Below are 72089 nucleotides of genomic sequence, written 5' to 3' on the forward strand. Positions count from 1 at the left end.
AGCCGTTTTTGCTCGAACATTAAATGCCTCCAAATGGTATTTAATTAACTTCCCGGGGTGAAGAAACCCTTTTTGAGAACTCAGAGTGAGTAAATTGGCCATTTTCATGCACTTTTAACCATTCCATAAATCTTGTGTTTAGGGCCCCTGGAAGCATGAAAATCACTTTAAACATGCTAATTTTAGCTCTAACACTGATGATCCACCTACAAATGTGAACTGACGTTCAAAAATGAAACATTTGAAAACAGACCATTTTCCACATTTCTGAAGCATGACGTAATGGGGGGTGTTATCTCTTTTGTCAAAAATCAGCTGTTTTTGCTTGAACATTAAATGCCTCCAAATGGTATTTAATTCACTTCCCGAGCCCCTGGAAGCATGAAAATCACTTTAAACATGGTAATTTTAGCTCTAACACTGATGATCCACCTACTAATGTGAACTGACGTTCGAAAATAAAACATTTGAAAACGGACCATTTTATACATTTCTGAAGCATGACGTAATGGGGGGGTGTTATCTCTTTTGTTAAAAATCAGCTGTTTTTGATTGAACATTAAATGCCTCCAAAAAATATTGAATTCACTTCCCGAGCCCCTGGAAGCATGAAAATCACTTTAAACATGCTAATTTTAGCTCTAACACTGATGATCCACCTACAAATGTGAACTGACGTTCAAAAATAAAACATTTGAAAACGGACCATTTTCCACATTTCTGAAGCATGACGTAATGGGGGGTCTTATCTCTTTTGTCGAAAATCAGCCGTTTTTGCTCGAACATTAAATGCATCCAAATGGTATTTAATTAACTTACCGGGGTGAAGAAACCCTTTTTGAGAACTCAGAGTGAGTAAATTGGCCATTTTCATGCACTTTTAACCATTCCATAAATCTTGTGTTTAGGGCCCCTGGAAGCATGAAAATCACTTTAAACATGCTAATTTTAGCTCTAACACTGATGATCCACCTACAAATGTGAACTGACGTTCAAAAATAAAACATTTGAAAATGGACCATTTTCCACATTTCTGAAGCATGACGTAATGGGGGGGTGTTATCTCTTTTGTCAAAAATCAGCTGTTTTTGCTTGAACATTAAATGCCTCCAAATAGTATTTAATTCACTTCCCGAGCCCCTGGAAGCATGAAAATCACTTTAAACATGCTAATTTTAGCTCTAACACTGATGATCCACCTACAAATGTGAACTGACGTTCAAAAATAAAACATTTGAAAACGGACCATTTTCCACATTTCTGAAGCATGACGTAATGGGGGGGTGTTATCTCTTTTGTCGAAAATCAGCCGTTTTTGCTCGAACATTAAATGCCTCCAAATGGTATTTAATTAACTTCCCGGGGTGAAGAAACCCTTTTTGAGAACTCAGAGTGAGTAAATTGGCCATTTTCATGCACTTTTAACCATTCCATAAATCTTGTGTTTAGGGCCCCTGGAAGCATGAAAATCACTTTAAACATGCTAATTTTATCTCTAACACTGATGATCCACCTACAAATGTGAACTGACGTTCAAAAATGAAACATTTGAAAACAGACCATTTTCCACATTTCTGAAGCATGACGTAATGGGGGGGTGTTATCTCTTTTGTCAAAAATCAGCTGTTTTTGCTTGAACATTAAATCCCTCCAAATAGTATTTAATTCACTTCCCGAGCCCCTGGAAGCATGAAAATCACTTTAAACATGGTAATTTTAGCTCTAACACTGATGATCCACCTACAAATGTGAACTGACGTTCAAAAATAAAACATTTGAAAACGGACCATTTTCCACATTTCTGAAGCATGACGTAATGGGGGGGTGTTATCTCTTTTGTTAAAAATCAGCTGTTTTTGATTGAACATTAAATGCCTCCAAATAGTATTGAATTCACTTCCCGAGCCCCTGGAAGCATGAAAATCACTTTAAACATGCTAATTTTAGCTCTAACACTGATGATCCACCTACAAATGTGAACTGACGTTCAAAAATAAAACATTTGAAAACGGACCATTTTCCACATTTCTGAAGCATGACGTAATTGGGGGTGTTATCTCTTTTGTCGAAAATCAGCCGTTTTTGCTCGAACATTAAATGCCTCCAAATGGTATTTAATTAACTTCCCGGGGTGAAGAAACCCTTTTTGAGAACTCAGAGTGAGTAAATTGGCCATTTTCATGCACTTTTAACCATTCCATAAATCTTGTGTTTAGGGCCCCTGGAAGCATGAAAATCACTTTAAACATGCTAATTTTAGCTCTAACACTGATGATCCACCTACAAATGTGAACTGACGTTCAAAAATAAAACATTTGAAAACGGACCATTTTCCACATTTCTGAAGCATGACGTAATGGGGGGTGTTATCTCTTTTGTCAAAAATCAGCTGTTTTTGCTTGAACATTAAATGCCTCCAAATAGTATTTAATTCACTTCCCGAGCCCTTGGAAGCATGAAAATCACTTTAAACATGCTAATTTTAGCTCTAACTCTGATGATCCACCTACAAATGTGAACTGACGTTCAAAAATAAAACATTTGAAAACGGACCATTTTCCACATTTCTGAATCATGACGTAATGGGGGGTGTTATCTCTTTTGTCGAAAATCAGCCGTTTTTGCTCGAACATTAAATGCCTCCAAATGGTATTTAATTAACTTCCCGGGGTGAAGAAACCCTTTTTGAGAACTCAGAGTGAGTAAATTGGCCATTTTCATGCACTTTTAACCATTCCATAAATCTTGTGTTTAGGGCCCCTGGAAGCATGAAAATCACTTTAAACATGCTAATTTTAGCTCTAACACTGATGATCCACCTACAAATGTGAACTGACGTTCAAAAATGAAACATTTGAAAACAGACCATTTTCCACATTTCTGAAGCATGACGTAATGGGGGGGTGTTATCTCTTTTGTCAAAAATCAGCTGTTTTTGCTTGAACATTAAATGCCTCCAAATAGTATTTAATTCACTTCCCGAGCCCCTGGAAGCATGAAAATCACTTTAAACATGGTAATGTTAGCTCTAACACTGATGATCCACCTACAAATGTGAACTGACGTTCAAAAATAAAACATTTGAAAACGGACCATTTTCCACATTTCTGAAGCATGACGTAATGGGGGGGTGTTATCTCTTTTGTCGAAAATCAGCCGTTTTTGCTCGAACATTAAATGCCTCCAAATGGTATTTAATTAACTTCCCGGGGTGAAGAAACCCTTTTTGAGAACTCAGAGTGAGTAAATTGGCCATTTTCATGCACTTTTAACCATTCCATAAATCTTGTGTTTAGGGCCCCTGGAAGCATGAAAATCACTTTAAACATGCTAATTTTAGCTCTAACACTGATGATCCACCTACAAATGTGAACTGACGTTCAAAAATAAAACATTTGAAAACGGACCATTTTCCACATTTCTGAAGCATGACGTAATGGGGGGGGTGTTATCTCTTTTGTCAAAAATCAGCTGTTTTTGCTTGAACATTAAATGCCTCCAAATAGTATTTAATTCACTTCCCGAGCCCCTGGAAGCATGAAAATCACTTTAAACATGCTAATTTTAGCTCTAACACTGATGATCCACCTACAAATGTGTACTGACGTTCAAAAATAAAACATTTGAAAACGGTCCATTTTCCACATTTCTGAAGCATGACGTAATGGGGGGGGGTGTTATCTCTTTTGTCGAAAATCAGCCGTTTTTGCTCGAACATTAAATGCCTCCAAATGGTATTTAATTAACTTCCCGGGGTGAAGAAACCCTTTTTGAGAACTCAGAGTGAGTGAATTGGCCATTTGCATGCACTTTTAACCATTCCATAAATCTTGTGTTTAGGGCCCCTGGAAGCATGAAAATCACTTTAAACATGCTAATTTTAGCTCTAACACTGATGATCCACCTACAAATGTGAACTGACGTTCAAAAATGAAACATTTGAAAACAGACCATTTTCCACATTTCTGAAGCATGACGTAATGGGGGGGGTGTTATCTCTTTTGTCAAAAATCAGCTGTTTTTGCTTGAACATTAAATGCCTCAAAATAGTATTTAATTCACTTCCCAAGCCCCTGGAAGCATGAAAATCACTTTACACATGCTAATTTTAGCTCTAACACTGATGATCCACCTACAAATGTGAACTGACGTTCAAAAATAAAACATTTGAAAACAGACCATTTTCCACATTTCTGAAGCATGACGTAATTGGGGGGTGTTATCTCTTTTGTTGAAAATCAGCCATTTTTGCTCGAACATTAAATGCCTCCAAATGGTATTTAATTAACTTCCCGGGGTGAAGAAACCCTTTTTGAGAACTCAGAGTGAGTAAATTGGCCATTTTCATGCACTTTTAACCATTCCATAAATCTTGTGTTTAGGGTCCCTGGAAGCATGAAAATCACTTTAAACATGCTAGTTTTAGCTCTAACACTGATTATCCACCTACAAATGTGAACTGACGTTCAAAAATAAAACATTTGAAAACGGACCATTTTCCACATTTCTGAAGCATGACGTAATGGGGGGGTGTTATCTCTTTTGTCAAAAATCAGCTGTTTTTGCTTGAACATTAAATGCCTCCAAATAGTATTTAATTCACTTCCCGAGCCCCTGGAAGCATGAAAATCACTTTAAACATGCTAATTTTAGCTCTAACACTGATGATCCACCTACAAATGTGAACTGACGTTCAAAAATAAAACATTTGAAAACGGACCATTTTCCACATTTCTGAAGCATGACGTAATGGGGGGGGTGTTATCTCTTTTGTCAAAAATCAGCTGTTTTTGCTTGAACATTAAATGCCTCCAAATAGTATTTAATTCACTTCCCGAGCCCCTGGAAGCATGAAAATCACTTTAAACATGCTAATTTTAGCTCTAACACTGATGATCCACCTACAAATGTGTACTGACGTTCAAAAATAAAACATTTGAAAACGGTCCATTTTCCACATTTCTGAAGCATGACGTAATGGGGGGGGGGTGTTATCTCTTTTGTCGAGATTCAGCCGTTTTTGCTCGAACATTAAATGCCTCCAAATGGTATTTAATTAACTTCCCGGGGTGAAGAAACCCTTTTTGAGAACTCAGAGTGAGTGAATTGGCCATTTTCATGCACTTTTAACCATTCCATAAATCTTGTGTTTAGGGCCCCTGGAAGCATGAAAATCACTTTAAACATGCTAATTTTAGCTCTAACACTGATGATCCACCTACAAATGTGAACTGACGTTCAAAAATGAAACATTTGAAAACAGACCATTTTCCACATTTCTGAAGCATGACGTAATGGGGGGGGTGTTATCTCTTTTGTCAAAAATCAGCTGTTTTTGCTTGAACATTAAATGCCTCAAAATAGTATTTAATTCACTTCCCAAGCCCCTGGAAGCATGAAAATCACTTTACACATGCTAATTTTAGCTCTAACACTGATGATCCACCTACAAATGTGAACTGACGTTCAAAAATAAAACATTTGAAAACAGACCATTTTCCACATTTCTGAAGCATGACGTAATTGGGGGGTGTTATCTCTTTTGTTGAAAATCAGCCATTTTTGCTCGAACATTAAATGCCTCCAAATGGTATTTAATTAACTTCCCGGGGTGAAGAAACCCTTTTTGAGAACTCAGAGTGAGTAAATTGGCCATTTTCATGCACTTTTAACCATTCCATAAATCTTGTGTTTAGGGTCCCTGGAAGCATGAAAATCACTTTAAACATGCTAGTTTTAGCTCTAACACTGATTATCCACCTACAAATGTGAACTGACGTTCAAAAATAAAACATTTGAAAACGGACCATTTTCCACATTTCTGAAGCATGACGTAATGGGGGGGTGTTATCTCTTTTGTCAAAAATCAGCTGTTTTTGCTTGAACATTAAATGCCTCCAAATAGTATTTAATTCACTTCCCGAGCCCCTGGAAGCATGAAAATCACTTTAAACATGCTAATTTTAGCTCTAACACTGATGATCCACCTACAAATGTGAACTGATGTTCAAAAATAAAACATTTGAAAACGGACCATTTTCCACATTTCTGAAGCATGACGTAATGGGGGGGTGTTATCTCTTTTGTCAAAAATCAGCTGTTTTTGCTTGAACATTAAATGCCTCCAAATAGTATTTAATTCACTTCCCGAGCCCCTGAAAGCATGAAAATCACTTTAAACATGCTAATTTTAGCTCTAACACTGATGATCCACCTACAGATGTGAACTGACGTTCAAAAATAAAACATTTGAAAACGGACCATTTTCCACATTTCTGAATCATGACGTAATGGGGGGTGTTATCTCTTTTGTCGAAAATCAGCCGTTTTTGCTCGAACATTAAATGCCTCCAAATGGTATTTAATTAACTTCCCGGGGTGAAGAAACCCTTTTTGAGAACTCAGAGTGAGTAAATTGGCCATTTTCATGCACTTTTAACCATTCCATAAATCTTGTGTTTAGGGCCCCTGGAAGCATGAAAATCACTTTAAACATGCTAATTTTAGCTCTAACACTGATGATCCACCTACAAATGTGAACTGACGTTCAAAAATGAAACATTTGAAAACAGACCATTTTCCACATTTCTGAAGCATGACGTAATGGGGGGGTGTTATCTCTTTTGTCAAAAATCAGCTGTTTTTGCTTGAACATTAAATGCCTCCAAATAGTATTTAATTCACTTCCCGAGCCCCTGGAAGCATGAAAATCACTTTAAACATGGTAATGTTAGCTCTAACACTGATGATCCACCTACAAATGTGAACTGACGTTCAAAAATAAAACATTTGAAAACGGACCATTTTCCACATTTCTGAAGCATGACGTAATGGGGGGGTGTTATCTCTTTTGTCGAAAATCAGCCGTTTTTGCTCGAACATTAAATGCCTCCAAATGGTATTTAATTAACTTCCCGGGGTGAAGAAACCCTTTTTGAGAACTCAGAGTGAGTAAATTGGCCATTTTCATGCACTTTTAACCATTCCATAAATCTTGTGTTTAGGGCCCCTGGAAGCATGAAAATCACTTTAAACATGCTAATTTTAGCTCTAACACTGATGATCCACCTACAAATGTGAACTGACGTTCAAAAATAAAACATTTGAAAACGGACCATTTTCCACATTTCTGAAGCATGACGTAATGGGGGGGGTGTTATCTCTTTTGTCAAAAATCAGCTGTTTTTGCTTGAACATTAAATGCCTCCAAATAGTATTTAATTCACTTCCCGAGCCCCTGGAAGCATGAAAATCACTTTAAACATGCTAATTTTAGCTCTAACACTGATGATCCACCTACAAATGTGTACTGACGTTCAAAAATAAAACATTTGAAAACGGTCCATTTTCCACATTTCTGAAGCATGACGTAATGGGGGGGGGTGTTATCTCTTTTGTCGAAAATCAGCCGTTTTTGCTCGAACATTAAATGCCTCCAAATGGTATTTAATTAACTTCCCGGGGTGAAGAAACCCTTTTTGAGAACTCAGAGTGAGTGAATTGGCCATTTGCATGCACTTTTAACCATTCCATAAATCTTGTGTTTAGGGCCCCTGGAAGCATGAAAATCACTTTAAACATGCTAATTTTAGCTCTAACACTGATGATCCACCTACAAATGTGAACTGACGTTCAAAAATGAAACATTTGAAAACAGACCATTTTCCACATTTCTGAAGCATGACGTAATGGGGGGGGTGTTATCTCTTTTGTCAAAAATCAGCTGTTTTTGCTTGAACATTAAATGCCTCAAAATAGTATTTAATTCACTTCCCAAGCCCCTGGAAGCATGAAAATCACTTTACACATGCTAATTTTAGCTCTAACACTGATGATCCACCTACAAATGTGAACTGACGTTCAAAAATAAAACATTTGAAAACAGACCATTTTCCACATTTCTGAAGCATGACGTAATTGGGGGGTGTTATCTCTTTTGTTGAAAATCAGCCATTTTTGCTCGAACATTAAATGCCTCCAAATGGTATTTAATTAACTTCCCGGGGTGAAGAAACCCTTTTTGAGAACTCAGAGTGAGTAAATTGGCCATTTTCATGCACTTTTAACCATTCCATAAATCTTGTGTTTAGGGTCCCTGGAAGCATGAAAATCACTTTAAACATGCTAGTTTTAGCTCTAACACTGATTATCCACCTACAAATGTGAACTGACGTTCAAAAATAAAACATTTGAAAACGGACCATTTTCCACATTTCTGAAGCATGACGTAATGGGGGGTGTTATCTCTTTTGTCAAAAATCAGCTGTTTTTGCTTGAACATTAAATGCCTCCAAATAGTATTTAATTCACTTCCCGAGCCCCTGGAAGCATGAAAATCACTTTAAACATGCTAATTTTAGCTCTAACACTGATGATCCACCTACAAATGTGAACTGACGTTCAAAAATAAAACATTTGAAAACGGACCATTTTCCACATTTCTGAAGCATGACGTAATGGGGGGGGTGTTATCTCTTTTGTCAAAAATCAGCTGTTTTTGCTTGAACATTAAATGCCTCCAAATAGTATTTAATTCACTTCCCGAGCCCCTGGAAGCATGAAAATCACTTTAAACATGCTAATTTTAGCTCTAACACTGATGATCCACCTACAAATGTGTACTGACGTTCAAAAATAAAACATTTGAAAACGGTCCATTTTCCACATTTCTGAAGCATGACGTAATGGGGGGGGGTGTTATCTCTTTTGTCGAGATTCAGCCGTTTTTGCTCGAACATTAAATGCCTCCAAATGGTATTTAATTAACTTCCCGGGGTGAAGAAACCCTTTTTGAGAACTCAGAGTGAGTGAATTGGCCATTTTCATGCACTTTTAACCATTCCATAAATCTTGTGTTTAGGGCCCCTGGAAGCATGAAAATCACTTTAAACATGCTAATTTTAGCTCTAACACTGATGATCCACCTACAAATGTGAACTGACGTTCAAAAATGAAACATTTGAAAACAGACCATTTTCCACATTTCTGAAGCATGACGTAATGGGGGGGGTGTTATCTCTTTTGTCAAAAATCAGCTGTTTTTGCTTGAACATTAAATGCCTCAAAATAGTATTTAATTCACTTCCCAAGCCCCTGGAAGCATGAAAATCACTTTACACATGCTAATTTTAGCTCTAACACTGATGATCCACCTACAAATGTGAACTGACGTTCAAAAATAAAACATTTGAAAACAGACCATTTTCCACATTTCTGAAGCATGACGTAATGGGGGGGTGTTATCTCTTTTGTCAAAAATCAGCTGTTTTTGCTTGAACATTAAATGCCTCCAAATAGTATTTAATTCACTTCCCGAGCCCCTGAAAGCATGAAAATCACTTTAAACATGCTAATTTTAGCTCTAACACTGATGATCCACCTACAGATGTGAACTGACGTTCAAAAATAAAACATTTGAAAATGGACCATTTTCCACATTTCTGAAGCATGACGTAATGGGGGGGTGTTATCTCTTTTGTCGAAAATCAACCGTTTTTGCTCGAACATTAAATGCCTCCAAATGGTATTTAATTAACTTCCCGGGGTGAAGAAACCCTTTTTGAGAACTCAGAGTGAGTAAATTGGCCATTTTCATGCACTTTTAACCATTCCATAAATCTTGTGTTTAGGGTCCCTGAAAGCATGAAAATCACTTTAAACATGCTAATTTTAGCTCTAACACTGATGATCCACCTACAAATGTGAACTGACGTTCAAAAATGAAACATTTGAAAACAGACCATTTTCCACATTTCTGAAGCATGACGTAATGGGGGGGTGTTATCTCTTTTGTCAAAAATCAGCTGTTTTTGCTTGAACATTAAATGCCTCCAAATAGTATTTAATTCACTTCCCGAGCCCCTGGAAGCATGAAAATCACTTTAAACATGGTAATTTTAGCTCTAACACTGATGATCCACCTACAAATGTGAACTGACGTTCAAAAATAAAACATTTGAAAATGGACCATTTTCCACATTTCTGAAGCATGACGTAATGGGGGGGTGTTATCTCTTTTGTCGAAAATCAGCCGTTTTTGCTCGAACATTAAATGCCTCCAAATGGTATTTAATTAACTTCCCGGGGTGAAGAAACCCTTTTTGAGAACTCAGAGTGAGTAAATTGGCCATTTTCATGCACTTTTAACCATTCCATAAATCTTGTGTTTAGGGCCCCTGGAAGCATGAAAATCACTTTAAACATGCTAATTTTAGCTCTAACACTGATGATCCACCTACAAATGTGAACTGACGTTCAAAAATGAAACATTTGAAAACAGACCATTTTCCACATTTCTGAAGCATGACGTAATGGGGGGTGTTATCTCTTTTGTCAAAAATCAGCTGTTTTTGCTTGAACATTAAATGCCTCCAAATAGTATTTAATTCACTTCCCGAGCCCCTGGAAGCATGAAAATCACTTTAAACATGCTAATTTTAGCTCTAACACTGATGATCCACCTACAAATGTGAACTGACGTTCAAAAATGAAACATTTGAAAACAGACCATTTTCCACATTTCTGAAGCATGACGTAATGGGGGGTGTTATCTCTTTTGTCAAAAATCAGCTGTTTTTGCTTGAACATTAAATGCCTCCAAAAAATATTGAATTCACTTCCCGAGCCCCTGGAAGCATGAAAATCACTTTAAACATGCTAATTTTAGCTCTAACACTGATGATCCACCTACAAATGTGAACTGACGTTCAAAAATAAAACATTTGAAAACGGACCATTTTCCACATTTCTGAAGCATGACGTAATGGGGGGTCTTATCTCTTTTGTCGAAAATCAGCCGTTTTTGCTCGAACATTAAATGCATCCAAATGGTATTTAATTAACTTACCGGGGTGAAGAAACCCTTTTTGAGAACTCAGAGTGAGTAAATTGGCCATTTTCATGCACTTTTAACCATTCCATAAATCTTGTGTTTAGGGCCCCTGGAAGCATGAAAATCACTTTAAACATGCTAATTTTAGCTCTAACACTGATGATCCACCTACAAATGTGAACTGACGTTCAAAAATAAAACATTTGAAAACGGACCATTTTCTACATTTCTGAAGCATGACGTAATGGGGGGTGTTATCTCTTTTGTCAAAAATCAGCTGTTTTTGCTTGAACATTAAATGCCTCTAAATAGTATTTAATTCACTTCCCGAGCCCTTGGAAGCATGAAAATCACTTTAAACATGCTAATTTTAGCTCTAACACTGATGATCCACCTACAAATGTGAACTGACGTTCAAAAATAAAACATTTGAAAACGGACCATTTTCCACATTTCTGAAGCATGACGTAATGGGGGGGTGTTATCTCTTTTGTCGAAAATCAGCCGTTTTTGCTCGAACATTAAATGCCTCCAAATGGTATTTAATTAACTTCCCGGGGTGAAGAAACCCTTTTTGAGAACTCAGAGTGAGTAAATTGGCCATTTTCATGCACTTTTAACCATTCCATAAATCTTGTGTTTAGGGCCCCTGGAAACATGAAAATCACTTTAAACATGCTAATTTTAGCTCTAACACTGATGATCCACCTACAAATGTGAACTGACGTTCAAAAATAAAACATTTGAAAACGGACCATTTTCCACATTTCTGAAGCATGACGTAATGGGGGGGGTGTTATCTCTTTTGTCGAAAATCAGCCGTTTTCTGCTCGAACATTAAATGCCTCCAAATGGTATTTAATTAACTTTCCGGGGTGAAGAAACCCTTTTTGAGAACTCAGAGTGAGTAAATTGGCCATTTTCATGCACTTTTAACCATTCCATAAATCTTGTGTTTAGGGCCCCTGGAAGCATGAAAATCACTTTAACCACATGCGCGCTGCTCTGATTCTGCTGGAATGCTGACTTTTTAAAAAACCCATTGTTCATGACGAGCTGGGCTCGTCATCAGTGTTTGAGGAGGCTACACCATGACGAGCCCAGCTCGTCATCAGCCTCGAAGGGGTTAAACATGCTAATTTTAGCTCTAACACTGATGATCCACCTACAAATGTGAACTGACGTTCAAAAATAAAACATTTGAAAACGGACCATTTTCCACATTTCTGAAGCATGACGTAATGGGGGGGTGTTATCTCTTTTGTCAAAAATCAGCTGTTTTTGTTTGAACATTAAATGCCTCCAAATAGTATTTAATTCACTTCCCGAGCCCCTGGAAGCATGAAAATCACTTTAAACATGCTAATTTTAGCTCTAACACTGATGATCCACCTACAAATGTGAACTGACGTTCAAAAATAAAACATTTGAAAACGGACCATTTTCCACATTCCTGAAGCATGACGTAATGGGGGGTGTTATCTCTTTTGTCGAAAATCAGCCGTTTTTGCTCGAACATTAAATGCCTCCAAATGGTATTTAATTTACTTCCCGGGGTGAAGAAACCCTTTTTGAGAACTCAGAGTGAGTAAATTGGCCATTTTCCTGCACTTTTAACCATTCCATAAATCTTGTGTTTAGGGCCCCTGGAAACATGAAAATCACTTTAAACATGCTAATTTTAGCTCTAACACTGATGATCCACCTACAAATGTGAACTGAAGTTCAAAAATAAAACATTTGAAAACGGACCATTTTCCACATTTCTGAAGCATGACGTAATGGGGGGGGGGTGTTATCTCTTTTGTCGAAAATCAGCCGTTTTCTGCTCGAACATTAAATGCCTCCAAATGGTATTTAATTAACTTTCCGGGGTGAAGAAACCCTTTTTGAGAACTCAGAGTGAGTAAATTGGCCATTTTCATGCACTTTTAACCATTCCATAAATCTTGTGTTTAGGGCCCCTGGAAGCATGAAAATCACTTTAACCACATGCGCGCTGCTCTGATTCTGCTGGAATGCTGACTTTTTAAAAAACTCATTGTTCATGACGAGCTGGGCTCGTCATCAGTGTTTGAGGAGGCTACAACATGACGAGCCCAGCTCGTCATCAGCCTCGAAGGGGTTAAACATGCTAATTTTAGCTCTAACACTGATGATCCACCTACAAATGTGAACTGACGTTCAAAAATAAAACATTTGAAAACGGACCATTTTCCACATTTCTGAAGCATGACGTAATGGGGGGGTGTTATCTCTTTTGTCAAAAATCAGCTGTTTTTGTTTGAACATTAAATGCCTCCAAATAGTATTTAATTCACTTCCCGAGCCCCTGGAAGCATGAAAATCACTTTAAACATGCTAATTTTAGCTCTAACACTGATGATCCACCTACAAATGTGAACTGACGTTCAAAAATAAAACATTTGAAAACGGACCATTTTCCACATTTCTGAAGCATGACGTAATGGGGGGGTGTTATCTCTTTTGTCAAAAATCAGCCGTTTTTGCTCGAACATTAAATGCCTCCAAATGGTATTTAATTAACTTCCCCGGGTGAAGAAACCCTTTTTGAGAACTCAGAGTGAGTAAATTGGCCATTTTCGCGCACTTTTAACCATTCCATAAATCTTGTGTTTAGGGCCCCTGGAAGCATGAAAATCACTTTAAACATGCTAATTTTAGCTCTAACACTGATGATCCACCTACAAATGTGAACTGACGTTCAAAAATAAAACATTTGAAAACGGACCATTTTCCACATTTCTGAAGCATGACGTAATGGGGCGGTGTTATCTCTTTTGTCGAAAATCAGCCGTTTTTGCTCGAACATTAAATGCCTCCAAATGGTATTTAATTAACTTCCCGGGGTGAAGAAACCCTTTTTGAGAACTCAGACAGAGTAAATTGGCCATTTTCATGCACTTTTAACCATTCCATAAATCTTGTGTTTAGGGTCCCTGGAAGCATGAAAATCACTTTAAACATGCTAGTTTTAGCTCTAACACTGATTATCCACCTACAAATGTGAACTGACGTTCAAAAATAAAACATTTGAAAACGGACCATTTTCCACATTTCTGAAGCATGACGTAATGGGGGGGTGTTATCTCTTTTGTCAAAAATCAGCTGTTTTTGCTTGAACATTAAATGCCTCCAAATAGTATTTAATTCACTTCCCGAGCCCCTGGAAGCATGAAAATCACTTTAAACATGCTAATTTTAGCTCTAACACTGATGATCCACCTACAAATGTGAACTGACGTTCAAAAATAAAACATTTGAAAACGGACCATTTTCCACATTTCTGAAGCATGACGTAATGGGGGGGGTGTTATCTCTTTTGTCAAAAATCAGCTGTTTTTGCTTGAACATTAAATGCCTCCAAATAGTATTTAATTCACTTCCCGAGCCCCTGGAAGCATGAAAATCACTTTAAACATGCTAATTTTAGCTCTAACACTGATGATCCACCTACAAATGTGTACTGACGTTCAAAAATAAAACATTTGAAAACGGTCCATTTTCCACATTTCTGAAGCATGACGTAATGGGGGGGGGTGTTATCTCTTTTGTCGAGATTCAGCCGTTTTTGCTCGAACATTAAATGCCTCCAAATGGTATTTAATTAACTTCCCGGGGTGAAGAAACCCTTTTTGAGAACTCAGAGTGAGTGAATTGGCCATTTTCATGCACTTTTAACCATTCCATAAATCTTGTGTTTAGGGCCCCTGGAAGCATGAAAATCACTTTAAACATGCTAATTTTAGCTCTAACACTGATGATCCACCTACAAATGTGAACTGACGTTCAAAAATGAAACATTTGAAAACAGACCATTTTCCACATTTCTGAAGCATGACGTAATGGGGGGGGTGTTATCTCTTTTGTCAAAAATCAGCTGTTTTTGCTTGAACATTAAATGCCTCAAAATAGTATTTAATTCACTTCCCAAGCCCCTGGAAGCATGAAAATCACTTTACACATGCTAATTTTAGCTCTAACACTGATGATCCACCTACAAATGTGAACTGACGTTCAAAAATAAAACATTTGAAAACAGACCATTTTCCACATTTCTGAAGCATGACGTAATGGGGGGGTGTTATCTCTTTTGTCAAAAATCAGCTGTTTTTGCTTGAACATTAAATGCCTCCAAATAGTATTTAATTCACTTCCCGAGCGCCTGAAAGCATGAAAATCACTTTAAACATGCTAATTTTAGCTCTAACACTGATGATCCACCTACAGATGTGAACTGACGTTCAAAAATAAAACATTTGAAAATGGACCATTTTCCACATTTCTGAAGCATGACGTAATGGGGGGGTGTTATCTCTTTTGTCGAAAATCAACCGTTTTTGCTCGAACATTAAATGCCTCCAAATGGTATTTAATTAACTTCCCGGGGTGAAGAAACCCTTTTTGAGAACTCAGAGTGAGTAAATTGGCCATTTTCATGCACTTTTAACCATTCCATAAATCTTGTGTTTAGGGTCCCTGAAAGCATGAAAATCACTTTAAACATGCTAATTTTAGCTCTAACACTGATGATCCACCTACAAATGTGAACTGACGTTCAAAAATGAAACATTTGAAAACAGACCATTTTCCACATTTCTGAAGCATGACGTAATGGGGGGGTGTTATCTCTTTTGTCAAAAATCAGCTGTTTTTGCTTGAACATTAAATGCCTCCAAATAGTATTTAATTCACTTCCCGAGCCCCTGGAAGCATGAAAATCACTTTAAACATGGTAATTTTAGCTCTAACACTGATGATCCACCTACAAATGTGAACTGACGTTCAAAAATAAAACATTTGAAAATGGACCATTTTCCACATTTCTGAAGCATGACGTAATGGGGGGGTGTTATCTCTTTTGTCGAAAATCAGCCGTTTTTGCTCGAACATTAAATGCCTCCAAATGGTATTTAATTAACTTCCCGGGGTGAAGAAACCCTTTTTGAGAACTCAGAGTGAGTAAATTGGCCATTTTCATGCACTTTTAACCATTCCATAAATCTTGTGTTTAGGGCCCCTGGAAGCATGAAAATCACTTTAAACATGCTAATTTTAGCTCTAACACTGATGATCCACCTACAAATGTGAACTGACGTTCAAAAATGAAACATTTGAAAACAGACCATTTTCCACATTTCTGAAGCATGACGTAATGGGGGGTGTTATCTCTTTTGTCAAAAATCAGCTGTTTTTGCTTGAACATTAAATGCCTCCAAATAGTATTTAATTCACTTCCCGAGCCCCTGGAAGCATGAAAATCACTTTAAACATGCTAATTTTAGCTCTAACACTGATGATCCACCTACAAATGTGAACTGACGTTCAAAAATGAAACATTTGAAAACAGACCATTTTCCACATTTCTGAAGCATGACGTAATGGGGGGTGTTATCTCTTTTGTCAAAAATCAGCTGTTTTTGCTTGAACATTAAATGCCTCCAAAAAATATTGAATTCACTTCCCGAGCCCCTGGAAGCATGAAAATCACTTTAAACATGCTAATTTTAGCTCTAACACTGATGATCCACCTACAAATGTGAACTGACGTTCAAAAATAAAACATTTGAAAACGGACCATTTTCCACATTTCTGAAGCATGACGTAATGGGGGGTCTTATCTCTTTTGTCGAAAATCAGCCGTTTTTGCTCGAACATTAAATGCATCCAAATGGTATTTAATTAACTTACCGGGGTGAAGAAACCCTTTTTGAGAACTCAGAGTGAGTAAATTGGCCATTTTCATGCACTTTTAACCATTCCATAAATCTTGTGTTTAGGGCCCCTGGAAGCATGAAAATCACTTTAAACATGCTAATTTTAGCTCTAACACTGATGATCCACCTACAAATGTGAACTGACGTTCAAAAATAAAACATTTGAAAACGGACCATTTTCTACATTTCTGAAGCATGACGTAATGGGGGGTGTTATCTCTTTTGTCAAAAATCAGCTGTTTTTGCTTGAACATTAAATGCCTCTAAATAGTATTTAATTCACTTCCCGAGCCCTTGGAAGCATGAAAATCACTTTAAACATGCTAATTTTAGCTCTAACACTGATGATCCACCTACAAATGTGAACTGACGTTCAAAAATAAAACATTTGAAAACGGACCATTTTCCACATTTCTGAAGCATGACGTAATGGGGGGGTGTTATCTCTTTTGTCGAAAATCAGCCGTTTTTGCTCGAACATTAAATGCCTCCAAATGGTATTTAATTAACTTCCCGGGGTGAAGAAACCCTTTTTGAGAACTCAGAGTGAGTAAATTGGCCATTTTCATGCACTTTTAACCATTCCATAAATCTTGTGTTTAGGGCCCCTGGAAACATGAAAATCACTTTAAACATGCTAATTTTAGCTCTAACACTGATGATCCACCTACAAATGTGAACTGACGTTCAAAAATAAAACATTTGAAAACGGACCATTTTCCACATTTCTGAAGCATGACGTAATGGGGGGGGTGTTATCTCTTTTGTCGAAAATCAGCCGTTTTCTGCTCGAACATTAAATGCCTCCAAATGGTATTTAATTAACTTTCCGGGGTGAAGAAACCCTTTTTGAGAACTCAGAGTGAGTAAATTGGCCATTTTCATGCACTTTTAACCATTCCATAAATCTTGTGTTTAGGGCCCCTGGAAGCATGAAAATCACTTTAACCACATGCGCGCTGCTCTGATTCTGCTGGAATGCTGACTTTTTAAAAAACCCATTGTTCATGACGAGCTGGGCTCGTCATCAGTGTTTGAGGAGGCTACACCATGACGAGCCCAGCTCGTCATCAGCCTCGAAGGGGTTAAACATGCTAATTTTAGCTCTAACACTGATGATCCACCTACAAATGTGAACTGACGTTCAAAAATAAAACATTTGAAAACGGACCATTTTCCACATTTCTGAAGCATGACGTAATGGGGGGGTGTTATCTCTTTTGTCAAAAATCAGCTGTTTTTGTTTGAACATTAAATGCCTCCAAATAGTATTTAATTCACTTCCCGAGCCCCTGGAAGCATGAAAATCACTTTAAACATGCTAATTTTAGCTCTAACACTGATGATCCACCTACAAATGTGAACTGACGTTCAAAAATAAAACATTTGAAAACGGACCATTTTCCACATTCCTGAAGCATGACGTAATGGGGGGTGTTATCTCTTTTGTCGAAAATCAGCCGTTTTTGCTCGAACATTAAATGCCTCCAAATGGTATTTAATTTACTTCCCGGGGTGAAGAAACCCTTTTTGAGAACTCAGAGTGAGTAAATTGGCCATTTTCCTGCACTTTTAACCATTCCATAAATCTTGTGTTTAGGGCCCCTGGAAACATGAAAATCACTTTAAACATGCTAATTTTAGCTCTAACACTGATGATCCACCTACAAATGTGAACTGAAGTTCAAAAATAAAACATTTGAAAACGGACCATTTTCCACATTTCTGAAGCATGACGTAATGGGGGGGGGGTGTTATCTCTTTTGTCGAAAATCAGCCGTTTTCTGCTCGAACATTAAATGCCTCCAAATGGTATTTAATTAACTTTCCGGGGTGAAGAAACCCTTTTTGAGAACTCAGAGTGAGTAAATTGGCCATTTTCATGCACTTTTAACCATTCCATAAATCTTGTGTTTAGGGCCCCTGGAAGCATGAAAATCACTTTAACCACATGCGCGCTGCTCTGATTCTGCTGGAATGCTGACTTTTTAAAAAACTCATTGTTCATGACGAGCTGGGCTCGTCATCAGTGTTTGAGGAGGCTACAACATGACGAGCCCAGCTCGTCATCAGCCTCGAAGGGGTTAAACATGCTAATTTTAGCTCTAACACTGATGATCCACCTACAAATGTGAACTGACGTTCAAAAATAAAACATTTGAAAACGGACCATTTTCCACATTTCTGAAGCATGACGTAATGGGGGGGTGTTATCTCTTTTGTCAAAAATCAGCTGTTTTTGTTTGAACATTAAATGCCTCCAAATAGTATTTAATTCACTTCCCGAGCCCCTGGAAGCATGAAAATCACTTTAAACATGCTAATTTTAGCTCTAACACTGATGATCCACCTACAAATGTGAACTGACGTTCAAAAATAAAACATTTGAAAACGGACCATTTTCCACATTTCTGAAGCATGACGTAATGGGGGGGTGTTATCTCTTTTGTCAAAAATCAGCCGTTTTTGCTCGAACATTAAATGCCTCCAAATGGTATTTAATTAACTTCCCCGGGTGAAGAAACCCTTTTTGAGAACTCAGAGTGAGTAAATTGGCCATTTTCGCGCACTTTTAACCATTCCATAAATCTTGTGTTTAGGGCCCCTGGAAGCATGAAAATCACTTTAAACATGCTAATTTTAGCTCTAACACTGATGATCCACCTACAAATGTGAACTGACGTTCAAAAATAAAACATTTGAAAACGGACCATTTTCCACATTTCTGAAGCATGACGTAATGGGGCGGTGTTATCTCTTTTGTCAAAAATCAGCTGTTTTTGATTGAACATTAAATGCCTCCAAATAGTATTTAATTCACTTCCCGAGCCCCTGGAAGCATGAAAATCACTTTAAACATGCTAATTTTAGCTCTAACACTGATGATCCACCTACAAATGTGAACTGACGTTCAAAAATAAAACATTTGAAAATGGACCATTTTCCACATTTCTGAAGCATGATGTAATGGGGGGTGTTATCTCTTTTGTCGAAAATCAGCCGTTTTTGCTCGAACATTAAATGCCTCCAAATGGTATTTAATTAACTTCCCGGGGTGAAGAAACCCTTTTTGAAAACTCAGAGTGAGTAAATTGGCCATTTTCGCGCACTTTTAACCATTCCATAAATCTTGTGTTTAGGGCCCCTGGAAGCATGAAAATCATTTTAAACATGCTAATTTTAGCTCTAACACTGATGATCCACCTACAAATGTGAACTGACGTTCAAAAATAAAACATTTGAAAATGGACCATTTTCCACATTTCTGAAGCATGACGTAATGGGGGGGGTGTTATCTCTTTTGTCAAAAATCAGCTGTTTTTGCTTCAACATTAAATGCCTCCAAATAGTATTTAATTCACTTCCCGAGCCCCTGGAAGCATGAAAATCACTTTAAACATGCTAATTTTAGCTCTAACACTGATGATCCACCTACAAATGTGAACTGACGTTCAAAAATAAAACATTTGAAAATGGACCATTTTCCACATTTCTGAAGCATGACGTAATGGGGGGGTGTTATCTCTTTTGTCGAAAATCAGCCGTTTTTGCTCGAACATTAAATGCCTCCAAATGGTATTTAATTAACTTCCCGGGGTGAAGAAACTCTTTTTGAGAACTCAGAGTGAGTAAATTGGCCATTTTCGCGCACTTTTAACCATTCCATAAATCTTGTGTTTAGGGCCCCTGGAAGCATGAAAATCACTTTAAACATGCTAATTTTAGCTCTAACACTGATGATCCACCTACAAATGTGAACGGACGTTCAAAAATAAAACATTTGAAAACTGACCATTTTCCACATTTCTGAAGCATGACGTAATGGGGGGGTGTTATCTCTTTTGTCAAAAATCAGCTGTTTTTGATTGAACATTAAATGCCTCCAAATAGTATTTAATTCACTTCCCGAGCCCCTGGAAGCATGAAAATCACTTTAAACATGCTAATTTTAGCTCTAACACTGATGATCCACCTACAAATGTGAACTGACGTTCAAAAATAAAACATTTGAAAACGGACCATTTTCCACATTTCTGAAGCGTGACGTAATGGGGCGGTGTTATCCCTTTTGTCAAAAATCAGCTGTTTTTGATTGAACATTAAATGCCTCCAAATAGTATTTAATTCACTTCCCGAGCCCCTGGAAGCATGAAAATCACTTTAAACATGCTAATTTTAGCTCTAACACTGATGATCCACCTACAAATGTGAACTGACGTTCAAAAATAAAACATTTGAAAATGGACCATTTTCCACATTTCTGAAGCATGACGTAATGGGGGGGTGTTATCTCTTTTGTCGAAAATCAGCCGTTTTTGCTCGAACATTAAATGCCTCCAAATGGTATTTAATTAACTTCCCGGGGTGAAGAAACCCTTTTTGAGAACTCAGAGTGAGTAAATTGGCCATTTTCGCGCACTTTTACCCATTCCATAAATCTTGTGTTTAGGGCCCCTGGAAGCATGAAAATCACTTTAAACATGCTAATTTTAGCTCTAACACTGATGATCCACCTACAAATGTGAACTGACGTTCAAAAATAAAACATTTGAAAATGGACCATTTTCCACATTTCTGAAGCATGACGTAATGGGGGGGTGTTATCTCTTTTGTCGAAAATCAGCCGTTTTTGCTCGAACATTAAATGCCTCCAAATGGTATTTAATTAACTTCCTGGGGTGAAGAAACCCTTTTTGAGAACTCAGAGTGAGTAAATTGGCCATTTTCGCGCACTTTTAACCATTCCATAAATCTTGTGTTTAGGGCCCCTGGAAGCATGAAAATCACTTTAAACATGCTAATTTTAGCTCTAACACTGATGATCCACCTACAAATGTGAACTGACGTTCAAAAATAAAACATTCTAAAACTGACCACTTTCCACATTTCTGAAGCATGACGTAATGGGGGGGTGTTATCTCTTTTGTCAAAAATCAGCTGTTTTTGATTGAACATTAAATGCCTCCAAATAGTATTTAATTCACTTCCCGAGCCCCTGGAAGCATGAAAATCACTTTAAACATGCTAATTTTAGCTCTAACACTGATGATCCACCTACAAATGTGAACTGACGTTCAAAAATAAAACATTTGAAAACGGACCATTTTCCACATTCCTGAAGCATGACGCAATGGGGGGGTGTTATCTCTTTTGTCGAAAATCAGCCGTTTTTGCTCCAACATTAAATGCCTCCAAATGGTATTTAATTAACTTCCCGGGGTGAAGAAACCCTTTTTGAGAACTCAGAGTGAGTAAATTGGCCATTTTCATGCACTTTTAACCATTCCATAAATCTTGTGTTTAGGGCCCCTGGAAGCATGAAAATCACTTTAAACATGCTAATTTTAGCTCTAACACTGATGATCCACCTACAAATGTGAACTGACGTTCAAAAATAAAACATTTGAAAACGGACCATTTTCCACATTTCTGAAGCATGACGTAATGGGGGGGGTGTTATCTCTTTTGTCGAAAATCAACCGTTTTTGCTTGAACATTAAATGCCTCCAAATCGTATTTAATTAACTTTCTGGGGTGAAGAAACCCTTTTTGAGAACTCAGAGTGAGTAAATTGGCCATTTTCATGCACTTTTAACCATTCCATAAATCTTGTGTTTAGGGCCCCTGGAAGCATGAAAATCACTTTAAACATGCTAATTTTAGCTCTAACACTGATGATCCACCTACAAATGTGAACTGACGTTCAAAAATAAAACATTTGAAAACGGACCATTTTCCACATTTCTGAAGCATGACGTAATGGGGGGGTGTTATCTCTTTTGTCAAAAATCAGCTGTTTTTGCTTGAACATTAAATGCCTCCAAATAGTATTTAATTCACTTCCCGAGCCCCTGGAAGCATGAAAATCACTTTAAACATGCTAATTTTAGCTCTAACACTGATGATCCACCTACAAATGTGAACTGACGTTCAAAAATGAAACATTTGAAAACTGACCATTTTCCACATTTCTGAAGCATGACGTAATGGGGGGGTGTTATCTCTTTTGTCAAAAATCAGCTGTTTTTGATTGAACATTAAATGCCTCCAAATAGTATTTAATTCACTTCCCGAGCCCCTGGAAGCATGAAAATCACTTTAAACATGCTAATTTTAGCTTTAACACTGATGATCCATCTACAAATGTGAACTGACGTTCAAAAATAAAACATTTGAAAACGGACCATTTTCCACATTTCTGAAGCATGACGTAATGGGGGGGTGTTATCTCTTTTGTCGAAAATCAGCCGTTTTTGCTCGAACATTAAATGCCTCCAAATGGTATTTAATTAACTTCCCGGGGTGAAGAAACCCTTTTTGAGAACTCAGAGTGAGTAAATTGGCCATTTTCATGCACTTTTAACCATTCCATAAATCTTGTGTTTAGGGCCCCTGGAAGCATGAAAATCACTTTAAACATGCTAATTTTAGCTCTAACACTGATGATCCACCTACAAATGTGAACTGACGTTCAAAAATAAAACATTTGATAACGGACCATTTTCCACATTTCTGAAGCATGACGTAATGGGGGGGTGTTATCTCTTTTGTCAAAAATCAGCTGTTTTTGATTGAACATTAAATGCCTCCAAATAGTATTTAATTCACTTCCCGAGCCCCTGGAAGCATGAACATCACTTTAAACATGCTAATTTTAGCTCTAACACTGATGATCCACCTACAAATGTGAACTGACGTTCAAAAATAAAACATTTGAAAACGGACCATTTTCCACATTTCTGAAGCATGACATAATGGGGGGGTGTTATCTCTTTTGTCGAAAATCAGCCGTTTTTGCTCGAACATTAAATGCCTCCAAATGGTATTTAATTAACTTCCCGGGGTGAAGACACCCTTTTTGAGAACTCAGAGTGAGTAAATTGGCCATTTTCATGCACTTTTAACCATTCCATAAATCTTGTGTTTAGGGCCCCTGGAAGCATGAAAATCACTTTAAACATGCTAATTTTAGCTCTAACACTGATGATCCACCTACAAATGTGAACTGACGTTCAAAAATAAAACATTTGAAAACGGACCATTTTCCACATTTCTGAAGCATGACGTAATGGGGGGGGTGTTATCTCTTTTGTCAAAAATCAGCTGTTTTTGCTTCAACATTAAATGCCTCCAAATAGTATTTAATTCACTTCCCGAGCCCCTGGAAGCATGAAAATCACTTTAAACATGCTAATTTTAGCTCTAACACTGATGATCCACCTACAAATGTGAACTGACGTTCAAAAATAAAACATTTGAAAACGGACCATTTTCCACATTTCTGAAGCATGACGTAATGGGGGGGTGTTATCTCTTTTGTCAAAAATCAGCTGTTTTTGCTTGAACATTAAATGCCTCCAAATAGTATTTAATTCACTTCCCGAGCCCCTGGAAGCATGAAAATCACTTTAAACATGCTAATTTTAGCTCTAACACTGATGATCCACCTACAAATGTGAACTGACGTTCAAAAATGAAACATTTGAAAACTGACCATTTTCCACATTTCTGAAGCATGACGTAATGGGGGGGTGTTATCTCTTTTGTCAAAAATCAGCTGTTTTTGATTGAACATTAAATGCCTCCAAATAGTATTTAATTCACTTCCCGAGCCCCTGGAAGCATGAAAATCACTTTAAACATGCTAATTTTAGCTTTAACACTGATGATCCATCTACAAATGTGAACTGACGTTCAAAAATAAAACATTTGAAAACGGACCATTTTCCACATTTCTGAAGCATGACGTAATGGGGGGGTGTTATCTCTTTTGTCGAAAATCAGCCGTTTTTGCTCGAACATTAAATGCCTCCAAATGGTATTTAATTAACTTCCCGGGGTGAAGAAACCCTTTTTGAGAACTCAGAGTGAGTAAATTGGCCATTTTTATGCACTTTTAACCATTCCATAAATCTTGTGTTTAGGGCCCCTGGAAGCATGAAAATCACTTTAAACATGCTAATTTTAGCTCTAACACTGATGATCCACCTACAAATGTGAACTGACGTTCAAAAATAAAACATTTGATAACGGACCATTTTCCACATTTCTGAAGCATGACGTAATGGGGGGGTGTTATCTCTTTTGTCAAAAATCAGCTGTTTTTGATTGAACATTAAATGCCTCCAAATAGTATTTAATTCACTTCCCGAGCCCCTGGAAGCATGAACATCACTTTAAACATGCTAATTTTAGCTCTAACACTGATGATCCACCTACAAATGTGAACTGACGTTCAAAAATAAAACATTTGAAAACGGACCATTTTCCACATTTCTGAAGCATGACGTAATGGGGGGGTGTTATCTCTTTTGTCGAAAATCAGCCGTTTTTGCTCGAACATTAAATGCCTCCAAATGGTATTTAATTAACTTCCCGGGGTGAAGAAACCCTTTTTGAGAACTCAGAGTGAGTAAATTGGCCATTTTCATGCACTTTTAACCATTCCATAAATCTTGTGTTTAGGGCCCCTGGAAGCATGAAAATCACTTTAAACATGCTAATTTTAGCTCTAACACTGATGATCCACCTACAAATGTGAACTGACGTTCAAAAATAAAACATTTGATAACGGACCATTTTCCACATTTCTGAAGCATGACGTAATGGGGGGGTGTTATCTCTTTTGTCAAAAATCTGCTGTTTTTGATTGAGCATTAAATGCCTCCAAATGTATTTAATTCACTTCCCGAGCCCCTGGAAGCATGAAAATCACTTTAAACATCCTAATTTTAGCTCTAACACTGATGATCCACCTACAAATGTGAACTGACGTTCAAAAATAAAACATTTGATAACGGACCATTTTCCACATTTCTGAAGCATGACGTAATGGGGGGGTGTTATCTCTTTTGTCGAAAATCAGCCGTTTTTGCTCGAACATTAAATGCCTCCAAATGGTATTTAATTAACTTCCCAGGGTGAAGAAACCCTTTTTGAGAACTCAGAGTGAGTAAATTGGCCATTTTCATGCACTTTTAACCATTCCATAAATCTTGTGTTTAGGGCCCCTGGAAGCATGAAAATCACTTTAAACATGCTAATTTTAGCTCTAACACTGATGATCCACCTACAAATGTGAACTGACGTTCAAAAATAAAACATTTGAAAACGGACCATTTTCCACATTTCTGAAGCATGACGTAATGGGGGGGTGTTATCTCTTTTGTCAAAAATCAGCCGTTTTTGCTCGAACATTAAATGCCTCCAAATGGTATTTAATTAACTTCCCGAGCCCCTGGAAGCATGAAAATCACTTTAAACATGCTAATTTTAGCTCTAACACTGATGATCCACCTACAAATGTGAACTGACGTTCAAAAATAAAACATTTGAAAACGGACCATTTTCCACATTTCTGAAGCATGACGTAATGGGGGGGTGTTATCTCTTTTGTCGAAAATCAGCCGTTTTTGCTCGAATTTTAAATGCCTCCAAATGGTATTTAATTAACTTCCCGGGGTGAAGAAAACCTTTTTGAGAACTCAGAGTGAGTAAATTGGCCATTTTCATGCACTTTTAACCATTCCATAAATCTTGTGTTTAGGGCCCCTGGAAGCATGAAAATCACTTTAAACATGCTAATTTTAGCTCTAACCCTGATGATCCACCTGCAAATGTGAACTGACGTTCAAAAATAAAACATTTGAAAACGGACCATTTTCCACATTTCTGAAGCATGACGTAATGGGGGGGTGTTATCTCTTTTGTCAAAAATCTGCTGTTTTTGCTTGAACATTAAATGCCTCCAAATAGTATTTAATTCACTTCCCGAGCCCCTGGAAGCATGAAAATCACTTTAAACATGCTCATTTTAGCTCTAACATTGATGATCCACCTACAAATGTGAACTGACGTTCAAAAATAAAACATTTGAAAACGGGCCATTTTTCACATTTCTGAAGCATGACGTAATGGGGGGGGGTGTTATCTCTTTTGTCGAAAAAATCAGCAGTTTTTGCTCGAACATTAAATGCCTCCAAATGGTATTTAATTAACTTCCCGGGGTGAAGAAACCCTTTTTGAGAACTCAGAGTGAGTAAATTGGCCATTTTCATGCACTTTTAACCATTCCATAAATCTTGTGTTTAGGGCCCCTGGAAGCATGAAAATCACTTTAAACATGCTAATTTTAGCTCTAACACTGATGATCCACCTACAAATGTGAACTGACGTTCAAAAATAAAACCTTTGAAAACGGACCATTTTCCACATTTCTGAAGCATGACGTAATGGGGGGGGTGTTATCTCATTTGTCAAAAATCACCTGTTTTTGCTTCAACATTAAATGCCTCCAAATAGTATTTAATTCACTTCCCGAGCCCCTGGAAGCATGAAAATCACTTTAAACATGCTAATTTTAGCTCTAACACTGATGATCCACCTACAAATGTGAACTGACGTTCAAAAATAAAACATTTGAAAATGGACCATTTTCCACATTTCTGAAGCATGACGTAATGGGGGGGTGTTATCTCTTTTGTCGAAAATCAGCCGTTTTTGCTCGAACATTAAATGCCTCCAAATGGTATTTAATTAACTTCCCGGGGTGAAGAAACCCTTTTTGAGAACTCAGAGTGAGTAAATTGGCCATTTTCGCGCACTTTTAACCATTCCATAAATCTTGTGTTTAGGGCCCCTGGAAGCATGAAAATCACTTTAAACATGCTAATTTTAGCTCTAACACTGATGATCCACCTACAAATGTGAACTGACGTTCAAAAATAAAACATTTGAAAACTGACCATTTTCCACATTTCTGAAGCATGACGTAATGGGGGGGTGTTATCTCTTTTGTCAAAAATCAGCTGTTTTTGATTGAACATTAAATGCCTCCAAATAGTATTTAATTCACTTCCCGAGCCCCTGGAAGCATGAAAATCACTTTAAACATGCTAATTTTAGCTCTAACACTGATGATCCCCCTACAAATGTGAACTGACGTTCAAAAATAAAACATTTGAAAACGGACCATTTTCCACATTCCTGAAGCATGACGCAATGGGGGGGGGGTGTTATCTCTTTTGTCGAAAATCAGCCGTTTTTGCTCGAACATTAAATGCCTCCAAATGGTATTTAATTAACTTTCCGGGGTGAAGAAACCCTTTTTGAGAACTCAGAGTGAGTAAATTGGCCATTTTCATGCACTTTTAACCATTCCATAAATCTTGTGTTTAGGGCCCCTGGAAGCATGAAAATCACTTTAAACATGCTAATTTTAGCTCTAACACTGATGATCCACCTACAAATGTGAACTGACGTTCAAAAATAAAACATTTGAAAATGGACCATTTTCCACATTTCTGAAACATGACGTAATGGGGGGGTGTTATCTCTTTTGTCGAAAATCAGCCGTTTTTGCTCGAACATTAAATGCCTCCAAATGGTATTTAATTAACTTCCCGGGGTGAAGAAACCCTTTTTGAGAACTCAGAGTGAGTAAATTGGCCATTTTCGCGCACTTTTAACCATTCCATAAATCTTGTGTTTAGGGCCCCTGGAAGCATGAAAATCACTTTAAACATGCTAATTTTAGCTCTAACACTGATGATCCACCTACAAATGTGAACTGACGTTCAAAAATAAAACATTTGAAAACTGACCATTTTCCACATTTCTGAAGCATGACGTAATGGGGGGGTTTTATCTCTTTTGTCAAAAATCAGCTGTTTTTGATTGAACATTAAATGCCTCCAAATAGTATTTAATTCACTTCCTGAGCCCCTGGAAGCATGAAAATCACTTTAAACATGCTAATTTTAGCTCTAACACTGATGATCCACCTACAAATGTGAACTGACGTTCAAAAATAAAACATTTGAAAACGGACCATTTTCCACATTCCTGAAGCATGACGCAATGGGGGGGGTGTTATCTCTTTTGTCGAAAATCAGCCGTTTTTGCTCGAACATTAAATGCCTCCAAATAGTATTTAATTTACTTCCCGGGGTGAAGAAACCCTTTTTGAGAACTCAGAGTGAGTAAATTGGCCATTTTCATGCACTTTTAACCATTCCATAAATCTTGTGTTTAGGGCCCCTGGAAACATGAAAATCACTTTAAACATGCTAATTTTAGCTCTAACACTGATGATCCACCTACAAATGTGAACTGACGTTCAAAAATAAAACATTTGAAAACGGACCATTTTCCACATTTCTGAAGCATGACGTAATGGGGGGGGGTGTTATCTCTTTTGTCGAAAATCAGCCGTTTTCTGCTCGAACATTAAATGCCTCCAAATGGTATTTAATTACCTTTCCGGGGTGAAGAAACCCTTTTTGAGAACTCAGAGTGAGTAAATTGGCCATTTTCATGCACTTTTAACCATTCCATAAATCTTGTGTTTAGGGCCCCTGGAAGCATGAAAATCACTTTAACCACATGCGCGCTGCTCTGATTCTGCTGGAATGCTGACTTTTTAAAAAACCCATTGTTCATGACGAGCTGGGCTCGTCATCAGTGTTTGAGGAGGCTACACCATGACGAGCCCAGCTCGTCATCAGCCTCGAAGGGGTTAAACATGCTAATTTTAGCTCTAACACTGATGATCCACCTACAAATGTGAACTGACGTTCAAAAATAAAACATTTGAAAACGGACCATTTTCCACATTTCTGAAGCATGACGTAATGGGGGGGTGTTATCTCTTTTGTCAAAAATCAGCTGTTTTTGTTTGAACATTAAATGCCTCCAAATAGTATTTAATTCACTTCCCGAGCCCCTGGAAGCATGAAAATCACTTTAAACATGCTAATTTTAGCTCTAACACTGATGATCCACCTACAAATGTGAACTGACGTTCAAAAATAAAACATTTGAAAACTGACCATTTTCCACATTTCTGAAGCATGACGTAATGGGGGGGTGTTATCTCTTTTGTCAAAAATCAGCCGTTTTTGCTCGAACATTAAATGCCTCCAAATGGTATTTAATTAACTTCCCGGGGTGAAGAAACCCTTTTTGAGAACTCAGAGTGAGTAAATTGGCCATTTTCGCGCACTTTTAACCATTCCATAAATCTTGTGTTTAGGGCCCCTGGAAGCATGAAAATCACTTTAAACATGCTAATTTTAGCTCTAACACTGATGATCCACCTACAAATGTGAACTGACGTTCAAAAATAAAACATTTGAAAACGGACCATTTTCCACATTTCTGAAGCATGACGTAATGGGGCGGTGTTATCTCTTTTGTCAAAAATCAGCTGTTTTTGATTGAACATTAAATGCCTCCAAATAGTATTTAATTCACTTCCCGAGCCCCTGGAAGCATGAAAATCACTTTAAACATGCTAATTTTAGCTCTAACACTGATGATCCACCTACAAATGTGAACTGACGTTCAAAAATAAAACATTTGAAAATGGACCATTTTCCACATTTCTGAAGCATGACGTAATGGGGGGTGTTATCTCTTTTGTCGAAAATCAGCCGTTTTTGCTCGAACATTAAATGCCTCCAAATGGTATTTAATTAACTTCCCGGGGTGAAGAAACCCTTTTTGAGAACTCAGAGTGAGTAAATTGGCCATTTTCGCGCACTTTTAACCATTCCATAAATCTTGTGTTTAGGGCCCCTGGAAGCATGAAAATCACTTTAAACATGCTAATTTTAGCTCTAACACTGATGATCCACCTACAAATGTGAACGGACGTTCAAAAATAAAACATTTGAAAACTGACCATTTTCCACATTTCTGAAGCATGACGTAATGGGGGGGTGTTATCTCTTTTGTCAAAAATCAGCTGTTTTTGATTGAACATTAAATGCCTCCAAATAGTATTTAATTCACTTCCCGAGCCCCTGGAAGCATGAAAATCACTTTAAACATGCTAATTTTAGCTCTAACACTGATGATCCACCTACAAATGTGAACTGACGTTCAAAAATAAAACATTTGAAAACGGACCATTTTCCACATTCCTGAAGCATGACGCAATTGGGGGGTGTTATCTCTTTTGTCGAAAATCAGCCGTTTTTGCTCGAACATTAAATGCCTCCAAATGGTATTTAATTAACTTCCCGGGGTGAAGAAACCCTTTTTGAGAACTCAGAGTGAGTAAATTGGCCATTTTCATGCACTTTTAACCATTCCATAAATCTTGTGTTTAGGGCCCCTGGAAGCATGAAAATCACTTTAAACATGCTAATTTTAGCTCTAACACTGATGATCCACCTACAAATGTGAACTGACGTTCAAAAATAAAACATTTGAAAACGGACCATTTTCCACATTTCTGAAGCATGACGTAATGGGGGAGGTGTTATCTCTTTTGTCGAAAATCAGCCGTTTTTGCTCGAACATTAAATGCCTCCAAATGGTATTTAATTAACTTTCCGGGATGAAGAAACCCTTTTTGAGAACTCAGAGTGAGTAAATTGGCCATTTTCATGCACTTTTAACCATTCCATAAATCTTGTGTTTAGGGCCCCTGGAAGCATGAAAATCACTTTAACCACATGCGCGCTGCTCTGATTCTGCTGGAATGCTGACTTTTTAAAAAACCCATTGTTCATGACGAGCTGGGCTCGTCATCAGTGTTTGAGGAGGCTACACCATGACGAGCCCAGCTCGTCATCAGCCTCGAAGGGGTTAAACATGCTAATTTTAGCTCTAACACTGATGATCTACCTACAAATGTGAACTGACGTTCAAAAATAAAACATTTGAAAACGGACCATTTTCCACATTTCTGAAGCATGACGTAATGGGGGGGTGTTATCTCTTTTGTCAAAAATCAGCTGTTTTTGCTTGAACATTAAATGCCTCCAAATAGTATTTAATTCACTTTCCGAGCCCCTGGAAGCATGAAAATCACTTTAAACATGCTAATTTTAGCTCTAACACTGATGATCCACCTACAAATGTGAACTGACGTTCAAAAATAAAACATTTGAAAATGGACCATTTTCCACATTTCTGAAGCATGACGTAATGGGGGTAGTTATCTCTTTTGTCGAAAATCAGCCGTTTTTACTCGAACATTAAATGCCTCCAAATGGTATTTAATTAACTTCCCGAGGTGAAGAAACCCTTTTTGAGAACTCAGAGTGAGTAAATTGGCCATTTTCATGCACTTTTAACCATTCCATAAATCTTGTGTTTAGGGCCCCTGGAAGCATGAAAATCACTTTAAACATGCTAATTTTAGCTCTAACACTGATGATCCACCTACAAATGTGAACTGACGTTCAAAAATAAAACATTTGAAAACTGACCATTTTCCACTTTTCTGAAGCATGACGTAATGGGGGGGTGTTATCTCTTTTGTCAAAAATCAGCTGTTTTTGTTTGAACATTAAATGCCTCCAAATAGTATTTAATTCACTTCCCGAGCCCCTGGAAGCATGAAAATCACTTTAAACATGCTAATTTTAGCTCTAACACTGATGATCCACCTACAAATGTGAACTGACGTTCAAAAATAAAACATTTGAAAACGGACCATTTTCCACATTTCTGAAGCATGACGTAATGGGGGGGTGTTATCTCTTTTGTCAAAAATCAGCCGTTTTTGCTCGAACATTAAATGCCTCCAAATGGTATTTAATTAACTTCCCGGGGTGAAGAAACCCTTTTTGAGAACTCAGAGTGAGTAAATTGGCCATTTTCGCGCACTTTTAACCATTCCATAAATCTTGTGTTTAGGGCCCCTGGAAGCATGAAAATCACTTTAAACATGCTAATTTTAGCTCTAACACTGATGATCCACCTACAAATGTGAACTGACGTTCAAAAATAAAACATTTGAAAACGGACCATTTTCCACATTTCTGAAGCGTGACGTAATGGGGCGGTGTTATCTCTTTTGTCAAAAATCAGCTGTTTTTGATTGAACATTAAATGCCTCCAAATAGTATTTAATTCACTTCCCGAGCCCCTGGAAGCATGAAAATCACTTTAAACATGCTAATTTTAGCTCTAACACTGATGATCCACCTACAAATGTGAACTGACGTTCAAAAATAAAACATTTGAAAATGGACCATTTTCCACATTTCTGAAGCATGACGTAATGGGGGGGTGTTATCTCTTTTGTCGAAAATCAGCCGTTTTTGCTCGAACATTAAATGCCTCCAAATGGTATTTAATTAACTTCCCGGGGTGAAGAAACCCTTTTTGAGAACTCAGAGTGAGTAAATTGGCCATTTTCGCGCACTTTTAACCATTCCATAAATCTTGTGTTTAGGGCCCCTGGAAGCATGAAAATCACTTTAAACATGCTAATTTTAGCTCTAACACTGATGATCCACCTACAAATGTGAACTGACGTTCAAAAATAAAACATTTGAAAATGGACCATTTTCCACATTTCTGAAGCATGACGTAATGGGGGGGTGTTATCTCTTTTGTCGAAAATCAGCCGTTTTTGCTCGAACATTAAATGCCTCCAAATGGTATTTAATTAACTTCCTGGGGTGAAGAAACCCTTTTTGAGAACTCAGAGTGAGTAAATTGGCCATTTTCGCGCACTTTTAACCATTCCATAAATCTTGTGTTTAGGGCCCCTGGAAGCATGAAAATCACTTTAAACATGCTAATTTTAGCTCTAACACTGATGATCCACCTACAAATGTGAACTGACGTTCAAAAATAAAACATTTGAAAACTGACCATTTTCCACATTTCTGAAGCATGACGTAATGGGGGGGTGTTATCTCTTTTGTCAAAAATCATCTGTTTTTGATTGAACATTAAATGCCTCCAAATAGTATTTAATTCACTTCCCGAGCCCCTGGAAGCATGAAAATCACTTTAAACATGCTAATTTTAGCTCTAACACTGATGATCCACCTACAAATGTGAACTGACGTTCAAAAATAAAACATTTGAAAATGGACCATTTTCCACATTTCTGAAGCATGACGTAATGGGGGGGGTGTTATCTCTTTTGTCGAAAATCAACCGTTTTTGCTTGAACATTAAATGCCTCCAAATCGTATTTAATTAACTTTCCGGGGTGAAGAAACCCTTTTTGAGAACTCAGAGTGAGTAAATTGGCCATTTTCATGCACTTTTAACCATTCCATAAATCTTGTGTTTAGGGCCCCTGGAAGCATGAAAATCACTTTAAACATGCTAATTTTAGCTCTAACACTGATGATCCACCTACAAATGTGAACTGACGTTCAAAAATAAAACATTTGAAAACGGACCATTTTCCACATTTCTGAAGCATGACGTAATGGGGGGGTGTTATCTCTTTTGTCAAAAATCAGCTGTTTTTGCTTGAACATTAAATGCCTCCAAATAGTATTTAATTCACTTTCCGAGCCCCTGGAAGCATGGAAATCACTTTAAACATGCTAATTTTAGCTCTAACACTGATGATCCACCTACAAATGTGAACTGACGTTCAAAAATAAAACATTTGAAAACGGACCATTTTCCACATTTCTGAAGCATGACGTAATGGGGGGGTTTTATCTCTTTTGTCGAAAATCAGCCGTTTTTACTCGAACATTAAATGCCTCCAAATGGTATTTAATTAACTTCCCGGGGTGAAGAAACCCTTTTTGAGAACTCAGACAGAGTAAATTGGCCATTTTCATGCACTTTTAACCATTCCATAAATCTTGTGTTTAGGGTCCCTGGAAGCATGAAAATCACTTTAAACATGCTAATTTTAGCTCTAACACTGATGATCCACCTACAAATGTGAACTGACGTTCAAAAATAAAACATTTGAAAACGGACCATTTTCCACATTTCTGAAGCATGACGTAATGGGGGGGTGTTATCTCTTTTGTCAAAAATCAGCTGTTTTTGATTGAACATTAAATGCCTCCAAATAGTATTTAATTCACTTCCCGAGCCCCTGGAAGCATGAAAATCACTTTAAACATGCTAATTTTAGCTCTAACACTGATGATCCACCTACAAATGTGAACTGACGTTCAAAAATAAAACATTTGAAAACGGACCATTTTCCACATTTCTGAAGCATGACGTAATGGGGGGGTGTTATCTCTTTTGTCGAAAATCAGCCGTTTTTGCTCGAACATTAAATGCCTCCAAATGGTATTTAATTAACTTCCCGGGGTGAAGAAACCCTTTTTGAGAACTCAGAGTGAGTAAATTGGCCATTTTCATGCACTTTTAACCATTCCATAAATCTTGTGTTTAGGGCCCCTGGAAGCATGAAAATCACTTTAAACATGCTAATTTTAGCTCTAACACTGATGATCCACCTACAAATGTGAACTGATGTTCAAAAATAAAACATTTGATAACGGACCATTTTCCACATTTCTGAAGCATGACGTAATGGGGGGGTGTTATCTCTTTTGTCAAAAATCAGCTGTTTTTGATTGAACATTAAATGCCTCCAAATAGTATTTAATTCACTTCCCGAGCCCCTGGAAGCATGAACATCACTTTAAACATGCTAATTTTAGCTCTAACACTGATGATCCACCTACAAATGTGAACTGACGTTCAAAAATAAAACATTTGAAAACGGACCATTTTCCACATATCTGAAGCATGACGTAATGGGGGGGTGTTATCTCTTTTGTCGAAAATCAGCCGTTTTTGCTCGAACATTAAATACCTCCAAATGGTATTTAATTAACTTCCCGGGGTGAAGAAACCCTTTTTGAGAACTCAGAGTAAGTAAATTGGCCATTTTCATGCACTTTTAACCATTCCATAAATCTTGTGTTTAGGGACCCTGGAAGCATGAAAATCACTTTAAACATGCTAATTTTAGCTCTAACACTGATGATCCACCTACAAATGTGAACTGACGTTCAAGAATAAAACATTTGAAAACGGACCATTTTCCACATTTCTGAAGCATGACGTAATGGGGGGGGTGTTATCTCTTTTGTCGAAAATCAGCCGTTTTCTGCTCGAACATTAAATGCCTCCAAATGGTATTTAATTAACTTTCCGGGGTGAAGAAACCCTTTTTGAGAACTCAGAGTGAGTAAATTGGCCATTTTCATGCACTTTTAACCATTCCATAAATCTTGTGTTTAGGGCCCCTGGAAGCATGAAAATCACTTTAACCACATGCGCGCTGCTCTGATTCTGCTGGAATGCTGACTTTTTAAAAAACCCATTGTTCATGACGAGCTGGGCTCGTCATCAGTGTTTGAGGAGGCTACACCATGACGAGCCCAGCTCGTCATCAGCCTCGAAGGGGTTAAACATGCTAATTTTAGCTCTAACACTGATGATCCACCTACAAATGTGAACTGACGTTCAAAAATAAAACATTTGAAAACGGACCATTTTCCACATTTCTGAAGCATGACGTAATGGGGGGGGTGTTATCTCTTTTGTCAAAAATCAGCTGTTTTTGTTTGAACATTAAATGCCTCCAAATAGTATTTAATTCACTTCCCGAGCCCCTGGAAGCATGAAAATCACTTTAAACATGCTAATTTTAGCTCTAACACTGATGATCCACCTACAAATGTGAACTGACGTTCAAAAATAAAACATTTGAAAACGGACCATTTTCCACATTTCTGAAGCATGACGTAATGGGGGGGTGTTATCTCTTTTGTCAAAAATCAGCCGTTTTTGCTCGAACATTAAATGCCTCCAAATGGTATTTAATTAACTTCCCGGGGTGAAGAAACCCTTTTTGAGAACTCAGAGTGAGTAAATTGGCCATTTTCGCGCACTTTTAACCATTCCATAAATCTTGTGTTTAGGGCCCCTGGAAGCATGAAAATCACTTTAAACATGCTAATTTTAGCTCTAACACTGATGATCCACCTACAAATGTGAACTGACGTTCAAAAATAAAACATTTGAAAACGGACCATTTTCCACATTTCTGAAGCATGACGTAATGGGGCGGTGTTATCTCTTTTGTCAAAAATCAGCTGTTTTTGATTGAACATTAAATGCCTCCAAATAGTATTTAATTCACTTCCCGAGCCCCTGGAAGCATGAAAATCACTTTAAACATGCTAATTTTAGCTCTAACACTGATGATCCACCTACAAATGTGAACTGACGTTCAAAAATAAAACATTTGAAAATGGACCATTTTCCACATTTCTGAAGCATGACGTAATGGGGGGTGTTATCTCTTTTGTCGAAAATCAGCCGTTTTTGCTCGAACATTAAATGCCTCCAAATGGTATTTAATTAACTTCCCGGGGTGAAGAAACCCTTTTTGAGAACTCAGAGTGAGTAAATTGGCCATTTTCGCGCACTTTTAACCATTCCATAAATCTTGTGTTTAGGGCCCCTGGAAGCATGAAAATCACTTTAAACATGCTAATTTTAGCTCTAACACTGATGATCCACCTACAAATGTGAACGGACGTTCAAAAATAAAACATTTGAAAACTGACCATTTTCCACATTTCTGAAGCATGACGTAATGGGGGAGGTGTTATCTCTTTTGTCGAAAATCAGCTGTTTTTGCTCGAACATTAAATGCCTCCAAATGGTATTTAATTAACTTTCCGGGATGAAGAAACCCTTTTTGAGAACTCAGAGTGAGTAAATTGGCCATTTTCATGCACTTTTAACCATTCCATAAATCTTGTGTTTAGGGCCCCTGGAAGCATGAAAATCACTTTAACCACATGCGCGCTGCTCTGATTCTGCTGGAATGCTGACTTTTTAAAAAACCCATTGTTCATGACGAGCTGGGCTCGTCATCAGTGTTTGAGGAGGCTACACCATGACGAGCCCAGCTCGTCATCAGCCTCGAAGGGGTTAAACATGCTAATTTTAGCTCTAACACTGATGATCTACCTACAAATGTGAACTGACGTTCAAAAATAAAACATTTGAAAACGGACCATTTTCCACATTTCTGAAGCATGACGTAATGGGGGGGTGTTATCTCTTTTGTCAAAAATCAGCTGTTTTTGCTTGAACATTAAATGCCTCCAAATAGTATTTAATTCACTTTCCGAGCCCCTGGAAGCATGAAAATCACTTTAAACATGCTAATTTTAGCTCTAACACTGATGATCCACCTACAAATGTGAACTGACGTTCAAAAATAAAACATTTGAAAATGGACCATTTTCCACATTTCTGAAGCATGACGTAATGGGGGGTGTTATCTCTTTTGTCGAAAATCAGCCGTTTTTACTCGAACATTAAATGCCTCCAAATGGTATTTAATTAACTTCCCGAGGTGAAGAAACCCTTTTTGAGAACTCAGAGTGAGTAAATTGGCCATTTTCATGCACTTTTAACCATTCCATAAATCTTGTGTTTAGGGCCCCTGGAAGCATGAAAATCACTTTAAACATGCTAATTTTAGCTCTAACACTGATGATCCACCTACAAATGTGAACTGACGTTCAAAAATAAAACATTTGAAAATGGACCATTTTCCACATTTCTGAAGCATGACGTAATGGGGGGGTGTTATCTCTTTTGTCGAAAATCAGCCGTTTTTGCTCGAACATTAAATGCCTCCAAATGGTATTTAATTAACTTCCTGGGGTGAAGAAACCCTTTTTGAGAACTCAGAGTGAGTAAATTGGCCATTTTCGCGCACTTTTAACCATTCCATAAATCTTGTGTTTAGGGCCCCTGGAAGCATGAAAATCACTTTAAACATGCTAATTTTAGCTCTAACACTGATGATCCACCTACAAATGTGAACTGACGTTCAAAAATAAAACATTTGAAAACTGACCATTTTCCACATTTCTGAAGCATGACGTAATGGGGGGGTGTTATCTCTTTTGTCAAAAATCAGCTGTTTTTGATTGAACATTAAATGCCTCCAAATAGTATTTAATTCACTTCCCGAGCCCCTGGAAGCATGAAAATCACTTTAAACATGCTAATTTTAGCTCTAACACTGATGATCCACCTACAAATGTGAACTGACGTTCAAAAATAAAACATTTGAAAATGGACCATTTTCCACATTTCTGAAGCATGACGTAATGGGGGGGGTGTTATCTCTTTTGTCGAAAATCAACCGTTTTTGCTTGAACATTAAATGCCTCCAAATCGTATTTAATTAACTTTCCGGGGTGAAGAAACCCTTTTTGAGAACTCAGAGTGAGTAAATTGGCCATTTTCATGCACTTTTAACCATTCCATAAATCTTGTGTTTAGGGCCCCTGGAAGCATGAAAATCACTTTAAACATGCTAATTTTAGCTCTAACACTGATGATCCACCTACAAATGTGAACTGACGTTCAAAAATAAAACATTTGAAAACGGACCATTTTCCACATTTCTGAAGCATGACGTAATGGGGGGGTGTTATCTCTTTTGTCAAAAATCAGCTGTTTTTGCTTGAACATTAAATGCCTCCAAATAGTATTTAATTCACTTTCCGAGCCCCTGGAAGCATGGAAATCACTTTAAACATGCTAATTTTAGCTCTAACACTGATGATCCACCTACAAATGTGAACTGACGTTCAAAAATAAAACATTTGAAAACGGACCATTTTCCACATTTCTGAAGCATGACGTAATGGGGGGGTTTTATCTCTTTTGTCGAAAATCAGCCGTTTTTACTCGAACATTAAATGCCTCCAAATGGTATTTAATTAACTTCCCGGGGTGAAGAAACCCTTTTTGAGAACTCAGACAGAGTAAATTGGCCATTTTCATGCACTTTTAACCATTCCATAAATCTTGTGTTTAGGGCCCCTGGAAGCATGAAAATCACTTTAAACATGCTAATTTTAGCTCTAACACTGATGATCCACCTACAAATGTGAACTGACGTTCAAAAATAAAACATTTGAAAACGGACCTTTTTCCACATTTCTGAAGCATGACGTAATGGGGGGGTGTTATCTCTTTTGTCAAAAATCAGCTGTTTTTGATTGAACATTAAATGCCTCCAAATAGTATTTAATTCACTTCCCGAGCCCCTGGAAGCATGAAAATCACTTTAAACATGCTAATTTTAGCTCTAACACTGATGATCCACCTACAAATGTGAACTGACGTTCAAAAATAAAACATTTGAAAACGGACCATTTTCCACATTTCTGAAGCATGACGTAATGGGGGGGTGTTATCTCTTTTGTCGAAAATCAGCCGTTTTTGCTCGAACATTAAATGCCTCCAAATGGTATTTAATTAACTTCCCGGGGTGAAGAAACCCTTTTTGAGAACTCAGAGTGAGTAAATTGGCCATTTTCATGCACTTTTAACCATTCCATAAATCTTGTGTTTAGGGCCCCTGGAAGCATGAAAATCACTTTAAACATGCTAATTTTAGCTCTAACACTGATGATCCACCTACAAATGTGAACTGACGTTCAAAAATAAAACATTTGATAACGGACCATTTTCCACATTTCTGAAGCATGACGTAATGGGGGGGTGTTATCTCTTTTGTCAAAAATCAGCTGTTTTTGATTGAACATTAAATGCCTCCAAATAGTATTTAATTCACTTCCCGAGCCCCTGGAAGCATGAACATCACTTTAAACATGCTAATTTTAGCTCTAACACTGATGATCCACCTACAAATGTGAACTGACGTTCAAAAATAAAACATTTGAAAACGGACCATTTTCCACATATCTGAAGCATGACGTAATGGGGGGGTGTTATCTCTTTTGTCGAAAATCAGCCGTTTTTGCTCGAACATTAAATACCTCCAAATGGTATTTAATTAACTTCCCGGGGTGAAGAAACCCTTTTTGAGAACTCAGAGTAAGTAAATTGGCCATTTTCATGCACTTTTAACCATTCCATAAATCTTGTGTTTAGGGACCCTGGAAGCATGAAAATCACTTTAAACATGCTAATTTTAGCTCTAACACTGATGATCCACCTACAAATGTGAACTGACGTTCAAAAATAAAACATTTGAAAACTGACCATTTTCCACATTTCTGAAGCATGACGTAATGGGGGGGTGTTATCTCTTTTGTCAAAAATCAGCTGTTTTTGATTGAACATTAAATGCCTCCAAATAGTATTTAATTCACTTCCCGAGCCCCTGGAAGCATGAAAATCACTTTAAACATGCTAATTTTAGCTCTAACACTGATGATCCCCCTACAAATGTGAACTGACGTTCAAAAATAAAACATTTGAAAACAGACCATTTTCCACATTCCTGAAGCATGACGCAATGGGGGGGGGTGTTATCTCTTTTGTCGAAAATCAGCCGTTTTTGCTCGAACATTAAATGCCTCCAAATGGTATTTAATTAACTTCCCGGGGTGAAGAAACCCTTTTTGAGAACTCAGAGTGAGTAAATTGGCCATTTTCATGCACTTTTAACCATTCCATAAATCTTGTGTTTAGGGCCCCCGGAAGCATGAAAATCACTTTAAACATGCTAATTTTAGCTTTAACACTGATGATCCACCTACAAATGTGAACTGACGTTCAAAAATAAAACATTTGAAAACGGACCATTTTCCACATTTCTGAAGCATGACGTAATGGGGGGGTGTTATCTCTTTTGTCGAAAATCAGCCGTTTTTGCTCGAACATTAAATGCCTCCAAATGGTATTTAATGAACTTCCCGGGGTGAAGAAACCCTTTTTGAGAACTCAGAGTGAGTAAATTGGCCATTTTCATGCACTTTTAACCATTCCATAAATCTTGTGTTTAGGGCCCCTGGAAGCATGAAAATCACTTTAAACATGCTAATTTTAGCTCTAACACTGATGATCCACCTACAAATGTGAACTGACGTTCAAAAATAAAACATTTGATAACGGACCATTTTCCACATTTCTGAAGCATGACGTAATGGGGGGGTGTTATCTCTTTTGTCAAAAATCAGCTGTTTTTGATTGAACATTAAATGCCTCCAAATAGTATTTAATTCACTTCCCGAGCCCCTGGAAGCATGAACATCACTTTAAACATGCTAATTTTAGCTCTAACACTGATGATCCACCTACAAATGTGAACTGACGTTCAAAAATAAAACATTTGAAAACTGACCATTTTCCACATTTCTGAAGCATGACGTAATGGGGGGGTGTTATCTCTTTTGTCAAAAATCAGCTGTTTTTGATTGAACATTAAATGCCTCCAAATAGTATTTAATTCACTTCCCGAGCCCCTGGAAGCATGAAAATCACTTTAAACATGCTAATTTTAGCTCTAACACTGATGATCCCCCTACAAATGTGAACTGACGTTCAAAAATAAAACATTTGAAAACGGACCATTTTCCACATTCCTGAAGCATGACGCAATGGGGGGGGGGTGTTATCTCTTTTGTCGAAAATCAGCCGTTTTTGCTCGAACATTAAATGCCTCCAAATGGTATTTAATTAACTTCCCGGGGTGAAGAAACCCTTTTTGAGAACTCAGAGTGAGTAAATTGGCCATTTTCATGCACTTTTAACCATTCCATAAATCTTGTGTTTAGGGCCCCTGGAAGCATGAAAATCACTTTAAACATGCTAATTTTAGCTCTAACACTGATGATCCACCTACAAATGTGAACTGACGTTCAAAAATAAAACATTTGAAAATGGACCATTTTCCACATTTCTGAAGCATGACGTAATGGGGGGGTGTTATCTCTTTTGTCGAAAATCAGCCGTTTTTGCTCGAACATTAAATGCCTCCAAATGGTATTTAATTAACTTCCCGGGGTGAAGAAACCCTTTTTGAGAACTCAGAGTGAGTAAATTGGCCATTTTCATGCACTTTTAACCATTCCATAAATCTTGTGTTTAGGGCCCCTGGAAGCATGAAAATCACTTTAAACATGCTAATTTTAGCTCTAACACTGATGATCCACCTACAAATGTGAACTGACGTTCAAAAATAAAACATTTGAAAACGGACCATTTTCCACATTTCTGAAGCATGACGTAATGGGGGGGTGTTATCTCTTTTGTCAAAAATCAGCTGTTTTTGCTTGAACATTAAATGCCTCCAAATAGTATTTAATTCACTTTCCGAGCCCCTGGAAGCATGGAAATCACTTTAAACATGCTAATTTTAGCTCTAACACTGATGATCCACCTACAAATGTGAACTGACGTTCAAAAATAAAACATTTGAAAACGGACCATTTTCCACATTTCTGAAGCATGACGTAATGGGGGGGTTTTATCTCTTTTGTCGAAAATCAGCCGTTTTTACTCGAACATTAAATGCCTCCAAATGGTATTTAATTAACTTCCCGGGGTGAAGAAACCCTTTTTGAGAACTCAGACAGAGTAAATTGGCCATTTTCATGCACTTTTAACCATTCCATAAATCTTGTGTTTAGGGCCCCTGGAAGCATGAAAATCACTTTAAACATGCTAATTTTAGCTCTAACACTGATGATCCACCTACAAATGTGAACTGACGTTCAAAAATAAAACATTTGAAAACGGACCATTTTCCACATTTCTGAAGCATGACGTAATGGGGGGGTGTTATCTCTTTTGTCAAAAATCAGCTGTTTTTGATTGAACATTAAATGCCTCCAAATAGTATTTAATTCACTTCCCGAGCCCCTGGAAGCATGAAAATCACTTTAAACATGCTAATTTTAGCTCTAACACTGATGATCCACCTACAAATGTGAACTGACGTTCAAAAATAAAACATTTGAAAACGGACCATTTTCCACATTTCTGAAGCATGACGTAATGGGGGGGTGTTATCTCTTTTGTCGAAAATCAGCCGTTTTTGCTCGAACATTAAATGCCTCCAAATGGTATTTAATTAACTTCCCGGGGTGAAGAAACCCTTTTTGAGAACTCAGAGTGAGTAAATTGGCCATTTTCATGCACTTTTAACCATTCCATAAATCTTGTGTTTAGGGCCCCTGGAAGCATGAAAATCACTTTAAACATGCTAATTTTAGCTCTAACACTGATGATCCACCTACAAATGTGAACTGACGTTCAAAAATAAAACATTTGATAACGGACCATTTTCCACATTTCTGAAGCATGACGTAATGGGGGGGTGTTATCTCTTTTGTCAAAAATCAGCTGTTTTTGATTGAACATTAAATGCCTCCAAATAGTATTTAATTCACTTCCCGAGCCCCTGGAAGCATGAACATCACTTTAAACATGCTAATTTTAGCTCTAACACTGATGATCCACCTACAAATGTGAACTGACGTTCAAAAATAAAACATTTGAAAACGGACCATTTTCCACATATCTGAAGCATGACGTAATGGGGGGGTGTTATCTCTTTTGTCGAAAATCAGCCGTTTTTGCTCGAACATTAAATACCTCCAAATGGTATTTAATTAACTTCCCGGGGTGAAGAAACCCTTTTTGAGAACTCAGAGTAAGTAAATTGGCCATTTTCATGCACTTTTAACCATTCCATAAATCTTGTGTTTAGGGACCCTGGAAGCATGAAAATCACTTTAAACATGCTAATTTTAGCTCTAACACTGATGATCCACCTACAAATGTGAACTGACGTTCAAAAATAAAACATTTGAAAACTGACCATTTTCCACATTTCTGAAGCATGACGTAATGGGGGGGTGTTATCTCTTTTGTCAAAAATCAGCTGTTTTTGATTGAACATTAAATGCCTCCAAATAGTATTTAATTCACTTCCCGAGCCCCTGGAAGCATGAAAATCACTTTAAACATGCTAATTTTAGCTCTAACACTGATGATCCCCCTACAAATGTGAACTGACGTTCAAAAATAAAACATTTGAAAACAGACCATTTTCCACATTCCTGAAGCATGACGCAATGGGGGGGGGTGTTATCTCTTTTGTCGAAAATCAGCCATTTTTGCTCGAACATTAAATGCCTCCAAATGGTATTTAATTAACTTCCCGGGGTGAAGAAACCCTTTTTGAGAACTCAGAGTGAGTAAATTGGCCATTTTCATGCACTTTTAACCATTCCATAAATCTTGTGTTTAGGGCCCCTGGAAGCATGAAAATCACTTTAAACATGCTAATTTTAGCTTTAACACTGATGATCCACCTACAAATGTGAACTGACGTTCAAAAATAAAACATTTGAAAACGGACCATTTTCCACATTTCTGAAGCATGACGTAATGGGGGGGTGTTATCTCTTTTGTCGAAAATCAGCCGTTTTTGCTCGAACATTAAATGCCTCCAAATGGTATTTAATGAACTTCCCGGGGTGAAGAAACCCTTTTTGAGAACTCAGAGTGAGTAAATTGGCCATTTTCATGCACTTTTAACCATTCCATAAATCTTGTGTTTAGGGCCCCTGGAAGCATGAAAATCACTTTAAACATGCTAATTTTAGCTCTAACACTGATGATCCACCTACAAATGTGAACTGACGTTCAAAAATAAAACATTTGATAACGGACCATTTTCCACATTTCTGAAGCATGACGTAATGGGGGGGTGTTATCTCTTTTGTCAAAAATCAGCTGTTTTTGATTGAACATTAAATGCCTCCAAATAGTATTTAATTCACTTCCCGAGCCCCTGGAAGCATGAACATCACTTTAAACATGCTAATTTTAGCTCTAACACTGATGATCCATCCACAAATGTGAACTGACGTTCAAAAATAAAACATTTGAAAACTGACCATTTTCCACATTTCTGAAGCATGACGTAATGGGGGGGTGTTATCTCTTTTGTCAAAAATCAGCTGTTTTTGATTGAACATTAAATGCCTCCAAATAGTATTTAATTCACTTCCCGAGCCCCTGGAAGCATGAAAATCACTTTAAACATGCTAATTTTAGCTCTAACACTGATGATCCCCCTACAAATGTGAACTGACGTTCAAAAATAAAACATTTGAAAACGGACCATTTTCCACATTCCTGAAGCATGACGCAATGGGGGGGGGGGGGGTGTTATCTCTTTTGTCGAAAATCAGCCGTTTTTGCTCGAACATTAAATGCCTCCAAATGGTATTTAATTAACTTCCCGGGGTGAAGAAACCCTTTTTGAGAACTCAGAGTGAGTAAATTGGCCATTTTCATGCACTTTTAACCATTCCATAAATCTTGTGTTTAGGGCCCCTGGAAGCATGAAAATCACTTTAAACATGCTAATTTTAGCTCTAACACTGATGATCCACCTACAAATGTGAACTGACGTTCAAAAATAAAACATTTGAAAATGGACCATTTTCCACATTTCTGAAGCATGACGTAATGGGGGGGTGTTATCTCTTTTGTCGAAAATCAGCCGTTTTTGCTCGAACATTAAATGCCTCCAAATGGTATTTAATTAACTTCCCGGGGTGAAGAAACCCTTTTTGAGAACTCAGAGTGAGTAAATTGGCCATTTTCATGCACTTTTAACCATTCCATAAATCTTGTGTTTAGGGCCCCTGGAAGCATGAAAATCACTTTAAACATGCTAATTTTAGCTCTAACACTGATGATCCACCTACAAATGTGAACTGACGTTCAAAAATAAAACATTTGAAAACGGACCATTTTCCACATTTCTGAAGCATGACGTAATGGGGGGGTTTTATCTCTTTTGTCGAAAATCAGCCGTTTTTACTCGAACATTAAATGCCTCCAAATGGTATTTAATTAACTTCCCGGGGTGAAGAAACCCTTTTTGAGAACTCAGACAGAGTAAATTGGCCATTTTCATGCACTTTTAACCATTCCATAAATCTTGTGTTTAGGGCCCCTGGAAGCATGAAAATCACTTTAAACATGCTAATTTTAGCTCTAACACTGATGATCCACCTACAAATGTGAACTGACGTTCAAAAATAAAACATTTGAAAACGGACCATTTTCCACATTTCTGAAGCATGACGTAATGGGGGGGTGTTATCTCTTTTGTCAAAAATCAGCTGTTTTTGATTGAACATTAAATGCCTCCAAATAGTATTTAATTCACTTCCCGAGCCCCTGGAAGCATGAAAATCACTTTAAACATGCTAATTTTAGCTCTAACACTGATGATCCACCTACAAATGTGAACTGACGTTCAAAAAAAAAACATTTGAAAACGGACCATTTTCCACATTTCTGAAGCATGACGTAATGGGGGGGTGTTATCTCTTTTGTCGAAAATCAGCCGTTTTTGCTCGAACATTAAATGCCTCCAAATGGTATTTAATTAACTTCCCGGGGTGAAGAAACCCTTTTTGAGAACTCAGAGTGAGTAAATTGGCCATTTTCATGCACTTTTAACCATTCCATAAATCTTGTGTTTAGGGCCCCTGGAAGCATGAAAATCACTTTAAACATGCTAATTTTAGCTCTAACACTGATGATCCACCTACAAATGTGAACTGACGTTCAAAAATAAAACATTTGATAACTGACCATTTTCCACATTTCTGAAGCATGACGTAATGGGGGGGTGTTATCTCTTTTGTCAAAAATCAGCTGTTTTTGATTGAACATTAAATGCCTCCAAATAGTATTTAATTCACTTCCCGAGCCCCTGGAAGCATGAACATCACTTTAAACATGCTAATTTTAGCTCTAACACTGATGATCCACCTACAAATGTGAACTGACGTTCAAAAATAAAACATTTGAAAACGGACCATTTTTCACATTTCTGAAGCATGACGTAATGGGGGGGTGTTATCTCTTTTGTCGAAAATCAGCCGTTTTTGCTCGAACATTAAATACCTCCAAATGGTATTTAATTAACTTCCCGGGGTGAAGAAACCCTTTTTGAGAACTCAGAGTGAGTAAATTGGCCATTTTCATGCACTTTTAACCATTCCATAAATCTTGTGTTTAGGGACCCTGGAAGCATGAAAATCACTTTAAACATGCTAATTTTAGCTCTAACACTGATGATCCACCTACAAATGTGAACTGACGTTCAAAAATAAAACATTTGAAAACTGACCATTTTCCACATTTCTGAAGCATGACGTAATGGGGGGGTGTTATCTCTTTTGTCAAAAATCAGCTGTTTTTGATTGAACATTAAATGCCTCCAAATAGTATTTAATTCACTTCCCGAGCCCCTGGAAGCATGAAAATCACTTTAAACATGCTAATTTTAGCTCTAACACTGATGATCCCCCTACAAATGTGAACTGACGTTCAAAAATAAAACATTTGAAAACGGACCATTTTCCACATTCCTGAAGCATGACGCAATGGGGGGGGGTGTTATCTCTTTTGTCGAAAATCAGCCGTTTTTGCTCGAACATTAAATGCCTCCAAATGGTATTTAATTACCTTCCCGGGGTGAAGAAACCCTTTTTGAGAACTCAGAGTGAGTAAATTGGCCATTTTCATGCACTTTTAACCATTCCATAAATCTTGTGTTTAGGGCCCCTGGAAGCATGAAAATCACTTTAAACATGCTAATTTTAGCTCTAACACTGATGATCCACCTACAAATGTGAACTGACGTTCAAAAATAAAACATTTGAAAATGGACCATTTTCCACATTTCTGAAGCATGACGTAATGGGGGGGTGTTATCTCTTTTGTCGAAAATCAGCCGTTTTTGCTCGAACATTAAATGCCTCCAAATGGTATTTAATTAACTTCCCGGGGTGAAGAAACCCTTTTTGAGAACTCAGAGTGAGTAAATTGGCCATTTTCGCGCACTTTTAACCCTTCCATAAATCTTGTGTTTAGGGCCCCTGGAAGCATGAAAATCACTTTAAACATGCTAATTTTAGCTCTAACACTGATGATCCACCTACAAATGTGAACTGACGTTCAAAAATAAAACATTTGAAAACTGACCATTTTCCACATTTCTGAAGCATGACGTAATGGGGGGGTTTTATCTCTTTTGTCAAAAATCAGCTGTTTTTGATTGAACATTAAATGCCTCCAAATAGTATTTAATTCACTTCCCGAGCCCCTGGAAGCATGAAAATCACTTTAAACATGCTAATTTTAGCTCTAACACTGATGATCCACCTACAAATGTGAACTGACGTTCAAAAATAAAACATTTGAAAACGGACCATTTTCCACATTCCTGAAGCATGACGCAATGGGGGGGGGTGTTATCTCTTTTGTCGAAAATCAGCCGTTTTTGCTCGAACATTAAATGCCTCCAAATGGTATTTAATTTACTTCCCGGGGTGAAGAAACCCTTTTTGAGAACTCAGAGTGAGTAAATTGGCCATTTTCATGCACTTTTAACCATTCCATAAATCTTGTGTTTAGGGCCCCTGGAAACATGAAAATCACTTTAAACATGCTAATTTTAGCTTTAACACTGATGATCCACCTACAAATGTGAACTGACGTTCAAAAATAAAACATTTGAAAACGGTCCATTTTCCACATTTCTGAAGCATGACGTAATGGGGGGGGGGTGTTATCTCTTTTGTCGAAAATCAGCCGTTTTCTGCTCGAACATTAAATGCCTCCAAATGGTATTTAATTAACTTTCCGGGGTGAAGAAACCCTTTTTGAGAACTCAGAGTGAGTAAATTGGCCATTTTCATGCACTTTTAACCATTCCATAAATCTTGTGTTTAGGGCCCCTGGAAGCATGAAAATCACTTTAACCACATGCGCGCTGCTCTGATTCTGCTGGAATGCTGACTTTTTAAAAAACCCATTGTTCATGACGAGCTGGGCTCGTCATCAGTGTTTGAGGAGGCTACACCATGACGAGCCCAGCTCGTCATCAGCCTCGAAGGGGTTAAACATGCTAATTTTAGCTCTAACACTGATGATCCACCTACAAATGTGAACTGACGTTCAAAAATAAAACATTTGAAAACGGACCATTTTCCACATTTCTGAAGCATGACGTAGTGGGGGGGTGTTATCTCTTTTGTCAAAAATCAGCTGTTTTTGTTTGAACATTAAATGCCTCCAAATAGTATTTAATTCACTTCCCGAGCCCCTGGAAGCATGAAAATCACTTTAAACATGCTAATTTTAGCTCTAACACTGATGATCCACCTACAAATGTGAACTGACGTTCAAAAATAAAACATTTGAAAACGGACCATTTTCCACATTCCTGAAGCATGACGTAATGGGGGGTTTTATCTCTTTTGTCGAAAATCAGCCGTTTTTGCTCGAACATTAAATGCCTCCAAATGGTATTTAATTTACTTCCCGGGGTGAAGAAACCCTTTTTGAGAACTCAGAGTGAGTAAATTGGCCATTTTCCTGCACTTTTAACCATTCCATAAATCTTGTGTTTAGGGCCCCTGGAAACATGAAAATCACTTTAAACATGCTAATTTTAGCTCTAACACTGATGATCCACCTACAAATGTGAACTGACGTTCAAAAATAAAACATTTGAAAACGGACCATTTTCCACATTTCTGAAGCATGACGTAATGGGGGGGTGTTATCTCTTTTGTCGAAAATCAGCCGTTTTCTGCTCGAACATTAAATGCCTCCAAATGGTATTTAATTAACTTTCCGGGGTGAAGAAACCCTTTTTGAGAACTCAGAGTGAGTAAATTGGCCATTTTCATGCACTTTTAACCATTCCATAAATCTTGTGTTTAGGGCCCCTGGAAGCATGAAAATCACTTTAACCACATGCGCGCTGCTCTGATTCTGCTGGAATGCTGACTTTTTAAAAAACCCATTGTTCATGACGAGCTGGGCTCGTCATCAGTGTTTGAGGAGGCTACACCATGACGAGCCCAGCTCATCATCAGCCTCGAAGGGGTTAAACATGCTAATTTTAGCTCTAACACTGATGATCCACCTACAAATGTGAGCTGACGTTCAAAAATAAAACATTTGAAAACGGACCATTTTCCACATTTCTGAAGCATGACGTAATGGGGGGGGGGTGTTATCTCTTTTGTCAAAAATCAGCTGTTTATGTTTGAACATTAAATGCCTCCAAATAGTATTTATTTCACTTCCCGAGCCCCTGGAAGCATGAAAATCACTTTAAACATGCTAATTTTAGCTCTAACACTGATGATCCACCTACAAATGTGAACTGACGTTCAAAAATAAAACATTTGAAAACGGACCATTTTCCACATTTCTGAAGCATGACGTATAATGGGGGGGTGTTATCTCTTTTGTCAAAAATCAGCCGTTTTTGCTCGAACATTAAATGCCTCCAAATGGTATTTAATTAACTTCCCGGGGTGAAGAAACCCTTTTTGAGAACTCAGAGTGAGTAAATTGGCCATTTTCGCGCACTTTTAACCATTCCATAAATCTTGTGTTTAGGGCCCCGGAAGCATGAAAATCACTTTAAACATGCTAATTTTAGCTCTAACACTGATGATCCACCTACAAATGTGAACTGACGTTCAAAAATAAAACATTTGAAAACGGACCATTTTCCACATTTCTGAAGCATGACGTAATGGGGCGGTGTTATCTCTTTTGTCAAAAATCAGCTGTTTTTGATTGAACATTAAATGCCTCCAAATAGTATTTAATTCACTTCCCGAGCCCCTGGAAGCATGAAAATCACTTTAAACATGCTAATTTTAGCTCTAACACTGATGATCCACCTACAAATGTGAACTGACGTTCAAAAATAAAACATTTGAAAATGGACCATTTTCCACATTTCTGAAGCATGACGTAATGGGGGTGTTATCTCTTTTGTCGAAAATCAGCCGTTTTTGCTCGAACATTAAATGCCTCCAAATGGTATTTAATTAACTTCCCGGGGTGAAGAAACCCTTTTTGAGAACTCAGAGTGAGTAAATTGGCCATTTTCGCGCACTTTTAACCATTCCATAAATCTTGTGTTTAGGGCCCCTGGAAGCATGAAAATCACTTTAAACATGCTAATTTTAGCTCTAACACTGATGATCCACCTACAAATGTGAACTGACGTTCAAAAATAAAACATTTGAAAATGGACCATTTTCCACATTTCTGAAGCATGACGTAATGGGGGGGTGTTATCTGTTTTGTCAAAAATCAGCTGTTTTTGCTTCAAAATTAAATGCCTCCAAATAGTATTTAATTCACTTCCCGAGCCCCTGGAAGCATGAAAATCACTTTAAACATGCTAATTTTAGCTCTAACACTGATGATCCACCTACAAATGTGAACTGACGTTCAAAAATAAAACATTTGAAAATGGACCATTTTCCACATTTCTGAAGCATGACGTAATGGGGGGGGTGTTATCTCTTTTGTCAAAAATCAGCTGTTTTTGATTGAACATTAAATGCCTCCAAATAGTATTTAATTCACTTCCCGAGCCCCTGGAAGCATGAAAATCACTTTAAACATGCTAATTTTAGCTCTAACACTGATGATCCACCTACAAATGTGAACTGACGTTCAAAAATAAAACATTTGAAAACGGACCATTTTCCACATTCCTGAAGCATGACGCAATGGGGGGGTGTTATCTCTTTTGTCGAAAATCAGCCGTTTTTGATCGAACATTAAATGCCTCCAAATGGTATTTAATTAACTTCCCGGGGTGAAGAAACCCTTTTTGAGAACTCAGAGTGAGTAAATTGGCCATTTTCATGCACTTTTAACCATTCCATAAATCTTGTGTTTAGGGCCCCTGGAAGCATGAAAATCACTTTAAACATGCTAATTTTAGCTCTAACACTGATGATCCACCTACAAATGTGAACTGACGTTCAAAAATAAAACATTTGATAACGGACCATTTTCCACATTTCTGAAGCATGACGTAATGGGGGGGGTGTTATCTCTTTTGTCGAAAATCAGCCGTTTTTGCTCGAACATTAAATGCCTCCAAATGGTATTTAATTAACTTTCCGGGGTGAAGAAACCCTTTTTGAGAACTCAGAGTGAGTAAATTGGCCATTTTCATGCACTTTTAACCATTCCATAAATCTTGTGTTTAGGGCCCCTGGAAGCATGAAAATCACTTTAACCACATGCGCGCTGCTCTGATTCTGCTGGAATGCTGACTTTTTAAAAAACCCATTGTTCATGACGAGCTGGGCTCGTCATCAGTGTTTGAGGAGGCTACACCATGACGAGCCCAGCTCGTCATCAGCCTCGAAGGGGTTAAACATGCTAATTTTAGCTCTAACACTGATGATCCACCTACAAATGTGAACTGACGTTCAAAAATAAAACATTTGAAAACGGACCATTTTCCACATTTCTGAAGCATGACGTAATGGGGGGGGTGTTATCTCTTTTGTCAAAAATCAGCTGTTTTTGCTTGAACATTAAATGCCTCCAAATAGTATTTAATTCACTTTCCGAGCCCCTGGAAGCATGAAAATCACTTTAAACATGCTAATTTTAGCTCTAACACTGATGATCCACCTACAAATGTGAACTGACGTTCAAAAATAAAACATTTGAAAATGGACCATTTTCCACATTTCTGAAGCATGACGTAATGGGGGGTGTTATCTCTTTTGTCGAAAATCAGCCGTTTTTACTCGAACATTAAATGCCTCCAAATGGTATTTAATTAACTTCCCGAGGTGAAGAAACCCTTTTTGAGAACTCAGAGTGAGTAAATTGGCCATTTTCATGCACTTTTAACCATTCCATAAATCTTGTGTTTAGGGCCCCTGGAAGCATGAAAATCACTTTAAACATGCTAATTTTAGCTCTAACACTGATGATCCACCTACAAATGTGAACTGACGTTCAAAAATAAAACATTTGAAAACGGACCATTTTCCACTTTTCTGAAGCATGACGTAATGGGGGGGTGTTATCTCTTTTGTCAAAAATCAGCTGTTTTTGTTTGAACATTAAATGCCTCCAAATAGTATTTAATTCACTTCCCGAGCCCCTGGAAGCATGAAAATCACTTTAAACATGCTAATTTTAGCTCTAACACTGATGATCCACCTACAAATGTGAACTGACGTTCAAAAATAAAACATTTGAAAACGGACCATTTTCCACATTTCTGAAGCATGACGTAATGGGGGGGTGTTATCTCTTTTGTCAAAAATCAGCCGTTTTTGCTCGAACATTAAATGCCTCCAAATGGTATTTAATTAACTTCCCGGGGTGAAGAAACCCTTTTTGAGAACTCAGAGTGAGTAAATTGGGCATTTTCGCGCACTTTTAACCATTCCATAAATCTTGTGTTTAGGGCCCCTGGAAGCATGAAAATCACTTTAAACATGCTAATTTTAGCTCTAACACTGATGATCCACCTACAAATGTGAACTGACGTTCAAAAATAAAACATTTGAAAATGGACCATTTTCCACATTTCTGAAGCATGACGTAATGGGGGGGGTGTTATCTCTTTTGTCGAAAATCAGCCGTTTTTGCTCGAACATTAAATGCCTCCAAATGGTATTTAATTAACTTCCTGGGGTGAAGAAACCCTTTTTGAGAACTCAGAGTGAGTAAATTGGCCATTTTCGCGCACTTTTAACTATTCCATAAATCTTGTGTTTAGGGCCCCTGGAAGCATGAAAATCACATTAAACATGCTAATTTTAGCTCTAACACTGATGATCCACCTACAAATGTGAACTGACGTTCAAAAATAAAACATTTGAAAACTGACCATTTTCCACATTTCTGAAGCATGACGTAATGGGGGGGTGTTATCTCTTTTGTCAAAAATCAGCTGTTTTTGATTGAACATTAAATGCCTCCAAATAGTATTTAATTCACTTCCCGAGCCCCTGGAAGCATGAAAATCACTTTAAACATGCTAATTTTAGCTCTAACACTGATGATCCACCTACAAATGTGAACTGACGTTCAAAAATAAAACATTTGAAAACGGACCATTTTCCACATTCCTGAAGCATGACGCAATGGGGGGGTGTTATCTCTTTTGTCGAAAATCAGCCGTTTTTGCTCCAACATTAAATGCCTCCAAATGGTATTTAATTAACTTCCCGGGGTGAAGAAACCCTTTTTGAGAACTCAGAGTGAGTAAATTGGCCATTTTCATGCACTTTTAACCATTCCATAAATCTTGTGTTTAGGGCCCCTGGAAGCATGAAAATCACTTTAAACATGCTAATTTTAGCTCTAACACTGATGATCCACCTACAAATGTGAACTGACGTTCAAAAATAAAACATTTGAAAACGGACCATTTTCCACATTTCTGAAGCATGACGTAATGGGGGGGGTGTTATCTCTTTTGTCGAAAATCAACCGTTTTTGCTTGAACATTAAATGCCTCCAAATCGTATTTAATTAACTTTCCGGGGTGAAGAAACCCTTTTTGAGAACTCAGAGTGAGTAAATTGGCCATTTTCATGCACTTTTAACCATTCCATAAATCTTGTGTTTAGGGCCCCTGGAAGCATGAAAATCACTTTAAACATGCTAATTTTAGCTCTAACACTGATGATCCACCTACAAATGTGAACTGACGTTCAAAAATAAAACATTTGAAAACGGACCATTTTCCACATTTCTGAAGCATGACGTAATGGGGGGGTGTTATCTCTTTTGTCAAAAATCAGCTGTTTTTGCTTGAACATTAAATGCCTCCAAATAGTATTTAATTCACTTTCCGAGCCCCTGGAAGCATGAAAATCACTTTAAACATGCTAATTTTAGCTCTAACACTGATGATCCACCTACAAATGTGAACTGACGTTCAAAAATAAAACATTTGAAAACGGACCATTTTCCACATTTCTGAAGCATGACGTAATGGGGGGGTGTTATCTCTTTTGTCGAAAATCAGCCGTTTTTACTCGAACATTAAATGCCTCCAAATGGTATTTAATTAACTTCCCGGGGTGAAGAAACCCTTTTTGAGAACTCAGACAGAGTAAATTGGCCATTTTCATGCACTTTTAACCATTCCATAAATCTTGTGTTTAGGGCCCCTGGAAGCATGAAAATCACTTTAAACATGCTAATTTTAGCTCTAACACTGATGATCCACCTACAAATGTGAACTGACGTTCAAAAATAAAACATTTGAAAACGGACCATTTTCCACATTTCTGAAGCATGACGTAATGGGGGGGTGTTATCTCTTTTGTCAAAAATCAGCTGTTTTTGATTGAACATTAAATGCCTCCAAATAGTATTTAATTCACTTCCCGAGCCCCTGGAAGCATGAACATCACTTTAAACATGCTAATTTTAGCTCTAACACTGATGATCCACCTACAAATGTGAACTGACGTTCAAAAATAAAACATTTGAAAACGGACCATTTTCCACATTTCTGAAGCATGACGTAATGGGGGGGTGTTATCTCTTTTGTCGAAAATCAGCCGTTTTTGCTCGAACATTAAATGCCTCCAAATGGTATTTAATTAACTTCCCGGGGTGAAGAAACCCTTTTTGAGAACTCAGAGTGAGTAAATTGGCCATTTTCATGCACTTTTAACCATTCCATAAATCTTGTGTTTAGGGCCCTGGAAGCATGAAAATCACTTTAAACATGCTAATTTTAGCTCTAACACTGATGATCCACCTACAAATGTGAACTGACGTTCAAAAATAAAACATTTGATAACGGACCATTTTCCACATTTCTGAAGCATGACGTAATGGGGGGGTGTTATCTCTTTTGTCAAAAATCAGCTGTTTTTGATTGAACATTAAATGCCTCCAAATAGTATTTAATTCACTTCCCGAGCCCCTGGAAGCATGAAAATCACTTTAAACATGCAAATTTTAGCTCTAACACTGATGATCCACCTACAAATGTGAACTGACGTTCAAAAATAAAACATTTGAAAACGGACCATTTTCCACATTCCTGAAGCATGACGCAATGGGGGGGTGTTATCTCTTTTGTCGAAAATCAGCCGTTTTTGCTCGAACATTAAATGCCTCCAAATGGTATTTAATTAACTTCCCGGGGTGAAGAAACCCTTTTTGAGAACTCAGAGTGAGTAAATTGGCCATTTTCATGCACTTTTAACCATTCCATAAATCTTGTGTTTAGGGCCCCTGGAAGCATGAAAATCACTTTAACCACATGCGCGCTGCTCTGATTCTGCTGGAATGCTGACTTTTTAAAAAACCCATTGTTCATGACGAGCTGGGCTCGTCATCAGTGTTTGAGGAGGCTACACCATGACGAGCCCAGCTCGTCATCAGCCTCGAAGGGGTTAAACATGCTAATTTTAGCTCTAACACTGATGATCCACCTACAAATGTGAACTGACGTTCAAAAATAAAACATTTGAAAACGGACCATTTTCCACATTTCTGAAGCATGACGTAATGGGGGGGTGTTATCTCTTTTGTCAAAAATCAGCTGTTTTTGCTTGAACATTAAATGCCTCCAAATAGTATTTAATTCACTTTCCGAGCCCCTGGAAGCATGAAAATCACTTTAAACATGCTAATTTTAGCTCTAACACTGATGATCCACCTACAAATGTGAACTGACGTTCAAAAATAAAACATTTGAAAATGGACCATTTTCCACATTTCTGAAGCATGACGTAATGGGGGGTGTTATCTCTTTTGTCGAAAATCAGCCGTTTTTACTCGAACATTAAATGCCTCCAAATGGTATTTAATTAACTTCCCGAGGTGAAGAAACCCTTTTTGAGAACTCAGAGTGAGTAAATTGGCCATTTTCATGCACTTTTAACCATTCCATAAATCTTGTGTTTAGGGCCCCTGGAAGCATGAAAATCACTTTAAACATGCTAATTTTAGCTCTAACACTGATGATCCACCTACAAATGTGAACTGACGTTCAAAAATAAAACATTTGAAAATGGACCATTTTCCACATTTCTGAAGCATGACGTAATGGGGGGGTGTTATCTCTTTTGTCGAAAATCAGCCGTTTTTGCTCGAACATTAAATGCCTCCAAATGGTATTTAATTAACTTCCTGGGGTGAAGAAACCCTTTTTGAGAACTCAGAGTGAGTAAATTGGCCATTTTCGCGCACTTTTAACCATTCCATAAATCTTGTGTTTAGGGCCCCTGGAAGCATGAAAATCACATTAAACATGCTAATTTTAGCTCTAACACTGATGATCCACCTACAAATGTGAACTGACGTTCAAAAATAAAACATTTGAAAACTGACCATTTTCCACATTTCTGAAGCATGACGTAATGGGGGGGTGTTATCTCTTTTGTCAAAAATCAGCTGTTTTTGATTGAACATTAAATGCCTCCAAATAGTATTTAATTCACTTCCCGAGCCCCTGGAAGCATGAAAATCACTTTAAACATGCTAATTTTAGCTCTAACACTGATGATCCACCTACAAATGTGAACTGACGTTCAAAAATAAAACATTTGAAAACGGACCATTTTCCACATTCCTGAAGCATGACGCAATGGGGGGGTGTTATCTCTTTTGTCGAAAATCTGCCGTTTTTGCTCCAACATTAAATGCCTCCAAATGGTATTTAATTAACTTCCCGGGGTGAAGAAACCCTTTTTGAGAACTCAGAGTGAGTAAATTGGCCATTTTCATGCACTTTTAACCATTCCATAAATCTTGTGTTTAGGGCCCCTGGAAGCATGAAAATCACTTTAAACATGCTAATTTTAGCTCTAACACTGATGATCCACCTACAAATTTGAACTGACGTTCAAAAATGAAACATTTGAAAACGGACCATTTTCCACATTTCTGAAGCATGACGTAATGGGGGGGGGTGTTATCTCTTTTGTCGAAAATCAACCGTTTTTGCTTGAACATTAAATGCCTCCAAATCGTATTAAATTAACTTTCCGGGGTGAAGAAACCCTTTTTGAGAACTCAGAGTGAGTAAATTGGCCATTTTCATGCACTTTTAACCATTCCATAAATCTTGTGTTTAGGGCCCCTGGAAGCATGAAAATCACTTTAAACATGCTAATTTTAGCTCTAACACTGATGATCCACCTACAAATGTGAACTGACGTTCAAAAATAAAACATTTGAAAACGGACCATTTTCCACATTTCTGAAGCATGACGTAATGGGGGGGTGTTATCTCTTTTGTCAAAAATCAGCTGTTTTTGCTTGAACATTAAATGCCTCCAAATAGTATTTAATTCACTTTCCGAGCCCCTGGAAGCATGAAAATCACTTTAAACATGCTAATTTTAGCTCTAACACTGATGATCCACCTACAAATGTGAACTGACGTTCAAAAATAAAACATTTGAAAACGGACCATTTTCCACATTTCTGAAGCATGACGTAATGGGGGGGTGTTATCTCTTTTGTCGAAAATCAGCCGTTTTTACTCGAACATTAAATGCCTCCAAATGGTATTTAATTAACTTCCCGGGGTGAAGAAACCCTTTTTGAGAACTCAGACAGAGTAAATTGGCCATTTTCATGCACTTTTAACCATTCCATAAATCTTGTGTTTAGGGCCCCTGGAAGCATGAAAATCACTTTAAACATGCTAATTTTAGCTCTAACACTGATGATCCACCTACAAATGTGAACTGACGTTCAAAAATAAAACATTTGAAAACGGACCATTTTCCACATTTCTGAAGCATGACGTAATGGGGGGGTGTTATCTCTTTTGTCGAAAATCAGCCGTTTTCTGCTCGAACATTAAATGCCTCCAAATGGTATTTAATTAACTTTCCGGGGTGAAGAAACCCTTTTTGAGAACTCAGAGTGAGTAAATTGGCCATTTTCATGCACTTTTAACCATTCCATAAATCTTGTGTTTAGGGCCCCTGGAAGCATGAAAATCACTTTAACCACATGCGCGCTGCTCTGATTCTGCTGGAATGCTGACTTTTTAAAAAATCCCATTGTTCATGACGAGCTGGGCTCGTCATCAGTGTTTGAGGAGGCTACACCATGACGAGCCCAGCTCGTCATCAGCCTCGAAGGGGTTAAACATGCTAATTTTAGCTCTAACACTGATGATCCACCTACAAATGTGAACTGACGTTCAAAAATAAAACATTTGAAAACGGACCATTTTCCACATTTCTGAAGCATGACGTAATGGGGGGGTGTTATCTCTTTTGTCAAAAATCAGCTGTTTTTGCTTGAACATTAAATGCCTCCAAATAGTATTTAATTCACTTTCCGAGCCCCTGGAAGCATGAAAATCACTTTAAACATGCTAATTTTAGCTCTAACACTGATGATCCACCTACAAATGTGAACTGACGTTCAAAAATAAAACATTTGAAAATGGACCATTTTCCACATTTCTGAAGCATGACGTAATGGGGGGTGTTATCTCTTTTGTCGAAAATCAGCCGTTTTTACTCGAACATTAAATGCCTCCAAATGGTATTTAATTAACTTCCCGAGGTGAAGAAACCCTTTTTGAGAACTCAGAGTGAGTAAATTGGCCATTTTCATGCACTTTTAACCATTCCATAAATCTTGTGTTTAGGGCCCCTGGAAGCATGAAAATCACTTTAAACATGCTAATTTTAGCTCTAACACTGATGATCCACCTACAAATGTGAACTGACGTTCAAAAATAAAACATTTGAAAATGGACCATTTTCCACATTTCTGAAGCATGACGTAATGGGGGGGTGTTATCTCTTTTGTCGAAAATCAGCCGTTTTTGCTCGAACATTAAATGCCTCCAAATGGTATTTAATTAACTTCCTGGGGTGAAGAAACCCTTTTTGAGAACTCAGAGTGAGTAAATTGGCCATTTTCGCGCACTTTTAACCATTCCATAAATCTTGTGTTTAGGGCCCCTGGAAGCATGAAAATCACATTAAACATGCTAATTTTAGCTCTAACACTGATGATCCACCTACAAATGTGAACTGACGTTCAAAAATAAAACATTTGAAAACTGACCATTTTCCACATTTCTGAAGCATGACGTAATGGGGGGGTGTTATCTCTTTTGTCAAAAATCAGCTGTTTTTGATTGAACATTAAATGCCTCCAAATAGTATTTAATTCACTTCCCGAGCCCCTGGAAGCATGAAAATCACTTTAAACATGCTAATTTTAGCTCTAACACTGATGATCCACCTACAAATGTGAACTGACGTTCAAAAATAAAACATTTGAAAACGGACCATTTTCCACATTCCTGAAGCATGACGCAATGGGGGGGTGTTATCTCTTTTGTCGAAAATCTGCCGTTTTTGCTCCAACATTAAATGCCTCCAAATGGTATTTAATTAACTTCCCGGGGTGAAGAAACCCTTTTTGAGAACTCAGAGTGAGTAAATTGGCCATTTTCATGCACTTTTAACCATTCCATAAATCTTGTGTTTAGGGCCCCTGGAAGCATGAAAATCACTTTAAACATGCTAATTTTAGCTCTAACACTGATGATCCACCTACAAATGTGAACTGACGTTCAAAAATGAAACATTTGAAAACGGACCATTTTCCACATTTCTGAAGCATGACGTAATGGGGGGGGTGTTATCTCTTTTGTCGAAAATCAACCGTTTTTGCTTGAACATTAAATGCCTCCAAATCGTATTAAATTAACTTTCCGGGGTGAAGAAACCCTTTTTGAGAACTCAGAGTGAGTAAATTGGCCATTTTCATGCACTTTTAACCATTCCATAAATCTTGTGTTTAGGGCCCCTGGAAGCATGAAAATCACTTTAAACATGCTGATTTTAGCTCTAACACTGATGATCCACCTACAAATGTGAACTGACGTTCAAAAATAAAACATTTGAAAACGGACCATTTTCCACATTTCTGAAGCATGACGTAATGGGGGGGTGTTATCTCTTTTGTCAAAAATCAGCTGTTTTTGCTTGAACATTAAATGCCTCCAAATAGTATTTAATTCACTTTCCGAGCCCCTGGAAGCATGAAAATCACTTTAAACATGCTAATTTTAGCTCTAACACTGATGATCCACCTACAAATGTGAACTGACGTTCAAAAATAAAACATTTGAAAACGGACCATTTTCCACATTTCTGAAGCATGACGTAATGGGGGGGTGTTATCTCTTTTGTCGAAAATCAGCCGTTTTTACTCGAACATTAAATGCCTCCAAATGGTATTTAATTAACTTCCCGGGGTGAAGAAACCCTTTTTGAGAACTCAGACAGAGTAAATTGGCCATTTTCATGCACTTTTAACCATTCCATAAATCTTGTGTTTAGGGCCCCTGGAAGCATGAAAATCACTTTAAACATGCTAATTTTAGCTCTAACACTGATGATCCACCTACAAATGTGAACTGACGTTCAAAAATAAAACATTTGAAAACGGACCATTTTCCACATTTCTGAAGCATGACGTAATGGGGGGGTGTTATCTCTTTTGTCGAAAATCAGCCGTTTTCTGCTCGAACATTAAATGCCTCCAAATGGTATTTAATTAACTTTCCGGGGTGAAGAAACCCTTTTTGAGAACTCAGAGTGAGTAAATTGGCCATTTTCATGCACTTTTAACCATTCCATAAATCTTGTGTTTAGGGCCCCTGGAAGCATGAAAATCACTTTAACCACATGCGCGCTGCTCTGATTCTGCTGGAATGCTGACTTTTTAAAAAATCCCATTGTTCATGACGAGCTGGGCTCGTCATCAGTGTTTGAGGAGGCTACACCATGACGAGCCCAGCTCGTCATCAGCCTCGAAGGGGTTAAACATGCTAATTTTAGCTCTAACACTGATGATCCACCTACAAATGTGAACTGACGTTCAAAAATAAAACATTTGAAAACGGACCATTTTCCACATTTCTGAAGCATGACGTAATGGGGGGGTGTTATCTCTTTTGTCGAAAATCAGCCGTTTTTGCTCGAACATTAAATGCCTCCAAATGGTATTTAATTAACTTCCCGGGGTGAAGAAACCCTTTTTGAGAACTCAGAGTGAGTAAATTGGCCATTTTCATGCACTTTTAACCATTCCATAAATCTTGTGTTTAGGGCCCCTGGAAGCATGAAAATCACTTTAAACATGCTAATTTTAGCTCTAACACTGATGATCCACCTACAAATGTGAACTGACGTTCAAAAATAAAACATTTGATAACGGACCATTTTCCACATTTCTGAAGCATGACGTAATGGGGGGGTGTTATCTCTTTTGTCAAAAATCAGCTGTTTTTGATTGAACATTAAATGCCTCCAAATAGTATTTAATTCACTTCCCGAGCCCCTGGAAGCATGAAAATCACTTTAAACATGCAAATTTTAGCTCTAACACTGATGATCCACCTACAAATGTGAACTGACGTTCAAAAATAAAACATTTGAAAACGGACCATTTTCCACATTCCTGAAGCATGACGCAATGGGGGGGTGTTATCTCTTTTGTCGAAAATCAGCTGTTTTTGCTCGAACATTAAATGCCTCCAAATGGTATTTAATTAACTTCCCGGGGTGAAGAAACCCTTTTTGAGAACTCAGAGTGAGTAAATTGGCCATTTTCATGCACTTTTAACCATTCCATAAATCTTGTGTTTAGGGCCCCTGGAAGCATGAAAATCACTTTAAACATGCTAATTTTAGCTCTAACACTGATGATCCACCTACAAATGTGAACTGACGTTCAAAAATAAAACATTTGAAAACGGACCATTTTCCACATTTCTGAAGCATGAGGTAATGGGGGAGGTGTTATCTCTTTTGTCGAAAATCAGCCGTTTTTGCTCGAACATTAAATGCCTCCAAATGGTATTTAATTAACTTTCCTGGGTGAAGAAACCCTTTTTGAGAACTCAGAGTGAGTAAATTGGCCATTTTCATGCACTTTTAACCATTCCATAAATCTTGTGTTTAGGGCCCCTGGAAGCATGAAAATCACTTTAACCACATGCGCGCTGCTCTGATTCTGCTGGAATGCTGACTTTTTAAAAAACCCATTGTTCATGACGAGCTGGGCTCGTCATCAGTGTTTGAGGAGGCTACACCATGACGAGCCCAGCTCGTCATCAGCCTCGAAGGGGTTAAACATGCTAATTTTAGCTCTAACACTGATGATCCACCTACAAATGTGAACTGACGTTCAAAAATAAAACATTTGAAAACGGACCATTTTCCACATTTCTGAAGCATGACGTAATGGGGGGGTGTTATCTCTTTTGTCAAAAATCAGCTGTTTTTGCTTGAACATTAAATGCCTCCAAATAGTATTTAATTCACTTTCCGAGCCCCTGGAAGCATGAAAATCACTTTAAACATGCTAATTTTAGCTCTAACACTGATGATCCACCTACAAATGTGAACTGACGTTCAAAAATAAAACATTTGAAAATGGACCATTTTCCACATTTCTGAAGCATGACGTAATGTGGGGTGTTATCTCTTTTGTCGAAAATCAGCCGTTTTTACTCGAACATTAAATGCCTCCAAATGGTATTTAATTAACTTCCCGAGGTGAAGAAACCCTTTTTGAGAACTCAGAGTGAGTAAATTGGCCATTTTCATGCACTTTTAACCATTCCATAAATCTTGTGTTTAGGGCCCCTGGAAGCATGAAAATCACTTTAAACATGCTAATTTTAGCTCTAACACTGATGATCCACCTACAAATGTGAACTGACGTTCAAAAATAAAACATTTGAAAACGGACCATTTTCCACTTTTCTGAAGCATGACGTAATGGGGGGGTGTTATCTCTTTTGTCAAAAATCAGCTGTTTTTGTTTGAACATTAAATGCCTCCAAATAGTATTTAATTCACTTCCCGAGCCCCTGGAAGCATGAAAATCACTTTAAACATGCTAATTTTAGCTCTAACACTGATGATCCACCTACAAATGTGAACTGACGTTCAAAAATAAAACATTTGAAAACGGACCATTTTCCACATTTCTGAAGCATGACGTAATGGGGGGGTGTTATCTCTTTTGTCAAAAATCAGCCGTTTTTGCTCGAACATTAAATGCCTCCAAATGGTATTTAATTAACTTCCCGGGGTGAAGAAACCCTTTTTGAGAACTCAGAGTGAGTAAATTGGCCATTTTCGCGCACTCTTAACCATTCCATAAATCTTGTGTTTAGGGCCCCTGGAAGCATGAAAATCACTTTAAACATGCTAATTTTAGCTCTAACACTGATGATCCACCTACAAATGTGAACTGACGTTCAAAAATAAAACATTTGAAAATGGACCATTTTCCACATTTCTGAAGCATGACGTAATGGGGGGGTGTTATCTCTTTTGTCGAAAATCAGCCGTTTTTGCTCGAACATTAAATGCCTCCAAATGGTATTTAATTAACTTCCTGGGGTGAAGAAACCCTTTTTGAGAACTCAGAGTGAGTAAATTGGCCATTTTCGCGCACTTTTAACCATTCCATAAATCTTGTGTTTAGGGCCCCTGGAAGCATGAAAATCACATTAAACATGCTAATTTTAGCTCTAACACTGATGATCCACCTACAAATGTGAACTGACGTTCAAAAATAAAACATTTGATAACGGACCATTTTCCACATTTCTGAAGCATGACGTAATGGGGGGGTGTTATCTCTTTTGTCAAAAATCAGCTGTTTTTGATTGAACATTAAATGCCTCCAAATAGTATTTAATTCACTTCCCGAGCCCCTGGAAGCATGAAAATCACTTTAAACATGCTAATTTTAGCTCTAACACTGATGATCCACCTACAAATGTGAACTGACGTTCAAAAATAAAACATTTGAAAACGGACCATTTTCCACATTCCTGAAGCATGACGCAATGGGGGGGTGTTATCTCTTTTGTCGAAAATCTGCCGTTTTTGCTCCAACATTAAATGCCTCCAAATGGTATTTAATTAACTTCCCGGGGTGAAGAAACCCTTTTTGAGAACTCAGAGTGAGTAAATTGGCCATTTTCATGCACTTTTAACCATTCCATAAATCTTGTGTTTAGGGCCCCTGGAAGCATGAAAATCACTTTAAACATGCTAATTTTAGCTCTAACACTGATGATCCACCTACAAATGTGAACTGACGTTCAAAAATAAAACATTTGAAAACGGACCATTTTCCACATTTCTGAAGCATGACGTAATGGGGGGGGTGTTATCTCTTTTGTCGAAAATCAACCGTTTTTGCTTGAACATTAAATGCCTCCAAATTGTATTAAATTAACTTTCCGGGGTGAAGAAACCCTTTTTGAGAACTCAGAGTGAGTAAATTGGCCATTTTCATGCACTTTTAACCATTCCATAAATCTTGTGTTTAGGGCCCCTGGAAGCATGAAAATCACTTTAAACATGCTAATTTTAGCTCTAACACTGATGATCCACCTACAAATGTGAACTGACGTTCAAAAATAAAACATTTGAAAACGGACCATTTTCCACATTTCTGAAGCATGACGTAATGGGGGGGTGTTATCTCTTTTGTCAAAAATCAGCTGTTTTTGCTTGAACATTAAATGCCTCCAAATAGTATTTAATTCACTTTCCGAGCCCCTGGAAGCATGAAAATCACTTTAAACATGCTAATTTTAGCTCTAACACTGATGATCCACCTACAAATGTGAACTGACGTTCAAAAATAAAACATTTGAAAACGGACCATTTTCCACATTTCTGAAGCATGACGTAATGGGGGGGTGTTATCTCTTTTGTCGAAAATCAGCCGTTTTTACTCGAACATTAAATGCCTCCAAATGGTATTTAATTAACTTCCCGGGGTGAAGAAACCCTTTTTGAGAACTCAGACAGAGTAAATTGGCCATTTTCATGCACTTTTAACCATTCCATAAATCTTGTGTTTAGGGCCCCTGGAAGCATGAAAATCACTTTAAACATGCTAATTTTAGCTCTAACACTGATGATCCACCTACAAATGTGAACTGACGTTCAAAAATAAAACATTTGAAAACGGACCATTTTCCACATTTCTGAAGCATGACGTAATGGGGGGGTGTTATCTCTTTTGTCAAAAATCAGCTGTTTTTGATTGAACATTAAATGCCTCCAAATAGTATTTAATTCACTTCCCGAGCCCCTGGAAGCATGAAAATCACTTTAAACATGCTAATTTTAGCTCTAACACTGATGATCCACCTACAAATGTTAACTGACGTTCAAAAATAAAACATTTGAAAATGGACCATTTTCCACATTTCTGAAGCATGACGTAATGGGGGGGTGTTATCTCTTTTGTCGAAAATCAGCCGTTTTTGCTCGAACATTAAATGCCTCCAAATGGTATTTAATTAACTTCCCGGGGTGAAGAAACCCTTTTTGAGAACTCAGAGTGAGTAAATTGGCCATTTTCATGCACTTTTAACCATTCCATAAATCTTGTGTTTAGGGCCCCTGGAAGCATGAAAATCACTTTAAACATGCTAATTTTAGCTCTAACACTGATGATCCACCTACAAATGTGAACTGACGTTCAAAAATAAAACATTTGATAACGGACCATTTTCCACATTTCTGAAGCATGACGTAATGGGGGGGTGTTATCTCTTTTGTCAAAAATCAGCTGTTTTTGATTGAACATTAAATGCCTCCAAATAGTATTTAATTCACTTCCCGAGCCCCTGGAAGCATGAACATCACTTTAAACATGCTAATTTTAGCTCTAACACTGATGATCCACCTACAAATGTGAACTGACGTTCAAAAATAAAACATTTGAAAACGGACCATTTTCCACATTCCTGAAGCATGACGTAATGGGGGGGTGTTATCTCTTTTGTCGAAAATCAGCCTTTTTTGCTCGAACATTAAATGCCTCCAAATGGAATTTAATTAACTTCCCGGGGTGAAGAAACCCTTTTTGAGAACTCAGAGTGAGTAAATTGGCCATTTTCATGCACTTTTAACCATTCCATAAATCTTGTGTTTAGGGCCCCTGGAAGCATGAAAATCACTTTAAACATGCTAATTTTAGCTCTAACACTGATGATCCACCTACAAATGTGAACTGACGTTCAAAAATAAAACATTTGATAACGGACCATTTTCCACATTTCTGAAGCATGACGTAATGGGGGGGTGTTATCTCTTTTGTCAAAAATCAGCTGTTTTTGATTGAACATTAAATGCCTCCAAATAGTATTTAATTCACTTCCCGAGCCCCTGGAAGCATGAAAATCACTTTAAACATGCTAATTTTAGCTCTAACACTGATGATCCACCTACAAATGTGAACTGACGTTCAAAAATAAAACATTTGAAAACGGACCATTTTCCACATTTCTGAAGCATGACGTAATGGGGGGTGTTATCTCTTTTGTCGAAAATCAGCCGTTTTTGCTCGAACATTAAATGCCTCCAAATGGTATTTAATTAACTTCCCGGGGTGAAGAAACCCTTTTTGAGAACTCAGAGTGAGTAAATTGGCCATTTTCATGGACTTTTAACCATTCCATAAATCTTGTGTTTAGGGCCCCTGGAAGCATGAAAATCACTTTAAACATGCTAATTTTAGCTCTAACACTGATGATCCACCTACAAATGTGAACTGACGTTCAAAAATAAAACATTTGAAAACGGACCATTTTCCACATTTCTGAAGCATGACGTAATGGGGGGGTGTTATCTCTTTTGTCGAAAATCAGCCGTTTTTGCTCGAACATTAAATGCCTCCAAATGGTATTTAATTAACTTCCCGGGGTGAAGAAACCCTTTTTGAGAACTCAGAGTGAGTAAATTGGCCATTTTCATGCACTTTTAACCATTCCATAAATCTTGTGTTTAGGGCCCCTGGAAGCATGAAAATCACTTTAAACATGCTAATTTTAGCTCTAACACTGATGATCCACCTACAAATGTGAACTGACGTTCAAAAATAAAACATTTGATAACGGACCATTTTCCACATTTCTGAAGCATGACGTAATGGGGGGGTGTTATCTCTTTTGTCAAAAATCAGCTGTTTTTGATTGAACATTAAATGCCTCCAAATAGTATTTAATTCACTTCCCGAGCCCCTGGAAGCATGAACATCACTTTAAACATGCTAATTTTAGCTCTAACACTGATGATCCACCTACAAATGTGAACTGACGTTCAAAAATAAAACATTTGAAAACGGACCATTTTCCACATTCCTGAAGCATGACGTAATGGGGGGGTGTTATCTCTTTTGTCGAAAATCAGCCGTTTTTGCTCGAACATTAAATGCCTCCAAATGGTATTTAATTAACTTCCCGGGGTGAAGAAACCCTTTTTGAGAACTCAGAGTGAGTAAATTGGCCATTTTCATGCACTTTTAACCATTCCATAAATCTTGTGTTTAGGGCCCCTGGAAGCATGAAAATCACTTTAAACATGCTAATTTTAGCTCTAACACTGATGATCCACCTACAAATGTGAACTGACGTTCAAAAATAAAACATTTGATAACGGACCATTTTCCACATTTCTGAAGCATGACGTAATGGGGGGGTGTTATCTCTTTTGTCAAAAATCAGCTGTTTTTGATTGAACATTAAATGCCTCCAAATAGTATTTAATTCACTTCCCGAGCCCCTGGAAGCATGAAAATCACTTTAAACATGCTAATTTTAGCTCTAACACTGATGATCCACCTACAAATGTGAACTGACGTTCAAAAATAAAACATTTGAAAACGGACCATTTTCCACATTTCTGAAGCATGACGTAATGGGGGGTGTTATCTCTTTTGTCGAAAATCTGCCGTTTTTGCTCCAACATTAAATGCCTCCAAATGGTATTTAATTAACTTCCCGGGGTGAAGAAACCCTTTTTGAGAACTCAGAGTGAGTAAATTGGCCATTTTCATGCACTTTTAACCATTCCATAAATCTTGTGTTTAGGGCCCCTGGAAGCATGAAAATCACTTTAAACATGCTAATTTTAGCTCTAACACTGATGATCCACCTACAAATGTGAACTGACGTTCAAAAATAAAACATTTGAAAACGGACCATTTTCCACATTTCTGAAGCATGACGTAATGGGGGGGGTGTTATCTCTTTTGTCGAAAATCAACCGTTTTTGCTTGAACATTAAATGCCTCCAAATCGTATTAAATTAACTTTCCGGGGTGAAGAAACCCTTTTTGAGAACTCAGAGTGAGTAAATTGGCCATTTTCATGCACTTTTAACCATTCCATAAATCTTGTGTTTAGGGCCCCTGGAAGCATGAAAATCACTTTAAACATGCTAATTTTAGCTCTAACACTGATGATCCACCTACAAATGTGAACTGACGTTCAAAAATAAAACATTTGAAAACGGACCATTTTCCACATTTCTGAAGCATGACGTAATGGGGGGGTGTTATCTCTTTTGTCAAAAATCAGCTGTTTTTGCTTGAACATTAAATGCCTCCAAATAGTATTTAATTCACTTTCCGAGCCCCTGGAAGCATGAAAATCACTTTAAACATGCTAATTTTAGCTCTAACACTGATGATCCACCTACAAATGTGAACTGACGTTCAAAAATAAAACATTTGAAAACGGACCATTTTCCACATTTCTGAAGCATGACGTAATGGGGGGGTGTTATCTCTTTTGTCGAAAATCAGCCGTTTTTACTCGAACATTAAATGCCTCCAAATGGTATTTAATTAACTTCCCGGGGTGAAGAAACCCTTTTTGAGAACTCAGACAGAGTAAATTGGCCATTTTCATGCACTTTTAACCATTCCATAAATCTTGTGTTTAGGGCCCCTGGAAGCATGAAAATCACTTTAAACATGCTAATTTTAGCTCTAACACTGATGATCCACCTACAAATGTGAACTGACGTTCAAAAATAAAACATTTGAAAACGGACCATTTTCCACATTTCTGAAGCATGACGTAATGGGGGGGTGTTATCTCTTTTGTCAAAAATCAGCTGTTTTTGATTGAACATTAAATGCCTCCAAATAGTATTTAATTCACTTCCCGAGCCCCTGGAAGCATGAAAATCACTTTAAACATGCTAATTTTAGCTCTAACACTGATGATCCACCTACAAATGTTAACTGACGTTCAAAAATAAAACATTTGAAAATGGACCATTTTCCACATTTCTGAAGCATGACGTAATGGGGGGGTGTTATCTCTTTTGTCGAAAATCAGCCGTTTTTGCTCGAACATTAAATGCCTCCAAATGGTATTTAATTAACTTCCCGGGGTGAAGAAACCCTTTTTGAGAACTCAGAGTGAGTAAATTGGCCATTTTCATGCACTTTTAACCATTCCATAAATCTTGTGTTTAGGGCCCCTGGAAGCATGAAAATCACTTTAAACATGCTAATTTTAGCTCTAACACTGATGATCCACCTACAAATGTGAACTGACGTTCAAAAATAAAACATTTGATAACGGACCATTTTCCACATTTCTGAAGCATGACGTAATGGGGGGGTGTTATCTCTTTTGTCAAAAATCAGCTGTTTTTGATTGAACATTAAATGCCTCCAAATAGTATTTAATTCACTTCCCGAGCCCCTGGAAGCATGAACATCACTTTAAACATGCTAATTTTAGCTCTAACACTGATGATCCACCTACAAATGTGAACTGACGTTCAAAAATAAAACATTTGAAAACGGACCATTTTCCACATTCCTGAAGCATGACGTAATGGGGGGGTGTTATCTCTTTTGTCGAAAATCAGCCTTTTTTGCTCGAACATTAAATGCCTCCAAATGGAATTTAATTAACTTCCCGGGGTGAAGAAACCCTTTTTGAGAACTCAGAGTGAGTAAATTGGCCATTTTCATGCACTTTTAACCATTCCATAAATCTTGTGTTTAGGGCCCCTGGAAGCATGAAAATCACTTTAAACATGCTAATTTTAGCTCTAACACTGATGATCCACCTACAAATGTGAACTGACGTTCAAAAATAAAACATTTGATAACGGACCATTTTCCACATTTCTGAAGCATGACGTAATGGGGGGGTGTTATCTCTTTTGTCAAAAATCAGCTGTTTTTGATTGAACATTAAATGCCTCCAAATAGTATTTAATTCACTTCCCGAGCCCCTGGAAGCATGAAAATCACTTTAAACATGCTAATTTTAGCTCTAACACTGATGATCCACCTACAAATGTGAACTGACGTTCAAAAATAAAACATTTGAAAACGGACCATTTTCCACATTTCTGAAGCATGACGTAATGGGGGGTGTTATCTCTTTTGTCGAAAATCAGCCGTTTTTGCTCGAACATTAAATGCCTCCAAATGGTATTTAATTAACTTCCCGGGGTGAAGAAACCCTTTTTGAGAACTCAGAGTGAGTAAATTGGCCATTTTCATGGACTTTTAACCATTCCATAAATCTTGTGTTTAGGGCCCCTGGAAGCATGAAAATCACTTTAAACATGCTAATTTTAGCTCTAACACTGATGATCCACCTACAAATGTGAACTGACGTTCAAAAATAAAACATTTGAAAACGGACCATTTTCCACATTTCTGAAGCATGACGTAATGGGGGGGTGTTATCTCTTTTGTCGAAAATCAGCCGTTTTTGCTCGAACATTAAATGCCTCCAAATGGTATTTAATTAACTTCCCGGGGTAAAGAAACCCTTTTTGAGAACTCAGAGTGAGTAAATTGGCCATTTTCATGCACTTTTAACCATTCCATAAATCTTGTGTTTAGGGCCCCTGGAAGCATGAAAATCACTTTAAACATGCTAATTTTAGCTCTAACACTGATGATCCACCTACAAATGTGAACTGACGTTCAAAAATAAAACATTTGATAACGGACCATTTTCCACATTTCTGAAGCATGACGTAATGGGGGGGTGTTATCTCTTTTGTCAAAAATCAGCTGTTTTTGATTGAACATTAAATGCCTCCAAATAGTATTTAATTCACTTCCCGAGCCCCTGGAAGCATGAACATCACTTTAAACATGCTAATTTTAGCTCTAACACTGATGATCCACCTACAAATGTGAACTGACGTTCAAAAATAAAACATTTGAAAACGGACCATTTTCCACATTCCTGAAGCATGACGTAATGGGGGGGTGTTATCTCTTTTGTCGAAAATCAGCCGTTTTTGCTCGAACAT

The sequence above is a fragment of the Lissotriton vulgaris genome, chromosome 7 (genome assembly GCF_964263255.1).
Source record: "Lissotriton vulgaris chromosome 7, aLisVul1.2, whole genome shotgun sequence".
NCBI classification, from domain to species: domain Eukaryota; kingdom Metazoa; phylum Chordata; class Amphibia; order Caudata; family Salamandridae; genus Lissotriton; species Lissotriton vulgaris.